At 41.9% G+C, this 72089-nt stretch overlaps 2 protein-coding genes across 5 annotated transcripts; both read right to left on the bottom strand.

Annotated features, from left to right (window-relative positions):
• Positions 1–25269: 25269 nt before the first annotated feature.
• Positions 25270–41203, bottom strand: LOC122020430 (protein ESSENTIAL FOR POTEXVIRUS ACCUMULATION 1-like). 4 transcript variants are annotated; one of them, XM_042578356.1, is made up of 10 exons: positions 41009–41203; positions 32254–32324; positions 31148–32068; positions 30952–31072; positions 30715–30855; positions 29721–30494; positions 26910–29580; positions 26181–26371; positions 26039–26098; positions 25270–25949 (listed from the first exon to the last, which is right to left on the bottom strand). In XM_042578356.1, the coding sequence occupies exons 1-10, from the start codon at positions 41079–41081 to the stop codon at positions 25561–25563; spliced, it is 5412 nt and encodes a 1803-aa protein (XP_042434290.1). In that variant the 5' UTR covers positions 41082–41203; the 3' UTR covers positions 25270–25560. The 4 variants fall into 4 exon arrangements, with proteins under 4 accessions (XP_042434290.1, XP_042434287.1, XP_042434289.1 ...); XM_042578353.1 differs by lacking the exon at positions 41009–41203 and adding an exon at positions 33323–33608; XM_042578355.1 differs by lacking the exon at positions 41009–41203 and adding an exon at positions 33323–33607 and having other exon boundaries at positions 30715–30831.
• A 3853-nt stretch (positions 41204–45056) lies between these two features.
• On the bottom strand, positions 45057–45927 carry LOC122021055. The gene is made up of 2 exons (XM_042579132.1): positions 45770–45927; positions 45057–45668 (listed from the first exon to the last, which is right to left on the bottom strand). Exons 1-2 carry the CDS (start codon positions 45923–45925, stop codon positions 45213–45215), a joined length of 612 nt encoding a protein of 203 aa, XP_042435066.1. The 5' UTR covers positions 45926–45927; the 3' UTR covers positions 45057–45212.
• Between the last annotated feature and the right edge of the window lie 26162 nt (positions 45928–72089).

Raw genomic sequence — 72089 nt, 5'->3', positions numbered from 1 at the left:
TGCTTATGCTTTATTTCCTTATGTTACATTGTTTGTCATTATATTCCTTATTTTTCCTTATGTTGTTTATGCTTTAGTTTCATGTTTTACTTGCTTATGTTTGATTCTTTATTCTATGCTTTTAGTTATAAATTAGATTAGGATTACATATTGGTAGGTTAGGAATAATACCAGAACAAATAGATAGAAACAAAACAGTAAGTTAGATTGGCTAAAAACGATAACCACTTACACTAGTCGGTTTGTCCTTATTTAGATAAACATGGTTAGGACACGCAATGCCCGAACTGGAGGAACAGTGACTCCACCAGATCTGACACAGGTAGTCGCAGACCTCCAGCATCAGATCGCAGAGCAACAGCAGCTGATCACTACCTTGATGGGTCAGCAAGGCAACCCAATCACCCCACCGGTGAATCCACTACCTGTTGTACCTACAGCCGCACCAGTGCCCCCGGCAGCCCCTACTCCGATGGTCCGACAAGAGGCCTATCTAATTCAGTGGCAAAGGCTTAAGCCGGAAGCATTCTCGGGAAACTGTGAACCATGGGATGCGCAAGCCTGGCTCAAAACCGTGGAGAACATAATGGAATTATTGGATTGGCCTGAACACGAGAAGGTCAAATGCTCGTCGTTCTGTCTTACCGGAGATGCCCGGATGTGGTGGGACAGAGTAAAGGCAAAAAGACAAATAAACCAAATGCAGTGGACAGATTTTGAGACAGAGTTCTTAGAGGAATTTTCCATATGCAAGTGACCAACAAGCACTATGACGAGTTCACTGAGTTCCGACAAGGTGATCTGTCAGTTAATGAAGCCGTCAGGAGGTTCAACCGCCTAGCCCGACTGTGCCCAGAACTAGTCCGAACTAAAAAAGAAAGGGTCCGGTTAATGTTAAAGATGCTCCGACCCGAGATAGCTCTGAACGTAGCCGGCGGAGTTAATAGACCGCAGACTGCAGAGGAGCTAGTCAGCAGTGCCCTGATTACCCAGCACTATCAGGAAGCAATGAACAAGGGCAAGAACCAAGCACTGACCGGAGGACAAAAAAATCGCACAATACCAGAACCGACTGGAAAGGAAACTCAGGGGAAAAGAGGAAACAGTGGAATAAACCAAAAGGTGGTCAGGCCAATAAGCAGACTAAGTACCCTCAGTGTGCCACATGTGGGAAGATGCATTCTGGAGTATGTCTTTTGAGCACCAGAAAGTGCTACAACTGCGGAAAGGAAGGTCATTTGATAAGAGATTGCCCTACTCAGCCTCAAGCACCACCTTCGCAGAACTTCCAGAACAGGAGTGCCCCCGCACAGCTTCACCAGATGCAAGCTGCCATAGAAGGGACTTTAATCAGCCAAGGAAGATTGGAGGCTCCTCCCACTATGACCAATGCAGAGTCTACTCTCTCGCTCAGGATGACGTGGCGAACGCCTCTACTGTTGTCACTGGTCAGCTATCTAATTTCAGTCAGTATGCTAGAATTTTTATTCAATGCTGAAAGCAAACTGATGAGGGAATCCATCGAGAAACTGAAACATGTTTCGTATCCATTAGTTGAAACCATGTCCGGACGACTCTCTACCCTCACCATAACACCAACGTTATTCGAGAACATGTTAGAGAAGCAAACCAGAGACCCGAGCCTTCAAAGAATTAAACAAGAGATCGCAGAAGGAAAGAATGACGGGTTCCGTATCGCAGACGATGGAATATTATACCTCAGGGATCGATTATGTATTCCAGAGGATCCAGAGTTGCGAAAGAAGATACTGGAAGAAGCCCATACAACGCCATATGCAATGTGCCCGGGTTCCACTAAGATGTACCGGGACCTGAAAAAGAAATTTTGGTGGTCCGGTATGAAAAGAGAAGTGGCTCAGTACGTCAGTACTTGTCTGACGTGCCAAAGGGTAAAAGCTGAACACCAGAGACCCGGCGGATTATTACAACCTGTCCAAATTCCAGAATTGAAATGGGAAGAAATCTCCTTGGATTTCATTTCAGGTCTACCCAAGACGACAAACGGGTATGATGCTATATGGGTGATCGTGAAAGTCTGCACACTTTTAGCGATCAAGATGACTTATTCAACTGAACAACTAGCTCAACTATATGTTAAGGAAATCGTCAGATTACATGGTATCCCTAAGACCATTATTTCTGATAGAGACGGACGTTTTGTCTCGCACTTTTGGGAGTGCGTTCAGAAGGCCCTCGGCACAAAGTTGTTGTTTAGCACAGCATTCCACCCACAGACTGATGGGCAGACTGAAAGAGTAAATCAAATATTGGAGGATATGTTAAGAGCTTGTGCCCTGGACTTCAAGGGGAGCTGGTGCCGATATTTATACCTGTCAGAATTCGCCTACAATAATAGCTACCAAGCTACTATTGGAATGGCACCTTACGAAGCTCTATATGGGAGGAAGTGTAGATCTCCTATATGCTGGTATGAAAGTGGTGAAAAGAAGGAAATGGGGTTCCGAACGGAACTTATTGATGACACCACCCGAGCTATATAAAAGATCCGTCAACGAATAGAAACTGCTCAGAGCCGGCAGAAGAATTATGCCGATAAACGGCGCAGACCGCTAGAATTCAACATCGGAGATTTGGTATTCCTTAAAGTATCCCCCATGAAAGGGATAATGAGGTTCGGAAAGAGGAGCAAGTTAAGCCCATGATACGTAGGACCGTACCGGATTTTAGAAAGAGTGGGCCAAGTCGCATACAGACTAGAACTACCTTCAGACATGGCGGCCATTCACAATGTGTTCCATGTATCGATGCTCAAGAAATGTACTCCCAGCACAGATCAAGTGATTGAGCCTCAGTCGGTACAGGTGCAGGAAGACCTGAGTTACGAAAGTAAACCCATCCAGATTCTGGACCGAGAAATCAAGAGGTTAAGGAACAAAGAAATACCCTTAGTAAAGGTCTTGTGGCGGAATCAACGATTTGAGGAAGGCCACCTGGGAACGCGAGGACGATATGAAACAAAAGTACCCGAAGCTATTTTAAAGTTCGAGGACGAACTTTTTATGAGGTACGGGGTACTGTAACACCTACTAAGCTTTTAAGATAAACATATGAATGTGGAATTTTGCCTTAGAAAAATAATAAGAAGTGAGTTGAAGCAAAAAAGAAATAAAATGAAATAAAAAGAAGTGGTGGTCAAGGATTGAACCTTGAACCTCTTATATTATAATTTATAGAATTAATTAGTAGAAACCAATTGGGATGGAGAGAAGATATTGATAGCAAGGAAAGGGAATGCATGATAAAGATAGGAGTAAAGATCTAAGAAGAGAAAACAAGAAAAGAGCAAGAGAAAGGCAACTTGCCTTCCTCCCTTTCTCTCCCTCTTCCTCTTTACTTTTGCCGAAAAATTTAAAGAGGAATTAAGGGGATTCATTCCCCCTTATTTCATCATGAATGGTGAGAATAAATTAGAAAATAAAATAAATGAAAGAAAAATAGAAAATGGGTTAAGGGAGAAGGAAAGCAAAAATCAATTTTGCTACCTCTTCCCCCTTAACATAAAAGGGAGCAAGAAAAGAGAAGTTTATTTTTCTCTCATTTTCTCATCCTCCCTCTCCCTCACCGAGAACACCAACACCCTCTCCTCCACCTTCGGCCCCAAAGCCAAGGTTTTCTCCTAGAAAGCCTAAGATATAAGGAGGACTAAGCAAGGGAATCAAGGGAAAGGAACTAGAAGAAGAGGCTACTTCTTCCATCACCATACCTTAGATCCACAAGCGAAAAGGATGTAAGCTTCCCCTCACCTGTGGTACAAGGCTTTTTATGTGATTTTTGGATTTTATAAGGATTAGAAAACCTAGGAAAGAATTTAAGAAAAATTCGGCCAAAGAAAGGGTTTTCAAATCTAGGAAGGTTTAAACAAGTCCTTATTTCATGATATTTTTCTATGCTATGTAGGAAGGATTTTCTTCATGTTTTTATACCTAAATGATGCTTGATCAGAGGAGTACCTAACTCTAGAATTTAGGCCAAAAAAATATTTTAAGGAGGTTAGGGAAAATATTGTGTAACCAAACTAGTACAAGATTCCCTCCATGAACTACTAAGGATCTTTTATTGGTTTTCTTGCTTAAAAGTTACTTGGAACCAAAAGAAATCCACTTATATGTTTCGGCCAAGAAAAGGGCTTAGGGTTAGGAAGACCTTTAAATTTAAGTAACCATGTTTGTATGATAGAATATAGAGTTCTCTTAAAGAATTTGCATGTTGAACATTGCTAGAAATTCATGAACTCTTATTTTAGATTTTCGGCCATGATAAGATGGATAGTTTAGAAAAGCTTTAACAAAATTCTATTATGCTCAAGACCTCTGTGATATTATGATATGAAAGTTATTTAATGCTCTCATGTTTAATTGGAGTATAGAAAATTAGTTACATGATATATGACATGTAAGATCACAAGGGTCCTAGCTTGTTTATGAACCAACTTTGTATATGATGTTCTTAGTAATTTTTGCCATGAAACTTACTTAGGTTTTTCATGCTTTAGGCCACGTAAAACCTAGTTTAGAGATTGGTAGGTTTCGGCCATGAGGAAAAATAAAAGGAAAAAGGAAAGAAACCTAGGAAGCTTAAGACACAATTCACATGTATGTTTATTATGCTTGTCTTTATATATGATATGAAACTTGTATGATTTCTTATGCTTTTAGGATATTTGAAGCAAGTTTATATACTGTTGAGTTTCGGCCAAGTAGGGTTTAAAAGACCTAGAGGCCTTAGAAATGAAACCAAAGGTGTTAAAAATGCTTCCTATGGAAATATGACAATGTGTTGATTGTGTCACATGCTTGTATAATTTTTCCATGACCTAAATGGACCATTGTATGTTTCGGACATGAAGGGATAGATGCCCTAGAAACCCTAGAACAAAAATTAAATATGCTTATGTCACTCTACATGAAATATGATAAGTAGAAAGACAAAGTTCCTATGTTATATGTTGTTTAATGACCTAATTGAGGCTAGGGTAAGTTTCGGCCATACATATTGTATAATGTCTTGTTATGAATTTATACATGATGTTAGTTCAAGTTCACATGATTGTATATTTGTTTTTAGCCCTAATGAACACTTGTTAAAAGTTTGACCATGACATATGTTAAGGGCTTGAAGGACTTAGGAACTAGCTCAATATGCTTACTATGTTACTTGGAAAAAAATGCTATAAATGTGGTTTAAGGTTTCCATGCTTTCATGACATTTGGGACCTTGTTTCACACCTGATAGGGTTCGGCCACATGAAGTTTAGGGACTTGGAGAACTTAGAAATCAAGTAAATCATACTTATAATGCTTCCTATGAAATTTATGTAATGATAATTTAGGTTCCACATGCTTGGAGGTTGTTTTTACCTAAATTGAGATCTAAGGGGGTTCGGCCATGATAAGAACCCAAGAGATTAGGAAGCTTAGAACCCAAGCTAACTATGTTACCATGTTTCTTATGATAGTATAATTACATGATACACCCTTATGCTTAAACATGTATGCTTGTGATTTCTACTTTCCATGATATGATATGTGCTTAGAAATATGCATGCTTTGATGATATGTTATGTGCTTAAAATATGCATGCTTTTATGATATGTTATGTAGATAGAAATATGCATGCTTGGATGATATGCTATGTGCTTAAAATATGCATGTTTTATGATATGCTATGTGGAAGGAAATATGCATACTTTGATGATATGCTATGTGCTTAAAATATGTATCCTTTTATGATATGCATGTTAATATGATGTATGCCTAAGTGATGCATACTTTTATATGATGTATGCCTAAGTGATGCATACTTTTATGACATGATGTATGCCTAAGTGATGCATACTTTTATATGATGTATGCCTAAGTGATGCATACTTTTATGACATGATGTATGCCTAAGTGATGCATACTTTTATATGATGTATGCCTAAGTGATGCATGCTTGTATGATGTATGATATGTATAAGTATGACATGTATTTTACTTTGAATGGCTTATACCAAAAGGGTGGGCTCCTTATGCGCCCCTAGGTCGAATTACTGGCCTAGTAAAGGGTGGGCTCCTTACGTGCCCCTAGGTCGAGCTACGGGCCTAGTTTCCTAGTAGGTTCAAGACCAGCTACCTTGGATCTACTTAGGATGCGCGCATTATGTATGTATGTGGTACTAAGCCGGGCCCCTTTATGTTGAGATTATGTTCAAGTATATATGTAAGAAGAAGAAATGGTTTTAAAAGACCATGAGACATACACATGTTTTTCGGATACATGTTTTCAAAATCATATTGCATATAAATTGTGATCATGTTGTGATGATGCTATGATTTATGATATGCCATGATTGAATATGAATATGTTATGTTTCATGCTATGCTTTAAGAGCTTGATATGTTATGTGATCTTATGATGATAATATGACATGCCATGATTAGATATGATTATGTTATGTTTCATGCTATGCTTTAAGAGCTTGATATGTTATGTGATCTTATGATGATAATATGACATGCCATGATTAGATATGATTATGTTATGTTTCATGCTATGCTTTAAGAGCTTGATATGTTATGTGATCTTATGATGATAATATGACATGCCATGATTAGATATGATTATGTTATGTTTCATGCTATGCTTTAAGAGCTTGATATGTTATGTGATCTTATGATGATAATATGACATGTCATGATTATATATGATTATGTTATGTTTCATGTTATGCTTTAAGAACTTGATATGCTATGCTACCTTAAAATGATACTAGGATATGCCATGATAGATATGATTATGTTATGTTCCATGCTATGCTTTAAGATATGATATGCCATGACTAGTCATGATGTTGTTATGTTGCATGATATGCTTAAAGAGTATGATATGTTATGTCATGACTAGTTGAGATTATGTTATGTTAAGATATTCTTTGATCATGTGATGATTTTCGGTTTTAGTGAGTAGGAAAGGAACTTACTGAGCCATGAGTGCTCATAGCTTACTTTCCTTGTACCACAGATAAAGGAAAAAGCTGGATGAGCTAAAGGAGCAGCAGGAGAGGCAAGGAGATGTGTGTGGCGGTGGCTAGACAACTAAATAAGAACCTGCTTTAAGAACTTTTAAGAATTTCACTTTGGTTTAGTAAATTGTAGTACCATATGGTTGACTTGATGTTATGCTTTTATTTATCTTGTTATCATGTTATGGAAACCATATTAGTGTAGTTCGGATTTTATTAAACCAAGAAAAATGATTTTAAGTCTTCCGCTGTAATATGTACGTAGAGTATCGTAGCCCCGTCCCTTAGGGTTAGCAGGGAGGGCGGGCGTTACACACCGGACACTTGGTGTTTGGAAGTCCAAGTAGGTCAAAGGGTTGATTGGATACTTAGCACAAGAAAATCCAGATGGGTCAAGGATGACCGGACATCTGGTGTAAGGAAGTCCATGTGAGTCATGAATGACCAGACACTTAGCACGAGATGGTAAGTTCAAAGTGGGTCAAGGTTGACCGGACATTTGGCACGAGGAGAAAAGTCCAGGTGGATCAAAGGGATTGACCGGACACTTGGTGAAGAAGTCCTAGCAGGTCAAGGTTGATCGGATGCCAGACATAATGTTCTAACAGGTCACGGTTGACCGGATGTTGTAATTGGAGACCTTGGATTTGGTTTTAGGCAAGTCAAAGGTGGTTCAATCGATCAACCGATCGATTGAACTGAAGTCCAATCGATCAATTGATCGATTGGAGGTGCACTGCGAAGAAAGATGGCTCAATCGATCAGTCGATCGATTGGGAGCTTATGTCGCGCGCACCGAAGCTTTCCCAATCGATCAGCTGATCGATTGGGAACCTCTAATCGATCGACCGATCGATCGGGGACAAGTTGGAATTCTTGCGTGATCGCGAGAAAGCCTGAATCGATTGGTCAATCGATTCAGGCTATTTCCAGAGAGCACAGTGGCGCTCTGAATCGATCAGCTGATCGATTCAAAGCCTCCCTAATTGATTGAGAGCTCATTTGATTGAGTGAGTTTACTTGGAGCTCAAGATTTAGATTGATTAGAGGATGACACGGTCTATGCCTCACATTGATCATTTTAGATATCAAGGATAGAAGGACACTTGTCATATATTGTGAAGAGTCACAATTAGTAGTCACAAGGTGATGTTGGATCTCAACATTCTTGTAACTTGGGTAGTAATGATGTGTTGCTAGATACCGCTCATTATTTATGCTTCTAAATAGGTTTAGGAGCATTGCCAACGTTACAAGAACCTATAGGGTCACACACAAAGGGCAATTAGATGGAGATTAGGTTCATTAGATGAACCTAAAGGATTAGGTTCATGTGATGAACCAAATTGGATTAAGAGTAATCCAAATTGAGCTAATTGAGTTGGACTCAATTTGGTTCATGTGTTAAGTGAGTCTAATTTGGACTTAGACTTATTTAATTAATTTAATTCAATGAATAGAGATTCATTAAATTAAAATTGACTTTAACCAATGGTTAGATTAGATCAACCAAGGGAGAGAAGTGGTCAAGTTTGACTTGACTTGAAAGGAAGATGAAGGGTCAAGTTTGACTTGACCATTTGCCACCTCATTGGTGAGTTGGCATTAATTGGCTAATGGTTATGTGCCACATCATCAAGGCTAGCACATGTGTGTGCCACCTTATGAGGGAGATCAAGAGTTTTTGACTCGTGAAATTCCATGGAGTATATAACCCCTCATGAAAAGTGGTCGGCCACTTTTAATGCTTGTGGAGTTTCAATTTTGTTTTGTAACTCCATCTTCTTCTTCCTCAAGCTCTTTCTTCTCTCCCTCTCCTCCTCTTTGGCCGAATCTTTCAAAGGGTGCTAGCACACCTTTTGTTAGGTTTCTCCATCATTTGTTCGTGTGGATACACATAGAGAAGTATCTACTTTGATACTTTCGAGATCCGGCGAACCTTGGACGAGCGGGATTACGCGAAGGGCTTCGCATCAAGGGTAACCTCTTCATCTTGTAGATCTAAAGTAGATCTAGGCTTAGAAAACTCATACTCGAAGTTTTACGAAATTTTAATCTTCGCACGGATCTGTGGCATGAGGGTTTCGGGGTTTCCGCAATGCAAAAAGCGGTTTTTGCGGCCCGAAAAACCCAACATGCTCTCATGGAAGGCTTTGAAGCTCCAACAAATTCAAAAGACAAAATTCTCAAGAAGAGCAAATGGAGCCAAGAGCAAATTCAAAGGAGCAAGGCAAATGACAAAGTGACTAAGCTATTGGTTAATTTATTGTGAAGCAATATTTTGGCTCAAGTTGAGGAATTTAAATATGCCAAAGAACTATGGAGCAAATTGACCAAGCTTCATGAAAAACCCTCCACTGTACCAAATCAAAACAAATCCAAAGAGGGCAACTCATTGGAGCAAGACCAAGAGGAAGATGTCTCCGAGGTTGAGAGGTGCTCGACTTCGGAAGAAGAAGAGAAAAGTCCATCCTCACGAGGACACGAAGATAAAGGAAAAGGAGTGTACTCCTTATTTCATGTGCATGAGGATTCGGAAGTTGAGAGATACTCAACATCCGAGGATAAAGAGGAAGAAGCCTATGTTGGAGCAATCCCAATGGTCCATACGACCATGTGTTTTGGTGTTTGGGCAAAGGGTTTAAGTTAGGTTTACCCTTGTATTTGATATGTGTATTTAAGTTGTGTAGGTTTGCAGGATACACATGTGACTTAGGTTGATGGCTTCGGATCCGGTGAAGGATAGAGCATCCGAGGGACCGTGGACAAGGCAACGAGGACAAGGGCCGAGGGAAGCGACTTTGAGGCATACGCGAAGGATGGCATTGGGGACAAGCCGCGGGCTTGAATGCATCTGAGGGACGAGAGCCAAAGGAAGTAGGCTTAAAGGCAAGAGGTCAAGGCTACAAAGAAGCGTCAAGTGAGTCATAAGGGTGAGGGTCCGAGTGCTGAGAAATTGTACTCGAGGTAAAATCCTAGGGTTAGGGGTTTACTGTAGCAGGTACTGTAGCAGTCGACTGCTGAAAATAGCAGTCGACCGGGCAGTTGACTGGGAGCGAACAGAATGCTTCTGTTCGCTCGATTTACGTGGAGCAGTCGACTGGTATTAAGCCGTTGGGATGTAACAATCGAATTTCCACAGAGGGCAGTCGACTGGTAGGCGAGGGTTTCAACCCGCGACCTATATAACCAAGGCTTGGAAGCTTGGTTATCTCTACCGAAATTAGTGGTGGAAAACCCTAATTAGTAGTCTACTTGTTCTCAAGTGTTTGTTAGTGTTGTGGTGAGGTAGCCGGAGTTTGCCGAGGGCTAATCCACTGACGGATCGGGATCATCCACCTTACGGACAGCCGTGGAGTAGAAGCCCTAATCTCCGAACCATGTTAAACAAACGTGTTAGCAGTTTGCATTTCCTTTCTTAGTTTTAGTCTTTAGCTTGTTTGTTTTGTTTGTATTCCGATGCGCAAGCTAACCTTGTAGGAAGCGAGTATTTGGAGGTGTCGTCTATCCAACCCCCCCTTCAAGCCGGCCACCGATCCCCTCATAGCCTCCACCTCTAGGATTGAGGGGAGCATGGACCATCATTGCTTGATCAAGAAGAAGCCTCTACATCCAGATCAAAAGAATCAAGTGCCTCCCCTACATGTGAAGGTATAAAGTTTCAATTATTAATAATAAAAATCATATCATATGCTTTGAGTGTAAGTAAAAAGGGAATTACAAGAGTAAGTTCCCTAAATTAGCCAAGAATAAGGGCCAAGTGACACCAAAGGGCAAGGAGAAGTCCAAAGAGACCGTCCCCACAACGAAGAAGAGCAAGGAGCATATTATGTGCTTTTTGTGCAAGCAAAAAGGACATTATCGAAGTCAATGTCCTAAGGGAAAGAAATCGGTCAAGCCTAAGGGAGGAAGCACAAGTCGAGGGGGAGCTTCCAAGATAAAATCCAAGGTATCATTTTTTGAGCCTATCCCTCTAAATCATGGTAAAAATCATGCTAATTCTAACCTATATCATTTTAATGTTATTTATCATAAACATAGGAGGCATGATAGAATTAATGAAAATCATGTGGCTTTTCATGCTAAGACTACCACACCCAGGATTAGGAAGGTAGATAAAAATTTAGGCAATAACTCTAAGGACCGTAGTTATAGGCCTAGAAATAAAAATGCTCAAGGATAAAATGAAAAACTAAAATCTAGGGATTTATGGAAAGAAAATCAAGTCTTAAGATCAAGACTTGATAAAATGGAAAAGACCCTAAAAAGGATGGAATATATCCTAAAAGGGCAAAATGAGTATAACCTAGGTCTAGGAATACAAAAGTCATCCAATGGCCATAGAGGTTTGGGATACAAACCTAAGGCTAAGAAGGATGTGACTGTTGGTGCGGGTAGCACTAACGGTCTAACCCAGGTTTTGATGAATGACAAATAGGTTAAGTTAGTTGTGTTGTTGTCTGACACTTTGATCGAGTGTGCAGGAAAAGTCCAGCTAGGTCGACGGGCTGACCGGATAGATGGCGAGAAGTCCAAGCGGGTCGACGGGCTGACCAGACGCTTGGCGAGAAGTCCAGCTAGGTCGACGGGCTGACCGGATAGCTGGCGAGAAGTCCAAGCGGGTCGACGGGCTGACCGGACGCTTGGCGAGAAGTCCAGACGGGTCGACGGGCTGACCGGACGTCTGGCAAGTAAGTGAGGTAAGTCACTGGAGGGGAGTGACTGTGAGGACGCGTTCCCGGGAAGGGGACATTAGGCGTCGATCCGGCTTAGATCCATTTCGGATATCTAAGTCGAGATCGTGACTAGATTCCGGTCTCGGAAAGATGGAATCTAAGTCATACTCTTGATGCTAATTTTTATTACTTAGCGTATCTGTAAAAATGTGCTAACAAACTGTGCTGCAGGGTTTATTTGCCTCGGACTAACACTGTTTTGCAGGTAGGGAACAGTGAGGGTCCGGGCGCCCGGAATGGCTCCGGGCGCCCGGAAGGGATCCAGGCGCCCGGAGGCAAATTTTATCCCCAGGACGACGTTGACACTTGGAGCATGCTGGTTGGGAGTGTTACGTCACACTCCAGGCGCTCGGAGCAGCATATAAAAGAAGCCCCAGACAGGAGCTTCAAAAAATAAGTCTTCTGAGAACTCTAAGTCCAATCACTCTGCTGCTCTGCGCTCCAACAACGTTCACAAAGCTCCGACGACTCACTCCGGCTCTCTTTTTAATTCATTGTTTGTCGGTTAGCTTTGTTTTCTTTCTTTTCATTAGCAATATTTGTACGTAAATTGTAATTATCCGAATTGCTAGTGAATTACCCAACGAAAGTACTCAAGGAGTACGGGCCTTCGAGTAGGAGTCGTCACAGGCTCCGAACGAAGTAAAAATCAACAGTGTTCATCTCTTTACTTCTTTACTTTTCCGCTGTGTTTTAACTCGAGATTTTCGAATCGATATTCACCCCCCCCCTCTATCGAATCTAACGGTCTTACAGTGACTTCTTACCATAGGGTTCCATATAACTATGGAACCAACTTTAGGTATAGGGGTCAAGTCAAGGATACAAGGGAAGTTATCCCTAGGAGTATTTTTGCAACGACAAATGTGACTAAAACTTCTAAGAAGTCTAAGAAGGTTACAAGGGAAGCAATCCCTAGAGTTGATTTAGAGGAGGTGACCAAGGCTTCTAAGAAGCCTAGGAAGGTCATTAGGAAGGTAACTAGGGAGGTTATCCCTAGTGAGTACCTAGAGCATCCAAGGAGCACCAATAGATTTTGGGTTCCTAGGAGCATTTTCTCTACCCCTAGATGGGTTAGAGAGTGCCAACTCTATCTGGAAGGGTGGTTAACCCAACTTTAATAAAGTTGACACTTGGAGGTATTTTCAAGGTTTTTGTTAACCTTTGAAAATATAAAGGATTAATTGTTTACTCTTTGGAAGAGTAAAATGTGTCAAATTTGAGGAATTGGACTTAATTTAAAATTGGCCCATTTGAGAAAAGAATAAGAAATGGGAAGTTGGGATTTTGGCATTTTCTTAGGAAGTTAAGGGCAAGTTAGGCTTTAATTTAAAAATGATTACTCTTTGAAAGAGTAAAGTGTGTCAAACCTTGAGGAATTATGCTTACTTTTAAATTGGCACAATTAATCAAGAGTTAAGAAATGCCAAGTTGGGTTTTCGCATTTTCTTGAAGAAAAAGGTAGGCAATCTAGGATTTAATTTTAAGTTAGCTAAGGATTAAGGATACTTAGATAGATAATCTAGGTACTTTATTTAAGCTAAATTATCATATTTTGTTCGCCCATCATATGTCAGGACATCATATTTTGCATTCATACTTTATTATGAAAAACATAAAAATATTTTGTCATGTTATACATACATCATGTAGTTATAGTAAATTTTCTTTTGAAAATTATTTATTTTGATGTATGCCGTAACTCATCATGCATTATTTTTAATTCCTTGCAATTAAGGATAATGACATTTACTGGCAAGCAACATCCTAGGTGGATGTTCATAATCCAAAATGCCTAAATAGATATACATGATCCCTAGTTTAGGGCAAAACCAAACTTTGCATCTCACAAAGAACTATAAGGTGACTTGTATGTGTTTTAATACACATTAGATATAAGTGAGATATTAGGATGATCAACAAAACTTAATATGTTGATTTAGTGCATTCTTTTGAGTTTTAGGTTCATCAAAACACATAGTTATGTATTTTCCAATCATTGGGAAAGCTAATGTACAAGTCATGTGCATTGAGCCCAAAGAACATGGTTGGAAATTAGTTTTTAAAATGTTTTTAAAATACTTTTGAAAAACCTTGGTGAAGGCTATCTTTTGATAGTAATCATCATTAAATAGTTAGTTACAAACTTAGAAAAAATATTAAAGTTTTTGCAAGTTTCTAATTTTGTGTCAATCCTTGAAAATATAAAGTATTTTCTTAGAAAACTATTTTTCTATGATAGTATATACCCTAAATAATGTATACAACGATTTTCATGTTTTTTAGAATTTTTTGGAATTTTTAGGGAGTTTCTAAATTTGGCTGAAATTTAATTTCAGGAAATCAGAGCCCCAATCGATCAGTCAATCGATTGGGAGGCCTCAATCGATCGGGTGATTGATTGACAAGGCTTTTTCCATGCACAAAATGTCGCAGAATCGATCAGCCGATCGATTGGCCTCGACTGGATCGATCGGGCGATCGATTCAAAGGGAGTTTCTGCGAACAGAAACTCGCGGAATCGATTAGGCGATCGATTGAAATGGTTTCAATTGATTGAGTCCCAACTTCAATCGATTAATAAAGCTATTTTCAACTCTAAATGTCTGATTTCAACTTTTTAAAACTATTTTTAGCCTCTTTAACCGCTCCTAACCCCTTGAAACCCGTTTGTATACACTTAGGGGGAGTTTTCATAGTGAAAACAAGGATGGAATGGTTAAGAAAGACTAAGTTGAAGTTTAGGTTGAGGTTTGCATTTAAATTTTGATATTTGAACCTTCTAAAGGTTTAGGAATTCCAAATCATTGTTGGTGCAATGACAGAAGTTTGAATGATGTCTTTAGGGGGAGACACTCACTAACGACATGGAAATTATTTTCTGAAACCATACAAGGTGGTATATCCTTCTCTTGAAAAATGCTCAAGGATGAGAATTGGATACAAATGAAGGGTATGAGACCTTCATTGTGTTTGTGAAGAGGTTAATACTCAAGGGTGAGCATTGGAGATAATGAAGGGTATGAGACCTTCATTGTGGTGTTGTGAACAACGAGTGAAGTTGTGAACAATGGTGAGTAACTCTTCGGAGGAGAGTTCTTTTTGATATATGTCAATAGGGAGAGAATGTAGGGTTTAAGTTAGGCTTTCATTTCCTAAAGAGGGAGTTTGCCCTCTAGGAAAGGGGGAGAATGAAGGAAACCCTCATTCATACTTTGGCATGAAAGAAAGTTGAAGCTATGGGATTAGCCTAATTTAAAGATATTGTCAAACATCAAAAAGGAGGAGATTGTTGGTGCAATATCCTTTTGGTCAAGGTTTACCTGGTTGACTAAACTTGAGTTGGCTCAAGTTTGAGTCTTGATGTTTAGGTTTTGATGTTTGACAATACATGGAGATTGAAAATGCAATCGTCCGTTTGGGGAGATTATTGATACAATTCCCCTCTAGTCAAGGTTGACCAATTAGTTGCAAAGAAAAGTCAAGTAAGTCAAAGGATTGACTAGATACTTGACTAGGAAAGTCCTAACTGAAGGTTAGGCAGTTGAAAATCCTCGTGAGTGAAGTCAGGTGAAAAACTTAGTGAGTGAAGCTAGGCAGATGGAAAGACCAAGTGAGTGAAGCTAGGTAGATGGAAAGACCTAGTGAGTGAAGCTAGGAAATTGGAAATCTTGGTAAGTGAAGTCAGGTGAAAGTCCTGGTCAGTGAAGTCGGGCAATGGATAAGTCCTGGTGAGTGAAGCCAGGCGGGTGAAAGTCCCAGTGAGTAAAGTCGGACAATGAGGAAAATCCTGGTGAGTAAAGCCAGGTGAAAACCCTTGTGAGTGAAGCTAGGTGAAAGTCCTGGTGAATGAAGCCATGCATATGGGAAGTCCCGGTGAGTGAAGTCGGACAGTGGAAAGACCTGGTGAGTGAAGCCAGACACGTGAAAATCCAGGTGGGTCAAGGTTGACCGGACACCTGGTATTTGGAAGTCCAAGTAAGTCAAAGTGTTGACTGGATACTTGACACAAGGAAATCCAGATGGATCAAGGATGACCGGACATCTAGTGGAAGGAAGTCCAAGTGGGTCATGAAGGACCAGACACTTGGCACGAGACAGTAAGTCCAAAGTGGGTCAAGGTTGATCAGACATTTAGCACGAGGAGAAAAGTCCAAGTGGGTCAAAGGGATTGACCGGACACTTGGTGAAGAAGTCCTAGAAGGTCAAAGTTGACCGGATGCCAGGCATAATGTTCCAACAGGTCACGGTTGACCGGATTTTGGAATTGGAGACCTTGAACTTGGTTTTAGGCAAGTCAAAGGTGGTTCAATCGATCAACTGATAGATTGAACCAAAGTCCAATCGATCAGTTGATCGATTGGAGGTGCGCTGCGAAGAAAGATGGCTTAATCGATCGGTCGATCGATTGGGAGCTTATGTCGCGTGCACAGAAGCTTTCCGAATCGATCAGCCGATCTATTGGGAACCTCCAATCGATCGATCGATCGATCAGGGACAAGATGGAATTCTTGCGCGATCGCAAGAAAGCCTGAATCAATTGGTCGATCGATTCAGGCTATTTCTAGAAAGCACAAAGGTGCTCTGAATCGATCAGTCAATCGATTCAAAGCCTCCCCAATCGATTGAGAGTCATTCAATCGATTGGGATCTGACCGTTGCGCAGGTTATAGCCGTTGTCGAGCGTCTTCCTCCGCAGATTTTCATCTCCACTCTGAGCGATTCTTCTCCACCGAGCTTAGTGACACGCTCCAGTTCTTGAAGGGTCTTGGCGAGAAGTGCAGTTGCATTCCTAAGCATCAAGAGGCATTCCTAAACAAGAAGAGAGCAAAAGTGTTGTAAACCTTGTAAGGTTTGTGTTTGTATTTCTTCTTATTTTGCGTTGTATGTGTGTGTGAGTCTTGTACGAGGTTTTTCCACCTCCGGTAGTTACCGAGAATGAGTATTTTTCTTAGTGGAGAGTGCTCGCGTGTGTGAATGCTTGGATTAGTCACCTCTTCTTGAGGTGGATACCAAGTAAATCTATGTTGTTAGCATTGGAGCTTGCTTTGAGTGTTTTCTGTTGCATATCATCACCAAGAAGCAAGCTATGAGAAGCGCAACGAGCCATTCGCCCCCCCCCCCCCTCTAGCACATTTCGACCCTAACACTCTGCTCACTTATAACTAGCCCAAACGGTGTGAGAGTCTTTGACACTTTGCACGAGGGCTTTGCTCACATATAACCCTACTGGATGCTCGGGAGTCTTTGACACCTTTAGCGCGAGGGCTTTGCTTATAACTTGGCTAGCTGCTTGCGAGTCTTTGACACTTTGCGCAAGGGCTTTGCTCGTTTATAACACGGTCAAGCGGCACGTGAGTCTTTGACACTTAGCGCGAAGGCTTTTTCTCGCTTATAACACGGTCGAGCTACGTGTGAGTCGGGGACACTTAGCAATTTTTCTTTTAAATTCTCCTGCATTAATAGAACAACTACTTTTACAATTTACATGCATTCAATTGCACACTTACTACCTGGCCCGATAGGGCTATAGATGGTTTTCCCTCCACGGTCAGTCTAGATTCCTTCCATTTTTATCTTGCAGGCAGTAAGTGTTGGTGAAATTTGTACTAACGGTCTAACTCAGGTTTTGATGAATGACAATTGAGTTAAGTTAGGTCTTTATATGATCTAATTAATGTACCAAGTGTACAGGAGTTAACGGGTCTGAAGGATCTGACACCAGACTGAAATCCAGCTAGATCTGAGGACCTGATAGTTGGTGTGAAGCCCAGATAAGTCAAAGGGCCGACTTGATATTTGACAGGGAATCTAGTTGGGTTTACGGGACCTGACAATTGGTAGAAGTACAGTTGAGTCTGCGAACCTGACAACTAGCATGAATACATGATGGGTCAAGAGGTTTGTCGACAGACTGCAAGTTGGTAAGTTAGGTAAGTCACTAGAGGAAAGTGACTCAATGAGAACGCGTTCCGATTGAGGGACAGTAAGCATCGGTCCAGTTTAGATCCATTTTAGATCCCTAAACTAAGACCTTGACTATTTCCTAATCCAGGGGGCAAGAGCTAATTATTATTACTCATTATTATTGTGCTAACACTTATCTTGCATATTATTGTTTGGTTTATTGGACTAACGCATTTTGTAGAGCAAGAAGAACACAAAAAGGCTTGGGTGAGCAGTACCCAAGGCGCCTTCAAGCATTAGAAGGGGTCTTGGCACTGTTCATAGAAGGCGTCTTCCACAGGATAAAATTTTGATCTCTTCAGCTATAAGGATTAGCTTATTTCGGGATCAAGTTTTACACGTTAGAGGTGCCTTTAACCCTATGGAAGGTACCTTTCATAGCCTTTATAAGAGCATATCGATCAAGCTTCAAAAAACAACTCATACACATGCTTCTACACGTCCGATTGAGGTACCGACTACTCCGGCTTCCTGCTGTGACTCTGCTACAACACTGGTACACCCGTCTACCTCTGAGAAGCCATACAAACACTGAGCTTGAACTGACCGACTCTAAAAAAAAGTGTTTGGTAACTTTGAATTCTATACTTAATTATTGCAAAAAGGGCAAGTGTAGTGTGCTACACTTGTTTTGACTTTCTTTTGTACGCTATTCCCTCTTCCGACCGTTCCAAAAGAAGTATTTTAATGGATTAACCATCGATAGGTCCGCGGGACCTGGGTCTTGGAGTTGGAGTCGTCGAAGGCTTCAAACCAAGTAAAATTGACCATGTCTGTCTTTGTCTTCTTACTTGTTTTTTTTAATTTCTATGTTTTTTCGCTGCGTACTTTGTTTTTAAAATAAAAAGGAACAAGTTTTTCAAAACTACATTATTCACCCCTCCTCTCACATGTGACTCGATCCAACAGTAAGACCTCGAGTTGAGCTTCTGTATCACTTTATACTGTCCTCCACATGGGGCCTCCAACTTGCTAACGTCACCGACCGACTTGACTCTTTTCCATACTAAGTCACTGACCTAGAATGATCTTGGAATCACCCTCCAATTGTAGTTCTACTTCATCCTTTGCTGATACGTCATTAGTCGAACAGTTGCTTTATCTCTGATTTCATATATCAAGTCTAATTCCATAAGACACTGCTCAGGATTGTCATCTCGTATAATTGTCCCCCATCGAACTCCACCCCTATTTCGACCACACCACCGCTTCTCCTCCATATACTAAGTGAAATGGAGTTATACCAGTGACTTCTCGCGGAGTGGTGCGGTACGCCCACAGTATACTTGGAAGTTCATCGACCTAGCTTCCTCCGAGTTGATCGAGCCGAGTTCTGAGTCCTCTGAGGATTTCTTTATTAGTGACTTCTGCCTGCCCATTGTTTTGAGGGTAGGCTACTGAAGTGAAGGCCTATAGAATACAATAGTTGGCACATCACTCTTTAAGCCTCTGTCATTAAAATTATCTTCCGTTGTCAGAGACGAGCTTGCGAGGAACGTTGAACCGGTACACAATATTCTGCCATAAGAATTTGATAATCATTTGTTTGGTTATATTAGCAAGTGGTTCGGCTTCCACCCATTTAGAAAAATAGTCCATAGCTATGAGCATAAATTTTCTCTGATCGATTGTCATAGGGAAAAGTCCAATGATATCCATGCTCCACTGGTCGAATGGGCAAGAGACAATGGAGGCCTTTAACTCTTTGGTAGGTCGGTGTGGTATGTTCTGATACTTTTGACAAGATAAGAAAGTTGTCACCGTTTGGGTGGCATCAGATTGCAAGGTAGGCTAAAAATATCCAGCCAATAAGATTTTACGAGCTAGTGAATGGTCACCTGGATGACTACCACAAGAACCTTGGTGTACTTCCTACAAGATATATTGATCGTCCTCTGGTCTGATGCATTTGAACAATGGCCTCGAGAAAGCTCTCTTATACAAGTGATATCCTATTAATGTGAACCGTCCAACTCTCATTTTAATCAACTGAGCTCCTGGTCGGCAAGCACGTTGCTCGATCAGAGGAACTCAATCAAAGGTGTCCTCCAATCACTTGAGGCTCCTATTTCAGATGTTCTAAAAATATGAGCTACCAATATTATCTTCTCAATCGGCTTATCCAACACTACAGGGCTTAAACAACTTGCTAGCTTGGCTAGCTCATCCACATATTGATTGTCCGTCTGGGGGATCTTTTGTACGATCACCTTTGGAATCCTACCTTTAATTTTTTGTAAGCCTCAGCATATAATATCAGACTAGCATTATTTATTTCGAAAGTACCTGAGAGTTGTTGAGCCACCAATTGAAAATCCGAGTGGATAAGAACCCTTGTGGATCCTACATGCTGAGATGCTTGTAGACCGATGATAAGAGTTCCGTATTCTACTTCATTATTTGTAGCCTGGCAGTCTAGCCTAATGGATAGCTGCATCTCGTCTTCTCGTGGTAATATTAAGAGTATTCCTACTTTGCTACCCTGCCGGTTGGATAACCCATCCATATATATTTTCCAAGTTGTCACTGGCTCGACGTTCTATATTTTTGTCACAAAATCGACTAAGGCTTGCACCTTAATCACTGATCTAAGCTGGTACTGTATATTGAATTTGCTCAACTCCGTAGTCCACTTGATTAGCCGTCCGGACACCTCCAGGTTTAAGAGGACCCTCCCTAGTGTATTGTTAGTCAAGACAATTGTAAGGTGCAAGAGAAAATAAGAGCGTAACCTTTGAGCGGTCGGGAGCAGTCCATACGCCAACTTCTCAAGACAAGTGTAGCGGCATTCGATATCTTTCAATAAGTGGCTCAAAAAATATACCGGCTGTTGCTTAGCACCGTTCTATCACACCAATGTTGATCCAACCGCTTGCTCTGTGGATGACAAGTACATCCAGAGTGGCTAGCTAGCGATGGACTTTGCCAATATAGGTAAAGAAGTTAAATAATTCTTGAGTTCCTCCAGCGCTTTGTCACATTCCATGTCCCATTAAAACTTAGTAGCTTGACATATAATTTTGAAGAATAGATGGCTCCGATCAGACGACTTGGAAATGAATCTGGATAAGACTATAATCCATCCAGACAGTCGCTGAGCTTTCTTCAAATTGTGCGGAGGGGGCATGGCTTGGAGTGCCTTCACTTTGCTTGGATTTGCTGGGATTCCCCACTCGATTATGATGTAACTGAGGAATCATCCACTTCTTGCTTCCAACAAATACTTGCTAGGGTTGAGCTTGACTCCATACTTCCTTAGCGTCATGCAATGCTCCTTTATATCTGCACAAGGTCACCAGCTTGGAGGGATTTTATCAATATGTCATTGATATATACCTCCATATTTCTATCAATCTGCCTTCGAAACACCTTGTTCATCAATCTTTGATAGGTGGCTCCAATGTTCTTTAGCCTGAACGACTTGACATTGTAGACGAAGGTCCCATTTGTCGTGATAAAGTTGACATTTTCTTGATCTTCCTTGGTGAGTGGAACCTGATGGTAGCCAATACCCATCCAACACGCATATCAGCTCACAGCCTGCTATGGAGTCCGTCATCTGATCAATGTGTGGCAAAGGGAAGTAGTCCTTCGTGTAGGCTTTGTTCGGATCTCGAAAGTCGATGCAGATTCATCATTTGTTACCAGGCTTGGAGACCAGCACCACATTGGCAAGCCAACTTGGTAACTATACTTCACAGATGTACCCGGCCTCTAGTCGCTTCTCCACCTCCATTCAGATAATCTGGTTCTGTTCCGAGCTAAAATCCCTCTTCTTCTGCTTCAATGGCCTAGCGTCCAGTCAAACATATAGCTCGTGTTGCGTTATCATTGATGAGATACCCGGGAGCTCATGAGTTGTCCACATGAACACATCATGATTTTGCCTTAGACAGACAACCAGTTCGGCCTTCTTTTCCATGATCAAATCGGTCGTGATAAAGGTTGTGACCTCCGGTCTGCTAGGATGCACTTGAACTTCCTCTTTCTCTTTATAGACCAGTATGGGAGGCTCCTCCAGAATTGCATTTACCTCCAACCATTAGGCCTTCTGAGCGGCTCATGACTCGGTCTTCACCATTTCCACGTAGTACCAGCGAGCTACTAGCTGGTCACCCTTAACCTCGCCAACCAAGTTATCCACAAGAAACTTGATCCTTTGGCAGAACATGGAGATAATCGCTCGAAACTCATTAAGCGCCGATTGGCCAAATATAACATTATAAGCTGACAGCGTGTCCACTACAATGAAATTTGTCATCCTCGTCCTTTTGAGTGGCTCTTCTCCAAGTGATATGGCCAGCCGAGCCTGGCTGATCGGCAACACATCATTGCTTGTGAAGCCATATAATGGAGTTGTCATGGGTTGAAACTCGCTCCGATCAATCTGAAGTTGATTAAACACCTTCTTGAATATAATGTTCAACGAGTTACCTGTATCTACTAAAGTACAGTGAATATTATAGTAAACATTTATTGCATTGATAATCAAGGCGTCATCATAAGGGACTTCTACTCCCTCCAAATCTTAGGGATCAAAACTGATATCTGGTCCCTCTGCTCTCTCTTTGCTACATCCGACAGCATGGATTTCCAATCGTCGGGCATGTGACTTCTGGGCCCGGTTGGAATCACCGTCTGCCGAGCCTCCGGCGATCATGTCAATGTCATCCCGAGCAACATTATTATGATTCTCTTCTTCATAGGCTGATGGACATGACTGCTCGGTAGATGCCTGGGTAGGCCTTTAGTAATCTCTTCACTGGGGTTGTGAACTGTGATTGGTATTGTTCAATCGTCGGCCTACGTTCCTCGTGTTGTCCGCTCGATCTACAGTGATGGTGGCAATCAGGAGATGGAGATCGACGGTGGAACTTTGGAGGACTCGGTCAACGTGGCTTTGATTTGAGATGGTAGAAATCTCTCATATTATGAGTTGTCGAGGGATGATAAGAGAAGAAAAGCAGAGTCCACTGTCGGGGATCGATAAATTTCGATCGCTCTGCCTCCACATGCTATACTGCATGGTTTCGGGGCTCCTGATGTTGCTGAGTTGTGCCTGCTCGGGGCCCCTTTGTTGGTGGGTGTTGTTGGTGGGTGTAGGCCGCTCGATGCTCTAGGACGACTGCCGACTCGAGAATCACTTCCTTCTTCTGAGCTAATTGAGCCTCCTCGACATTGATGTACTTAGTGGCCCACCCGAGCAGATGGTCGAAGTCTCTCGAAGGCTTCTGAATGAGTGAGGGAAAGAAGTTACCATCTATAAATCCTTGGGAAAAGGAACTTACCAAGATCTTCGGGGTGGACAATGGGGCGTCCATGGACACTTGGTTAAATCTCTTAATATAGGCCCGCAATGCTTCTTTGGGCCCTTGTTTGACCGTGAACATGTTCACGTTTGTCTTCTGGTAGCAACGGCTGCTAGCAAATGATGTTGGAAAGTCATTCAAAAGTCTTTAAAGTTGCAAATGGATCTGATCAGTAAGCGTTTGAACCATCTCTGCGCCGATCTAGAGAGCAAGGTGAGGAATACTCTGCACTTAACTCTATCGGTATACTGGTGGAATGGTCATGTTGTCAAACTTGATTAGATGATCTTCGGGATCAATTGACCCGTGTACTCTCTAATCGTCAGAGGTAGATAGTGAAGGGGCAATTAATTGTCAAGGATTTCTTAAGAGAACTACCTGTTGATTCGCATGGGAGAGTCGTCGAGTCGGGGTACTTTGCCTTTCCGCCCATCCTAGACAGTCGTGTTGTCGGAAGAGGATCCTTGTGTCTTTTTAGTTCGGCCTTGCTTTTCTGAGGGTGTGCGGAATAATGCCCAGTGATATAGGATCAGTGGAATTTGGTACTTCCCGGAAGGCGCCAACCGACCTGTTGTTCGGCTTGCGGCTAGCAAGATCTTTCGCTCGTGCTCTTGGGTCAGCTCGTTGGCCTGTCACTGACGTGGTTGGGTCATTCGACGCTCTACAGTTAATCGCTGTCTCTTGTTGTTGTTGTACCATCTTTGCAGCCATAGCACTTATCAGCATCTCTAAATCTTCTTGAGTTAGCATCACGGTGGTAAGTCATCCAGTGTCTTCCATCCTCACATTTCAAATGCATGTACTTTTCTTACAGACAACGTCAAATATGATCTTGTCTGAAAGCGAAGAAGATGGAAGGTTGGAAACGTGGCTCTGTGGTTAACTTGATGGAGACTCCTCGTTGTCTTGCAAAACCAAGAGCATTAGTGCCGGACCGAAAAGGGGTTTCTGGCGTTAGCCCTCCGTCACTCAAGTCAATCTTCGGCTTAGTGAAAAGGAGCAGTATGAACAGTTACTGGAGCGCATAGAATAACAAGATAGTGTATTCCTCTATCTATAAATAGAAACCTCCTTTTATAGTGTCACTGTAGCATCGGTGCAAGCATCTCAAAGCGTATACTCGTTTTCCAAAACATCCTAGGAAAAGACAAGTTAAAAAGTATCTCTGGTACTTTTACTTAACCGAGCATACAAATCTCTGATGTGACTGGTTGGAAGCTTCTAAAATACGATTTATCTGTTAGACATGTTCTGTTGTCGGTGGCACAAACTTCTAAAAGGGTACAATGAGATATGTAAGTTGATACCATTGTAGGTCGACCGGAGGCCGCTCAGTAGGGACGTCCTACCTTTGTCATACTAAACAGAACTATTTTCCTTCACTCGACCTTCCTGTTGTCGGAGAGCTGTCTTTTGTCCGACCAGACACATCGTCCAATCGGTAAGGATGGTGGTCCGGGAGATTTACTATTTGTCTCTTAATCCCAGTCACAAGTTTTCAAAGGATGGTCGTCTGGACAGTCACGTCCGACCGACATTGAAGGCCCGATCGGCCAACTTCGCATGATCTGTGGGCCTTGGCTTTTGACTGTTTTAACTTTGACCTCCACGTTAGCCGTTCTTTCCTGTTCTGACCTATCTTTGATGGGACCGTTCTTCATCATCGTATCAGTTAATTTTCTAGAAAATAAAAATAATTAATCAAGTTAGATACCGTCGGTCTCTCCCAAAGTGGTAAAAGACAACTACAGTCACCCAGTATAGTCTCTCTGTCTCCAAGATGGATACATAATAGGTAAGGAAACAAATCAACCAGCTGTAGATAAACTAGGAACTGTCTCCCTTAAACTTTACTGATTTGCTTATATTAGGTGCTTGTGTATTTAAAGAGATGGCCACAGACAAATATAAAGCCAAGGCACGATGAATTGGTAAAATCCAGGAGATTCTTGCTTTCTTCCAATCTTCTTTTCATCCCTTGAATTTTGAATGGAAACAAAATTTCTAACGAATTTTATTAAACATTTCAATGACTTTGTTAGTTTGTTTTGTTGGTACTTAGACTGTTCATTTTGTCTGTTTGTATCATTGATGCTGACAGAGTGGATATTTGACATTCCTATTTATCACATGCAAAAATTTAGAAACACTTGTACCTGACACTTGGATACATTAACAGATTTTAAATTGTCTTCTTTAATTTCATGTCAAGTAAACAGAAAAATATCTTAATTCTTGTATGATCCATTGTTTTTTCTAATCCGCTCATCAGGAAACAGAGAGCATAAGCGACTAATGGTCCTTTGCATGGGGACCAGAACAAACTTTGTAGAGAAGCCATGGCTTGCTTTAGCAGCTTCCTTGCAAAAATCCATGCAACTTCGAGCTACTTTTCAAGTACATGGAGCACAAATCAAGTGAGGGGAATTTACAAAATTTTAGCTAAATAGGTATGTACACTCAGGAAATCTAAATCCTGTCTACCTAATCCGCAGTGTTTATCCTAATCCTCGAGGCTCTGGATCTCACCCATCATTATCCGGTTGCTGGCCACGTTGAAACCCAAGAGAGCAGAACTCACTTTATGCCCCTTCTTCCCCTTTTTCTTCCCTCGTCCTTTGGGTAGCCCTTCGACTGCCTCGTCCAAGCCTTCATCAGCATCAGCAACAGTTGGAGCATTGGGATTCCGGTGACCCGCATTCTCCACAGATATAGGGTGGGACTTCTGCAGCTGGAATGCAGCTTCGAGGACATCTGAAGGCAAGAACTCTTTATAGTTGAGGAACTTGTCGATGAAATCATGATTGCGGTCCAGAGAACCAAGGTTTTCTTGCAGTAGCATCTTGGCCTCCGACATTGATTGCTTTATGCAAAATTCCAGAAAACTGGTGTCTGATACACAAGTAAAAAAAAACAAGAGAGTACTGATTACTTGACCACGCAGAGAAACTAAGAGAATCCCTTGGAAGTTGTAAAACTACCATTAGTCCCTGTGAGCCGGATCCACTCATTCACACACCAATCTTGGAATTCCTTCGCCTCTGCAAATGGAAAAAAAATGGTAACAGAAACAGAAACTCTGAGAAGCAAGTCATTGGTTGCATTGATAAATAGATTCATTACCTGAGTTCTTTGTAGCAGCAATGCCCTTTCCCTTCGGAGTTGGCAAACTGGGCACGGATGAGGAAAGAGTATACTCCATGCCTCTACTTCCAACAAGTTTCTGCCCTGTTCCTGCTCCAGAAACTCCTTTTAAGGTGGAGCCTTTTGCTGCCTTGCTGACAGAGCTCTCGGTTGGAGGGAAGTCTGACCTGCTAGATATAACTCAACCATATTATTTTGAAATTAAGAATTATGAGGAATCCACAAATAGTAGCAACCAAGAACCATTTTCAATGTCACTTATCCAATGGCTGAATAAACATTTAGTCTAGAAATAATATAAAGAAATGCTGGCATTCCAGAAAAAAAAAAGGGACAAGCATATGTTGTATCAAGGATTCAAAGTGCCCATCACAACAGCGAGAAGCTGTACTCGTTCTGACTATTGAATTTCAGCTACAGATACCAATCTTATCCCTCCTTGGAAATCTACACGTGGCTAAGTCCAGATCTAATTGCATTAAAGCTTCATTGCTTACTAACTCTAATTAACGGAACTTATGAAAATAAAGTACTTAGTGGTCAACTCTCAGTCTACCCTCACTTCAAGACTATTTGATTTGACTTGTAAAACTACAGAGTTTATTACATCATCTACAATCATATAAACTGAAGAACTGATAAGAGTGTCCTAAAAAATCATGGCAACTAGAACAGATTATGAGATGGATGAAGTGACCACGAACGTACTTTTTGAGTTCCGGTTTCAATTGCTCAGGCAACCCCCAAAATAGATCATCTTCGGCTCTAGATTTTGTCTGATTTGAAACTTGTGAAACAAACTGAACGGATGATGCAGTGTTAGATGGCGATGACCCACTAACCTGCCAAGTCTCACTTCCCCGACTTGCATGGTTTGGCTGAACTTTAGCAGTTTGTATTGGAGCCTGCTGTTGTTGCATGGTTCCAGACCTCTTCTGTTGTTCCATTTGAATGTCTCTTAGTGACATCGGTCTCTGCTGCTTCTTAGAGTCCATAGACCATGCTAGTGGAGGAAGAGAGCTTGATTGATCCTCCTTCCAAAGAACAAAATCTCCTAATGATGGAGCAGCAGGGGGAACCAATAAAGTTTCTTTTCCTTGTACTTGGTGTGTAATTTTATCCTTTTTAACAGTTGATGGAGATGCAGACAATTCAGCAGAACTAACTGGTTGTTGTATCTTGGCTCCAACAGCTTTTGACTTTGATGCCTTTTTGCGAGCTTTTCTAGTGTCTTTTGCCTCAACAAAATCATTGACGTCAATAGCAGAAGCATCAACATGTGCTGAAGCATCAACATGTGCTTGTCCTTGTGATGGTAGTGATAGAAGTGAATTCTGAGCATTGCTAGCTGAAGACTCAATATCATTATTTGACTTAGCCAAAACTTCTTCGGCCAATAAATCATGCAAATTGCTTTTCCTGCTCTTTGATTTAAGAGGATCTTCAGAGTTGATAAAGAGTGTATTTGATTCAAGAACAGTATCCCTGAATAGCTTATTTTCCAAATTAGTGATTGATGACCAAGAGGCTGGAGATGGAGCAACTACAGCAGGTGTCACAGCAACAGTTTCAGAACCCATTCCTCTTTGTGCCTTCAGCTGTTCCTCCTGTTGTATCTCCAACAGAGATTTAGGTTTGAACCCTGGAGCAGATTTCCATGCCCACTGAGTTGATGATACCCTCGGATTGAATGCCAGTGTAGCAACTGCACTGGCATTGACTTCTTCATCTTTTGGTTCACTAGGTACAGGATTTGCATGGGATGGCACTCGAGAACTTTGTGATTCAGACATTTCAGTAGTAACTGCAATAGAAACATCATTCACTAATTCAAATTTAGCTTCATTAGCATTTGCACCAACTTCAACATTCACATGTGATGTCTGGCTAGAAACTAAATTGGACAATTCTTTCCCGGCATCTAAATTTATTTTTGTCTTGAATTTCTTTTGCTTCTTAGATTTTTTTTCAGAACTTTTTTTCCTGTCTTGTATTTCTACAGTTATATTAGGGGCGGACTGATCGTTGTTTTGATCATTGAGCTCTAACAAAGAAATATCTATATCAGGTCCAAGATCTGTCATAGGAGGTAGAAAATCTACAGACAGTTGACTCTCTTCTAGGCCTAGGGGTGCCAATTCTTGAGCCTGAGAAACCAATGCTACCTCTTGCTCTTTCTCAGCACCACTCGAGCTTTGAGTAATATTTTGGGATTCAAAACCCAATTCCTCATAACCCTGCCGAGCCTTAGAGAAATTTGAACCGTCTATCATCTCTTGTTTTGTTTTGGTGTTTGGAAGATTAGCAACATTATCCATCACAAATTGAGTATCAAATTCCTTTGAAGCAATTGTTTGGTCACGGATCTGAAGTGGAATAGGCATAGATGGAGGTCCAGAATTCAATGAACTTTCATCCAGAGAATTTTGTAAGTTAGTATCATAATAATATGATGCTCGTCCACTACCTTCATAAGCAACTGGCAACTGCTGACCAATCTGAAATTGTTCGTTACCTCTGTGAAGCATAACATGATCCATAGCAATATTGCCAGATGTTTGTCCATAAGAAGAATCAATGAACTGTTGCTGAGACTGATGACTGGAAACAGCTTTTGAAAGCATTTGCTGATATTGCTGATGTTGTTGTTGCTGCTGCTGCTGCTGTATTAAGAGCTGCTGCTGCTCTTGCTGTTGTTGAAGCAGTAATAACTTTTCTAACAATGGTAATTGAGCAGAAGGAACCTGAGATGGCAAATGAAGTTGAGATAGAAGATAGTGTTGTTGCGCCAAACTCTGCAATCGCAGATCCTGGTGCATCTCAGATGGAGGAAATTTACCAGGTGGAACAAAAGAAGAATCACTGTGTTGAGATATTAAATTAGGTAATGAGGGTTGGTTAGCTGGCTGGAAACCCTGTTGCTGGCCTCCAAATCTAATCTGAGATGGCAAATGTTGATTATAATGCATACTCAATACCTCGGCCGGAAGCTCAGCACCAGCATGAAGGAGATTATTTACGGTTGCAACATCTGAAAAGTTTGAAAAAGGTGCACTATGGCCACTAGTTAGCGAAACCGACTTATCAGCACCAGCATGCAAAAGGGACAGCAAGTCAAATTGCTGGGGCTTAGGAGTTTGATCAGAAGAGTCCACAACTGACGGAAACAGCTTAGACTGTGGTAAAGATTCTGAAATCAAATCTGTTTCAGAGCTAGGAACTGATGATGGGTCACCACCTGACAAATATGAGACAGGGTTCACTGATGACCTTCGTCTCTCCAACAACCTGGTTTGTGCCGAGAGGTAATTAGTATCATTCCCACTTTCTCCTACCACAGAAGGCAAGCAACTAGCAGTCCCACCGGATTCTTGCATACCTGAATTAAAAACAAACATAGTTATATGAAGGCATGCCAGGACAATAGGAAAGGTAATGATTATACAGTGTATAAAATAGGAAAAGGATCACAAAGATTAAACAATAGTAATGTGTTAATACGTTTTCACACAAACTAACCTCTACTGAATGACAAGGTTTCTGAAGTTGAACTGCTAATATTACCAGACATCAAAGACTCCAAAAACAGATTTTGTGCTTCAGTTGCAGCAATATTTGAGTCCTTTTTTCCATTTGTAAGCACATCATATTCACCAAGACCATTAAGAATGCTACTGGAACCAGCAAATTTACCCTTAAGTGTCTCGCCCATTGCAGAAACATGGTTGACCGCCGCAAATCCAGGCGGTGGTCCAGCCTTTGCTCTTAAATGTGGCATAACATCTCCAAGGGAAGAAAAAGGTGTATCAGCAGGAGAACCTGCAAGGCAGACTTGCAGATCGATACCAAAATATCCTGCTTCAAACCATGCAATAACATCACCTCCAGAAAAGGGACCTTGAATTTGACCTTGAGGATCTTTGTAATATAGTAAAAGATTTTCTGGTGAAGTGAGTTGCATCCTCCTTGCAGCCAACACATCCTTGGAGAAGAAGGGATGGGTTTCCTTTGTCACCTCAGATAGTTGTTTTTTCATATAGGCCTCGTTTTTGGCATCTGAGTGTAAAGCAATTCCATCAGTGTTACAGTAGAACGCAGAGGTAATGGCAGGGCCATGCTTTGACTCTATATCTTTCTGCAGATGAGAGGATCGCATACACTTATCATGCACAGAACCAGGTTTATAGTCCCCAGTTGACTGAGATCTTTGTGGAACACAAGGCGATGCAGTCACTAGCCTGATACTTTCTTTAGAAATCATCTCATCAGCATCAGGAGTGATAACATCTAAGTCTGCAAAGACAGTAGCAAGTATCAATATTTAACTCCTAAAATGCATATCCATCCTATAGAGGGAAGGAACACAACAAGAATTAATGAACAAGGTAATTTTTGTCAAAATGAAATTTATAAGGCTGCATAAACAGAAAAATATTCATATAAAACTATGGAGAACAAGTAAAAACACAAAAAAGAAACTCTTTGGCTTTAATATTGAATAAACAGATTATACCTTTTGATCGAGATCTACTCGAACTACTATTTTGATATTGTTGTTTATCATATGGTGGGATCTCCAAAAGGATGCAATTCTCCACCTCAGAATTGTCAATTTGATCTTTATAACTATCTGCAGAATTTGGCATGTCATAATCTGTGTGCAAGGGTATAAGGAAAAGGAAACTGAGCAGTCATAATGAACATCAATTGTGTAGCAGTTACTCAAAACTGAACAAGAAAAGATTGACACCTAATTTAGTTTGCCTAGATGGGATGGCTTCCGAAGTAGACCTCCCAATGGAAGATTCCTTGGATACTTGAGGAACACCACTACTCACAATATCTCCTTTGTCAATTCCCTTGATAATAACCTACAAATATCAATAGCATAAGGGATGCACCTAAAAATAAACAACTCCAATGAAAGAGATCATCTAATTGCTTACTGATTCATCAGCTGTAGGAGCAGAAAATGCTATGGGCTCCAATGTTTCCTCTTCAGTTAGGGGAGGAACTTCAACAAATTCATTAAATGATGATCTAATACTCTTTATATCAGTTTTCATATATATATCAAGCATTTTTATCCTAGTATATCTTAAACCAGAAAGTTCAGAGGTATCATCAACCTTTTCGTGAAAAGAACCAACCAGATGAACACAAGAAGTCTCACTGTTCCTATTGTTCACACTAGAGTTAAATCTTCCTCGACCAGCAAACATGGATGATATCCCATTCTCTAGTCTTCCTCGACTATAGCCTTGCACATGAGGCTGTTTGAGAGGGGTATGCAGTTGGTTATGAGATGAGTCTCCCCTTCCACGACCTAAACCATAGTTAGATCGCCATGAACGAGAATAGTGATCATCTCCTTCAGTCTCCTTTCCATGATTATTCATGTCCTTTCCATGACTATTGAAATATGGTGAGCCTTTGTCAGGAGTTGTGTTACTGCCTTTGCTAGAATCCAACCACTTCTCACGCCAGTTATCTGACTCCTTACCACTTGGTCCCCATCTTGTGCTCCATTTGCTGTCACGTCGCAGGTCAATTTCCTTGTTCCCAGAATCAACCCATCTTTCAGATGGAACACGCCGTATTTCCCCAGAATGCTTGGAGGAATTTTCAGGCCAATGTTCTGTCCTGCGTATATCACCAGGTTCCTTGTCTCCCTCCCTCCAACGGTCTCGGCGAATGGCAGAATTTGTTTCCCTCTCTTCATCATGCCACCGATCTCGACGACCACCTTCTGAGTCATGCAAGATAGGCCTATAGACATCCTTTTTCTTACCAACACTAGAAAAACCATCAACAGTTACTGATGCCTTCAGAGCATCTGTCTTGTTGTCATGAATACTGTCTGATTCCTGCAAGTGAGATTCAACATTAGATGTTGACTGTGTACCATAGATGTGCACATGACGTGCCTTCTGAACACTAAATGCAATAAGAATATCGATTCAGAGCAAAAACACCTTTTGCAAAAATTATTGCTAACCATACACTGGAAAGTGGAAATACTCTGTAAAGATAACAGAGCCACAAACCTAACCTTACTATCAGCTGCCTTCGAAATCAGCCATTGAGGAGAAAGAGGTATAGGATTCCCAGAGCCTTGAATGTCTGCAAAAATCAGATGACATATTTAGCAACAGAGTTACAGTAAAATGAATGCATAGGAAAATAATCCAATTATATGAAGGATAATTAGTCAAGAATCATATAAGTCTCTCTTTTCATGAATGGACATTTTTTGTGAATTTCCTTTGTCATCTCATGAGCATATTTCAAGTACTTGCATCTTCTTGTGATTGGTTTTACTCTTTTGGTTGACAGGACGTGAAACTGGAGTGACAATGGAGTTTAAAAGCCTTGGAAAGTGATGCAAATCAAGGAACACGCTCTAGCGGTGTCTCATGACACTGGGAGTGTTCCTCCTGCTGAAATTAGACGAAAAATGGAGCGTAACCGAGGCTATTTAACCCTGACACTATCAAAAATCAAGATATTCTTCTTTCCTTATTTAGTTTTTTAAGCCGATCAGAATATTATTCTAGGGCGCAAAGCTGCAGAGGGATTAACAAGAAAACAAGAGAGAAGTAACACAAAAAAGAATAGCCTAAATTAGGCTTAAACCTATTATGAAATCAAAAGCGCAAAGAAATAGAGATGTAATCGTAACATGGCTTAAGCGAAACCAATTGATTCAATATCAAATAGCTTGTCCTAAACATCATCTAAGCATAGGTTTATATAACTCTCAAAACTCTCAAAAAAATCTAAACGGGAAAAAAAATAATAATAATTAACAAAACTTATTCCCTAAGATTTAAGATAAATAACTAACAAGACTTGGTTCTCTAAGATTTATGCTCAAATTAAATATAATTAAGAAAAAACAAACAAAACTTAATTAACGGATTACTCAAAAGATGCAAATCTAAATTATTTAGATCCCCTCCGGCATTTAGCCTTATCGGAGAACATTAATTGATCGTGGTGCTGGAAGCTCCTGCACGCCCCAGGTTGAAAAGAACTTGTCCTTGAGTTCATGGTAGTATCAGATGGTAGGCCAGGAGGAAGATTATCCGACACCAAATCGGTAAAAGTGAAGGGACTACCTATTGCTGATTGATTATTTTCCACCTCAGAGTTTGGATTAAAATTCCAACCCATGAAGTATGATAAAGTCATTGAGTTTGGTGCCTCATTCAACTTCTCCATCTCTTCATTCGGGTCCAGTTTCATCACTGGTCCAACCTCTATGTTAGTATGTGATCTTAGAGTCAGCATAAAGAACATCTTCAATTTGAAACAACACATTGAAGGCCAAGCTTTCTAAGACCCTTGAGTAGCTCTCTAGAATAGACTGTCCTACATCATTGCTATGTTGGATCTTGCAAGTATCAAGAGATAATTGAGGAAGTCCAGGGAATCTGTGCTTGATAAGGCGTACGAAGGTCTCAGCTCTCTCCTCAAAATTTAAGACCTGATACAAAAAGTATCACCATAACTCTTTGTCGGTTTAGACTCCACCACATGAATGATGCCCTCACTGATGTAGAAGTCGATATCTGCATTAGGAATAATCTTTCCATCACTAGCAATAGAATGCATCTTATGTTTGTAAGCCATCAAGATTGTTCTCATAGAGGATTCATCCACTTCCATATATGCAGCAGGTTGCGCAATTGATATGGCAGAGTATAACTTCAAGAAACTGCGTAGACCAGAAAGTGATTGTTGCTGCTTTACTTCATAAAGAAACATTTCCACTTGCAGTATGTAAGCATCCTGGTTGTAATTTATAAGGGATTCCTCGAAAACAGAAGTTGATGAGGTAATGAATTTTGGGCAGGCATATGTGAAGAGCTCGGGGTACACAGTGTATGCTACATCATCATACCTTAACATCTTTGTCATCTGTTCATTGTATTTATCCCTCAATTGTATACAGACAAATAGTCAATAGTGCATACATTTGTTCATTTTTCTTAAGTATTTGATCATACTGTGGGGACTTATATACTAGGATGTTATTGAATTCACGTATTGCTCCAACATACCTTCTAAGCATTAGGTTTGCAAACTCATCTTGATATATGATAGATATGTGGCTTCCCATCACGATCATGTGAACACCTTGCTGGATGATGTCAATGGGGCCTATACACTTTAACCCAGTATGATAATCTCCCAAAAAGTAATGAACTCTTAGCAAACCAATCATGCTGTAATACTATAGCATTGTGGATCTCATACACGTTCTTCCACGGATTAGGCAGTGTAGGTGGACATCACTGATGCTGAAACCCATCGTTGATCTGTTGAACAGCATTAGGATTTTAGAAGAAAGCAAGGCGACGACAGTGTGGAGGAGGTTCTGATGGGAGAAAGGAATAGTGGAGTGGAGGGGTTTGGAAGATACAAGAAAGGGGATGCGGCAAGGCTTCATCACCTCAGCGACGTTCTCAACTTTGAGTCGGAACACGACCCCAGAGCTGGATTGCACAGATCCATCATTGTCCCTTTCGTTAAAGGGATCGTCGACAATCAGAAAAAAGGAGCTGATCTTTAGCTCGAAGGAGATAATGAGAGGAAGGTCCTGATCATCCTTGCGATTGGGGTGTCACTCGCCACAGCTCCGCCGCCCCAAAAGCCACCTTGTAGAACTGCACTGCTGCCTCCACCTCTGCCTCCTCCTTCTATTCCTTAGCATCGGATGCCTCAATTTGGGCAGATTTCTCCTCTAAATCCGGCGCCTTTTCTTCGCTAGTGTGCTTCGCCTCTGGAGATTTGTCAAGTTCCACTTTTTCTCCTCCTTTCTCTGTTTCTTTAGGACGATTCTCTTTTATTTCATCGTCATCGTAAATTGGTTCATCAAATATTTCGATGTTGTCTTCATGTCCACCGCCTCTTGAAATCGAATGATCGGGAAAGTCGAACTGATTGCACTTGATGTTGTCGAGGTCCGTATCCTCATGTTGTCTTCACCGTCACGAATGGAAGGGGGGCGTAGAGGTGCTATAGAGTCGACATTCTCTCGAAGTCATAGGTGGTGGGGCGGTTAACCCCGTATTTCTCGAAACTAAACTTGCACTTGGACATCTCTTCTCGATTGGAAATTAGGGATTTTTCAAAAGGGGAATAAATGAACTTACGATCTTGTGCCACTAGACGCCGAAATAACTTTGTGACTTGTCTCTGTAGATATTGAATCTCATCTTGGGTGCTACGACCATGATATAAGGCTTCCTCAGCCGGAACCTACCTTTCATGACCATAACCATGTCCATGATGACCCTCCATTGGATCTTAATGAGCTTTGATACCAACTAACGCCAAACAGAATATGTATATTATTCTGGGACGTGAAGTTGTAGAGGGATTAACAAGGAAACAAGAGAGAAGTAACACAAAAGCAAGTAATGGCCTAAATTAGGCTTAAACCAATTATGAAATCAAAAGCACAAAGAAAAAGCAACATAGTCGTAACGTGACTTAAGTGAAACCAATTGCTTCAATATCAAAATAACTTATCCTAAACATCATCTAAGCATAGGTTTATATAGCTCTCAAAAAATCTAAAAGGAAAAAACAAATAACTAGAGATCTAGGATAAATTAACTAACAAGACTTATTCTCTAAGATTTAGGATAAATTAATAACAAGACTTGGTTCCCTAAAATTTAGAACCAAATTAAATATAATTAAGAAAAAACAAACAAAACTTAATTCACAAATTATTTAAAAGATGCAAATTTGAATAATTTGGATCCCCTCATGCATCATAACCTTATCAGAGAACATAAACTAATCGTGGTGCTGAGGCTCCTGCATCAATTTTTATATCCCTTTTTTTCTCTCTAATTATTGTTGTAATTAGAAAGATACTTCTTCCTATATTAGACCCTAAGATTAGGGGATATACTTGTTGTAATTATAGTTATATACTTATATTCCTTCCTATATTAAAAAATGATTAACCACGTCAGCTAACGTCAAATCTTGTGACCGGCCTGGCCCCACGGAAGTTTCCCACGACCTTAAGGATAAATCAGGAAGCGCTTGTGGCGGACGGCCTGAAAGCCCAGCATGCTTTGGTTACGTGCTCTATCTAGAGGAAAAATCCATGCAAATGTGTTGTAGTTGGGAATCGAGTCATAAGTGCCTAGGTGACAACTGGGCGCTCTTCCACTGCATGGGCTATTCCTTCCTATATTAGATCCTACAATCAAGGGATATTATTGTTGTAATTATTGTTATACTTCTTATATTAGACATTGTAATTAAGGAATTTGATAATCCCTCAAGGTCTATATATTGTAATTTGTTTAATGAATATAGGCTGAACATATTTTTCAGAAACTCTCCTTTATTTATTTTGTCATGGAATCAGAGCCAAAACTAGATCAATTCTTCTTGTGTCTGATTTCTTGTCGAGCTCTAAGATTTTAGTGGTTTGTTCTTTTTTTTTTTTTGTATTCTTCTAAGTCTATTTTCTTATAACAGATCTCTTAGTACTTGTTTCTAAGTTGAAATCATGTATTTGGAATGATCTAAATATTTTCTTGTTCGATTTAATGGCAAGAACTATTCTGCTTGGGCATTCCAATTTAAGATCTTTATCAAGGGAAAGGAGTTGTGAAGTCAGATTGATAGGTCAAATCATGCACCTAACAGTGAGGAGGAATATGTGAAATGGGAAGTGAAGGATGCTCAGATTATGTCTTGAATCCTTGGAAGTGTGGAACCCTCCATACTTCTCGATCTCAAGCCTTACAAGACCACTAAAGAAATGTGAGACTACTTGAAGAAAATTTACAACCAAAGTAATACAGCATGAAAGCTTTTAATTGGAACTCGAGTTGTGTCAGCTCAGTCAAAGGAGTATGTCAATCCAAGAGTTTTATTCTTCTTTTGGAAATCTTTGGGCCGAGTACACCGATATTATTTATGCAAGTGTGCCTCCTGAAGGACATATTGCTATCCAAAATGTTCATGAGACTAGCAAGCGTGATCAATTTTTAATGAAGTTGAGGGGGGAATTTGAGGCAATCATATCCAACCTGATGAACAGATAACCCGTTCCTTTATTGGATATTTGTGTAGGAGAGCTTCTCAGAGAAGAACAACGACTCATTACATAGGCTGTCTTGGAGCAAAAAGCTCAATATTCTACTCCAATTCAGTTTGCCTATGTCGCTCAAGGAAGGTTTAAAGGAACTAGAGATATGACTAATGATCAATTCTATAGTTGCAAAGGATTCGGGCACATTGTCACTAATTGTACTAAAAAATTTTGCAATTATGGTAAGAAATCAGGACATATCATCAAAGATTACTCCACTCGGCCTTTAAAGAAATCTAAAACTGCCTACAATATCTCAGTTGGTTCCTCAAATGCCCCTAGTCCTGATTAGTCTTCTATTACTCTTGAATTGGTCCAACAAATGATAGTTTCTGCCCTTCCTGCTTTAGGCCTTTTAGGTAATCAAAATTTTAATCCTAAGTCTTGGTATTTTGATTCTAGCGCTTCAAATCACATGGCCAACACTCCCTTATCTTTAAATAATGTAAAAAAATATGAAGGAGATCTTCATATTCATACTATCAATGGTAATTCCTTACCTATTACAGTTGTTGGTGATATTTCACCCTCTTTGAATACTTTTTTTTTGTCCCCTAAGCTGTCCACTAATCTGATATCCGTCGGTCAATTCTGGTTGTCTTGTGCAGATTGGGTTGGTTGCTCGGATACTAGAAAGTCTACAGCAGGTTGATGCATTTTTCTTAGAGATGACTTGATTTCTTGTAAGTGTAAAAAGCATGATTGTGTCTCTAAATCTTCCACATAGGCTGAGTATAGAGCCATGTCTGCGGCTTGTTCTGAAATTGTGTGGTTATGTGGTCTTCTCTCCGAACTTGGATTTCCTCCGCCTACTGCTCCACTTCATGATGATAATACTAGTGATATTCAAATAGCTACAAATCCAGTATATCATGAACACAAAGCACATAGGCCATTATTCAAGGAGTGATCACTCTTCCTCATCTTACTACTGATCTTCAAATAGTTGATGTCTTTACAAAAGCTTTGAAAAGGCAACGACACAGGTTTCTCAGTAGCAAATTGATGTTGATAGACTTACCCCTGCATCAATTTGAGGGGGGATGCCAATATATCAAGAGATTCTTCTTTCCTTATTTGGTTTGTATATCCCTTGATTATCTCTCTAATTATTGTTGTAATTAGAGAGATACTTCTTCCTATATTAGACCCAAAGATTAAGGAACATCATTACTGCAATTATTGTTATATTCCTTCCTATATTAGACCCTAGAATCAAGAGATATTATTACTGTAATTATTATTATACCTCTTCCTATATTAGACCTTAGAATTAACGGATTTGGTAATCCCCTCAAGGTCTATATATTGTAATTCGTTTAGTGTATATAGACAATATTTTTCAAAAATTCTCCTTTGCTGGTAGTGCCCCAGGCATAGTTGTGACGCATCCGCAACCGGACTGGCACGCCTTGGTCGTGCCCCAAGCATGACCGTGTCTCATCGCAACACCCGACACGACCATGCTTCTCTTCACAACGTCGGGCACATCTGGTCATGCCCCATGGCACGGCCATGGTGCGACAACAAAGGCCCAACAGTTACGAAAATTTCTAACCACTTTTGAATGATTTCAAGAGCTATAAAAAGCCCAAGAAGGCTCTTAATTAGAGGAGGGGGGATTTCCCCATGACAGAGAACCATAGGAGCATTGTTCCAAAGAGCCATTGAAGCTTCCGTCCACCCTTGAAGCTTAGAGATCCTTCCGAAGGTACCGGCAACCATCTCGGCAAAGCTTCCTCTTCTCTTCTCTCTCTACTTTGAGTTGTAGGATGTTTAATTTAATGTCTTTCGATTGTAACTCCATCTTTATAGAGTAGTTCTCTAGATTCTAATACAAGGGAGTAACCCAATGAATTGTTCACATACTTATAAGTCTATTTACCTTTCTCTATTGCATGGTATATTTGTTTCATAATCCGACTTTATTGCACATACACGAGTGTGACACTTACTGTGCACCTTTGTATCTCACCAGACGCGGGGAAGAACCGAAAGGTGAACACAAATCTCTTACCCATAAAGAACTAAGACATGATGGTCACGAAAATAGTCCAAAAACTCATGAGGGCCTACGACAGAGCTTAATGGGTTTGCCCCAACTCAACCTTACAAAGTAAGGGATGTCATCTAGAGGGACGTGGGGCAATGAGAGGCTCCTGAGAAAGCGGTCACTTGAGTAAAGTCACCTTGAAAATAGGCGTCGAGTTTGAGTAGACATACCAATATAATTCCAAAAATTTATAACGGTATCTTAAGATAAACCACATACAAGCGAACAAACATTAAGATAGGAAAGTAAGTTAAACTTATGGTGTCAACAATAATCATGGTGAATCCGAAATCATATATTCGTTCCTCTAAATTAGGATTTCCTTTTCGACTTCTTGTGTGTTCTAACCTCGCTTTCTTTCTCTCTCAAACTCTTACGAACTGCAATTTCTAGATAACCTACTTCGCGAATTTGATTGATACTCGATTTTACAATCCTTGTGAGATTGTCTTTTTATTACAAGATGACAACCGTGCATTTATAGTTTTCGCCCTTTAAAAATATACTACAATAACATAAAAAAAACAAAAATAAGTACACTGAAGTTCAGCAAATTTTTTTAGTAACCCAAAGACATTTCCTTATTCTTTAAATGGCCAATGCAAGGAATGTATATAACGAAGTAGTTTTCATCTTTCAACTGAGTGTTTCAGTTTTCCTTATTGATGTCATTCATGATGAAACATGATCGATTTATATTCTATAAATGAGCTCGTCTACTAGACGAAAGATTTATATATCCTTCCAAAAGAAAAAAAAAACTGAAACAATGTTGCAAACATTAATGACACCTCAATTTCTTAATCCTACATTAAAAGTTCAAAGCATGCCCGTCATTGCATATACCTTAACTCTTGAGAAATCCAAGATAACCAAGTAGAACGTGCCATGATAATGTAATGATAATTATGTTGTGAACAGCTGGTGTTGGGAATTCAACTATCTAAAATGCATTTAGTGCGTGCAGGGAAACTTTTACCAGAGTTTCTCATTTTGATTGCGCTTGACCTTCATAAAAGAAAATGAAAAAAAATATATATATATCCTATTTGATTGGTTCGTCATCCACTTTTCTCAATGAGAAAAGGGTTGAATCCCGGCACTCCTGGGCGTAAATCGCTGCACCCCGTCACAACTCACCCTCTCATCCAAACTTACCTCTCAGTCTGGGGCAGGCTGACGGGGCGCTCGGGCGAGCGTAATCATCCACCTTTCTCACTGAATTGGGCACCGCCACTAAACAGTGATCGAATAAGGCGAACCAAAATAGGTAGTAAGAGCAAGCAAACAACATTTCAAACTTCTCTTTTTCTACAGCGGAAAGACCGATTTTCAGGGAACGCGATCAATATAAGCAGATTAGTAAAAGCTACATCCCCTACTCCATCACAGCAAGACCAGCGAGCTCTCTAACGCTATCGGGTGAATCGAACTCAAATAAAAAACCGAGGGATACAAACAGAAAACCCTAAATTAAAAACGCATCGTCTCGGCGTGAAAAAAAGGAAACGTCGATCGAGAAGTTGCACCAAACACACGAAAGGCATAGAACATGCATCAAAGAATAAAGGCACTTCAGGGAAGCAAGGGTTTCCGCGCCCTATCCGAGAGGAAAGGAAGGACCTTTGTGACTCAGGCGCGGCAGTGGATCCACAGTGAGGCCATGGCAATCGTCGGCATTCCTGTAGACGGCCATCGTCGGGGCAGGGGAGGAGGCAAGGTTCACTCGTGCTACGGTGGCTGCTCGCACTGCTGAACAAGAGGGGAAGAATTAGGGCAATCGAATTGGGAAGATTAAAAGGGGTGGTTCGGGCAGGAGACGCAGTGGAACTCGTCGCGAACTAATTCGTGTTCCCGCGGCCAGATCATCTTCTACCAGCCGTCGATCTTTCCGTCCCAGCAGTCCACCTCTCTCGAGATCCTTTAACGCGCGCTGGGACACGTGGACTTTTCCAACCCTGGAAACTCCGAAGACCTACTCTCAGATAAATCACCAGTTGCAGAAGCTCTCAAGCCAAATATTCTCCGGACCCACTGGGTGCGCATGGGTACATTAAGAATGCCATCTTTCGGTCTGAATACCCGCGGCGCAAATTACGGTGCAGGGGTACGTGTTTGCACCCGTAGATCATTAGAAAAAAAAATTATTATCGCTTTTTATATAAGAGCATCCTTTTAATATATATATATATATATATATATATATATATATATATATATAATTTTATAATTTTATTTTTTTTATTTTAAATGGTCATGGTAGGGTTAAACTATTCAACTTGATTACAATTATTATATATAAAGTATTATTTTTATATTAAAATATTAGTTTACTTAAATTTTAATAAAATAATTCAAAGTAAGATCGTTTTTATCAACTTCGTCAACATTATCAAGCTTAATTAAAATAATTTTAATTTGGGTCAAAATAGTTTTAACAATTGTGAACATAATTTTAACTTGAACAATTTTAACTAAATTAGTAAAATAATAACAGACAACAATATTTCATGTATTGTAATTTTAATTATGTTAAAATAAATTTATTTTATATTGTAGATTGTAATTACTATAACATTGATATAAGATTATATTTTAAAATGAGAATATGGTGAGATGTTGATTAGAATGATAATCAAGCGAGTATATTATCTTAAATTTTCTTTAAAATCATCTTGAAAAATATTCTAAAGTGATTTTTTAAAATTACTTCAATGTGATCAAAGTTGTTCTACATCATAATGATTTTGGTTACAATTAGTATAATTGAATTGTAGCCCTTTTAATCAAGTTTGAGTGTAAGAATAATTTTGATTAAAATTAGGACAATCTTTTAAAAATCTTATAATTAATAGTTCAATTTCAAAACTAGAGCAATTTTAACACGCATAAAGCAGATATAATCAGAAATCCAACCATCTTTAACTACCATTAAAGTATATTTTATTTAATAATAAAAATAATTTTAGTCTAAATTATTAAAATGATTTTAATTTTATAAAAAACAAATGAAAAATTATAAATAAATATACTTTTAATATTTGTTTAATACAAGATGCGCTAGTGCCCTTTATGATAATAAAATGAAGAACATGGCGCCTGATATCGTCACTTGGTACTAAACAATCTTTTAAGTGGGAGGTTATTTGTCACAACCGCTACTTAAACCCTTATCAATTAAAGTAAGTCCATCACTACTACCAACTCAGTTATGGCCTGTTGGCTTGTTGAACACCTTATTACGTGGAGCACAACGATCACTTTATTTTTTCGATAGCATTAGATATCTAGTTGACGCCGATTATTCCTAGAGTGATTAGCCTTATGAAAATTTTGTGATGACTAATAGGATAAATTAGGAAGTGCTAGTAGCGGACGATCTATCAGCCCAACATTTTAAGAAAAAATTATCCGTTAATTTGTCGAAACTAAAACTAGAATCTTAAATGTATAAAATATTAAGAAAACATCTTATTGTTGCACCATTATTCTGGAACTATTGGTGACCCTATTAGATTAGGGGTGTCAATTATGATGGGTAAGATCGGATCAAGTTTGGGTTGGGTTGGATTTTTTTTTTAAACAAAAAAAATCAACCTGAATTCAATCCGAAACTCCAAAACCCCCAAATCCGAACAACCTCAACCCGACCCGAATAATCTGATTCAAAATGACTTATTTTTATCTATTTTCTTTATAACTCTTCACTTTTATCTCAATATTCCATATCTTACTATCCTACTATTTTATTAAGAATATATTCCTTTTACTAACTAATTTTGATGAAACCCAAAATAAAATTACGTTAATATCCTTTTTTCACAAAAAATTATTTGAAGATCTATTAATAATTTTTATAAACATATTAATAAGAGATCTAGAGTTCAAAACTCAACTGGGTATATTATTGGAATTTTTCTTATTAATCAATCAGTGTTCTAGAGTTCGAGACTCCGCTATGGTATATTATTAGAAAATTTTCTCATAAATCAATTAAAGATCTAGAATTCTGAACTTAGCTGCGTATTATCGATAATTTTTTTCATTAATCGATTAGAAATTTAGAGTTAGGTCAAATATGAGATTAAATTAATTTTTTATAAGGAGGAGTCTATTATAGTAGCTTATTGTTAGGCTATTTTTTTTTGCTAAAATTAAGTGTAGTATTTGTTCTTATCAGTTTAATACCTAATATAAAGAATTAAATTAATTTTTTATGAAATAGATTCCACTACTCGCATGTGTCCATATATTATATTACACACGCAACCAAGAGCGAAGCTATATATAGCTTTGGTGGGATAATTGCCTCACCTCAATTTTTTGTAAATACTCCCAGAGATGTATAAAATTAAAAAAAAAAGTTTTGTCCCATTAAAAAAATAAAAGTAAGGACATTGCTAAAAAATTAAAATTATCTTCTACATGTCAATTCTTCTTCTCTTGGATCTCTTCTTGTGTTGTCCCACTCGGTATAAAGGGTCTAGCTCACACAACGTGTGTACACGATCGTTAGTTATTATAATAACATTGACATCTTAATTTTTAAAATAAAATAAAATTTTATCCCCAAAAATCTATTAAATCATAAATTTAGATAAATCTGAATGGAAACCCGATCTAAAAACTATTAATCTGAAAATCTTCTAACCCGATCTTTATTTGAACTTAAAAATCTCTCATCCGAATTTATTTGTTCTAGATTGACTCGAATTGGATGGTCGGATCTGATTTTTTTTTTTTACACTCCTATATTAGATGAATCTAAAGTCGATAATCTTGAAAAATATATTAGCAAAAAACTAATTTTATTGTATAAGGAAAAAGAACGTGCGACGGTGCGAGTAGATAAAACTCGCAGTCGTAACAATAAATGAGGAAAGGGCATTCCTTACCATTTGGCTTTTATTCCGCCACAGACTAGTCTTGCCCATGGGGAGTAGACTAGAATAGTAGACTATATTTAAGGAGCCAATGGACCCCATTCATTTCGGCTCACACGGTTCGTTGAACCGGCACCCTTGACTCGTGAGCGCGGCTTTAATGGGTTGCGTGACATATATGCACTCCCATCAAATCTTAATTAATTTTCTTTATCTAAATAATTAATGATCATTTAAAAATTATTTTAATAATAATATAAAAAAATAATTAACACACGGGGTGGTTCGTAGGCGAGATCCCTCCTACCTTGATCCGATTTTAGATAGGGATAATAATTAAAGAAATTTAATGGTCCCTATTTATTTATTTATTTAACAGATGGAAACCATTTAATCTCTTTAATTAATATGAATCAGAGGACTTATGTGAAATGAATGAATTTTTTATCATAATTATTTTTTTCCCCTTTTTAACGTATTTTCCCAATTAAGAAAAATAAAATAATATATTATTATTATTATTATTATAAATAATGTTACTTCCATTTTTTTTAATCTAGTAGACAAAAAATAAAAATGGGATGCAATGACTTAAAAAAAACTAAAGAGACTGATAGGTTAATAGGAATATTTACTCGATACAAATTTTAAGTGTTTTAGGGTTGTTAAAATTTTTAATTAAAATAGATTGATGATCTCAAAAATTTAAAATAGGAGTATAATAATATTAATACAATTAAATACTTTTGAGTAAATGTGACTTTTTTGGTATTTATACTTTTTCCATGTAGTTAGAAAGAAAATACAGAAGTATTTTTCTTGTTTTCAGGAGTAAAATAAAATCAATCGTTTTACAAAATGACACGTGTACATAAAACCAACAATTAGGATTAATCATCCTCGCTAATCTTTTTTTACATAAATCACCCCCAAAAATGCTAAAATCACAGGCCCATCTCGAAATCGAGAGCAACCCGCGGCCTTTTGGCCGGCGGCAGCATCGCCGCCGCCGCCGCCGCCAGCACCACTTGCGACTGGCAGCGCGGGCATCGCGGGTTCTCCTTCGCGATCAGCACGTACGAGAGGCAGCCTGAGCACCCGGCCACCACCAGGCTGCTTCCGCCGCCGTCCTCCTCTCGGACAGCTGCCGGTCGCTTCGCCGACGCGGTCGTTATCGACGACGAAGACGACGACGAGGACGCCGAAGCCGAACGGACAGAGGGAGAAACTGCAGATCTCTCCACCGCTAAGTGCGGCCGCCGCTTGCGTTGAGATTCCCGCCCCGCCTGCTCCAGCGCCCGCTTCACCTGTTCGATCGTGCACACGCTTTGGCTCGCTCCAGCGAGCTGCTCTGCCGCCGGCTTCAGCCGAACCACATCGTCCGGAAGCTGGTTAAGGTCCTGCGACCGATCAAACATTCAAATTCAAAATACGCAAGAAAGAAAAACAGTACTTCCTCAATAAACAATCCAACTCTACATGCATGTGATGAAACCATTACCAGTGGCCGGAGAAGAGGGAGGTAGCAACCCAAAGCCGGCGCTGCCTTTAGGCCTACAACACCGGCATCCTTAATCCGGACGACCGGCGAGGCACCGCCGAGGAGGTCGAGGGTAATCAAATCCCTCTTCGCTTCCTTAATTGAGCTCATCTCCATTAATTCACATGTACAGAGGCTGAAACGCGACTATATATAGAGTAAAACAAAGGAAGGATTCTTAATTAATTAATTAATTAATTAGCAGGTGAGAGGACATGAGTTAATAATAAATAAATGAATAATTAATTAAAAATGGGGGAGGAAATTAAAAGGAAAATTGTATAAGAAGGAAACAAATGAATTGAATGTTAATTTGGTGGATTAATAATTGGGATTTTGACCCATTGTCTGTAATTTTAATTGAACAATTTTTGTCTTCAAGCCGTTGGATTCAACCTTCCATAACTATTATATTTTTGTCACTTATACTAATAGCTAGTAGTCATTCATAATTTATCTTCTCCATATTAACTTAGGGATAAATTGACGAGGTAATGGAGATGAGCGAATCACCTTTTACCGCATATGAGGATATTCTTGTCTCCTCGGGATGGTACGATGGTTAAGACATAGGATATTACCATATGAGATATTGAGGTCGAAACTCGGTCTGTTTGAGCATGTCTTTTCTCATACCTTGGTGACCTACACTAATGACTAATAGTCACCAATGATTTACCTACTCCGTATTAGTTTAGGAATGAGCTAGCAAGAGCGCTGAGACGAATGAATCATCTTTTGCCACATATAGGGTTGCTCTTTGTCCCTGGGACTATGGTGTCATGGTAGGACATCCAGGTTGTCACCCATGCACCCGTAGTTCAATCCCCTATATATGCAACTAAAGGATGTTCGACTTCTGACTTGTCCACCGCGTGCATTTCCTTATTTACCTTGGTGGCTAGTAGGAAAATTTCGTAAAGTTGGATCGGTCATCCCAAGACTAGTCAATAAAGATAACTAGATTTATCATATAAAACGTTCTTATCCCCTTGGGACTATAAGGTGGTTAAGATATGAGGTATTATCACATGAGATTTTGAGGTCGAAACTCAACACATCTGTATTAATAATAATTAGTAATTATTCCTGATTTATCGCAGTATTAACTTAGAGATATATTAATGAAATGTTAGAGACGCACAAATCGCCTTTTATCATGTATGGAGATGCTCTTTCTCATCCTAACTCTATGCACAAAATAACATATATATCCTTATTTTAATAAAAACTATCTCTTGGTAATTAATTGCACCCCATTCATTAAAGTTTGCGCGTGAATTGATATGTATATAGATCTAGAGTAATTAATGTTAAATACTGATTAAAATTAAATTAATTTAAGCTAAATTAAAGTTTTGGAGTGTTCCAATGGGCATGAGTAGATGTTGCATGGATGGACTTTTTGGTTTTTGACGTTGAAGTCATAAATGCTAGGGTTGGCATCTCCCGATGGCCCATCAATTAATACTTTGGTGGATCGATTTGGTTCTCTTTTATTCGAAAATAATATATTAAATGCACTTTTATCTACGATCTCATTTTACACCTTAATATTTAAATAATTTAATTAGGGTTATGATTCGATATAGTGGTATAGCTAGGGACTATGAAAATGAATTAGGATTCAACTAGTTTTATTTCCTGGTTAAATATTGAAATGGTAAGTAACAGATAATATCATTTCACCACAAGCAGTTCATATCATCGATTCTAAGATAAAATATAGATAGATAAATTATAGGGACATTTTATCCTATACTACATATGGGTTAGACATCTAACAAACTATTTTATATCCTTTAAAAATTGACCTCAAAATTTATTGAAGTAAATTCATGTAGATATCAACTATGTCAATCCGTAGAAATATAAAACAAATTTAAAAAATAACACCTATTGGAGCAAAAAGTAAAGTCATTACTATAACGACAGCTCCAAGACAATCTCATACTCTTTGAAAAGGGATAAATATCAAAGGATATTTATCCTAACACAATGACATTTTATATGAGAGTGGTCAGACAACTAATAAATTCTTTTACCCCACTATATGCGACTACTCGCACGTAGGATATCAGTGCATGTTTTTTAAAATTTTATTATTATTATTTTTTATTTATAAAAATAAATATTTTTTCGAATATAAATCTTAAATACATTACTATATTCCAACATTGTTATATCCGTAAACGTCTTATTTTTTTTATTTTAAATTTTTTTAACGAAACGCTATAACTCAATTAAAAACTCTCAATTTTAGAGATAAAATCTTAAATTTTTTTAACTTAAATATTATAATTCAATTGAGAAATCTAAACACTAATTATATTAAAAAATTGTAAGATATAAATATATATATCGGTCAAAGTAGCCAAAGGGAGAAAGTTTTCGGTACAAAGTTCTTATGACGACTTTCAAAGCCCGCATTAATTGAGCCGGTGCGTGTATGGTTCAGCAAACCACATCATCGAGTGATTAAAATATTATCGAGACACGTGTGAAATAAAATCATCATACCTAACTTGTGCATACGAGTCAAGATGTGAACTCCTTGTTCAAAATCGCATTAATTGATTCAAACAACTCACTAACTACTATGTATTAATTTCATCCCAATTAATCATTTTTTTTTTTAAAGTGTGGTCAGAATTCAATAATATAAGAAACTCCTTTTCAACGGTTAATCATGTGTTTTGTGATGTTTTGCGTGTGTTTTTTGTTCTTCTTAATTGCTTGTGGAATCAAAACTCAAGTTGCAGAATTATCAATGTATAATTTGTTTATTAATTAATCGAGTAGAAGAAAAAATATATATAAAGAATCATACACACACACAAACTTAATTCATCACGAGATCGATATCGCGGATAATTAACCGTGGGAGGCTCATCGATTTCTACCCTACGAGCTAGTGGCCGCCGCCGCCGCCGCCGAACACGTTGACGAGCGACGGCAGCCGAAATTCGCGCCCGAAAACGGAGAAGCTCGGCTGCGGGATGGGCGGCAGTGAGAAATCCGGCATCTTCACGTCCGGCATGTCGGGGATGTCGATGTTCATCGACTGCAATGACGACGCTCCGGCCGCCAGCTGCGACAGTTCGTCCGGCGCCGACAGGTCCGCCGGCGTGGTCCCGCTCTCCGCCGACGACAAGTACTCCGCTTTGATCTCCTCCGGGACCGACTCCTCCAGGGCCGTGATGTTGGCGCCGGGCGGCAGATCCGGGATGTCTCCGACGTCGGGGGCCGGAGGCTCCGACAGCCGGCGGGCGGCGTGGGAGATGCTAGATAGCAAAAGGAAAGATGAGAAGAGGAGGCCCGTCCAAGGAATCATTGTGCTCCGGCGAACCACTGGTTGGATTCGGAGGAGGAGGAGAGATTAAAGGATTGATGGCCGTATTAGAGACCATAAACAAGTTTAGAAAAGCTTTTAATAACCTTTCACATGAGTTTGAATTGGCAAAATACATAATTAGTTATGCTAAAGGAACAACAAAATCGACATAAATAGCATGATCAGTTATACTAAAGAAAGACACCTCAATAAATCAATGATAACTGTATTTTTTTTTTCACTTTCCTTTTTGTTCTTCTAAATTGTTCAAAAACAAACAAACAAAAAAGAAATCCAAGAACAAAACAATGTGTTAAGAGTTTAGTGTTTTGGCTACTATATTTTAATTATATCCACAATCTAAATGTTTATGTTTCAATATTAATTGATGGGCGCGCTGGACGAGTGTATTCAATTTTTTTTTATCATCATGTTTCAACATTAATTGGACTATAGCTAGCTTATCTTTTACGTCGTAATTGTTGTAGATTTATCCGGTGAATTTTCAATACCTGAATTATTTGTTTAAAAATTTACTTTTACTTTTCAAATATCATAATCCTTTTCCTGCACTCTGCACTTTAGTCTCCATCAGGTTTCCCAATGGTTCTTAGAAAAAATAATTATCAAGTTAAGTTGATTTATATGACCATGAGTAGGGCACCACATTAATTGATAGTAAAAATTGTAATCCTCACTTCAACGATCCCTCTAGGTAGCCCCCACTATCTAGAAGTGATATAAATAATGAAAGACATATCCTAACAACAACAACATATATAAAAAGGGATTGAGACAACATGCGGGACATTTTACGGACGTTGAAAATTGATCTCAAATTTATTGACAATTAATCCTATATGAAATCGGAGGAGATACCGCACTAAGTAGCTGACTCTAATGTTGACCATGAGAGAACTTGGAAATGGAATAAAATGATTTTGAATGATCCCTTCCCAACACACTAGAAAGAGTAAATGGAAATGTTAAAGCGAGAATTAAGGAGGATATCCCTATCTTAGACACTCTGACATTCAAGTATGAATAGTAGCCAAAAAATGGAGAAGATGATGAATTGTAGCATAGATGTATGCCTGCGTGTAATGTAAAAATCCCAGTTTAAGTTATATAGCTAACGGAGAGGATCCTTTTTTATACCGACCCTCCGAACCTCCGTAATAATGAGGTGTCAGAGAATTTCTGGTGTCAGAATATGCCGAATAATGGAAGATGTATAGTCACCCTTCAAGGTCTGACCGACACTTTAGGATGACCGACCATATTATAGAGGTCTTGACCTTGAAGGGTGTGGGGCTAAGTCACGGAAGATCCGATCGACACTCTGTGCCAACCACCATATGCTGGAGGTCTTGCCCTTGAAGAGTAAGGAACTAAGCTATGAGCCTCTTAGAAGCAAGGAACTGAGCTCTGAATGTCCGATCGGTGATGGATTAGATCAATCGTATGCTAAGAGTTATCCGACTAGTACTTTGGGTCGACGGGGCATATATTAAGAATTATCCGACTGACACTTTGAGTCGACCGACTGTATGCTCTGAATGCCCAACCGACACTGGATCAGACCGACCGTATGGTGAGAGTTGTCTGACCGACACTTTGAGCCGATCGATCATATGCTAAGAGTTCTCCGACGAGCACTTTAAACCAACCGAATGTATGCTCTAAATGCCTGACCGACACTGGATCAGACCGACCACATGTTGAGAGTTGTTTGACCGACACTTTAGGGGTGACCGATCATATGCTAAGAGTTGTTCGATTGACACTTTGGTCTGACCGGTCATATACTAAGAGTTGTCCAACCGAAACTTTAAGCCGACTGATCATATGCTAAGAGTCTTAGCAATGAGAAATGGGGAGCTGAGCTCTGGTAAGAGTGACTCGTTCTGTTGCATATAGTCTGACTTTAACTGTCACATCATCTTGACTATCGATCGCACATTACCTTTGGGGCCACTTATAACACATCACTAGCTTTTCTTTCAAGTCTAGTGGAAGAAGAGCCGAGTCCGACTAACTGGACAGTCTATAGTAAAGTGGAATCATTCCTGACTATAGAGTTGAATTGTTGGGCCTACCACATGATACCCAGTGAGTGACTATGGTGATGTGTCATGCCGAGTGGAAGGCAATATGCAAGTAATGATTAAGTGGGAGTCATGCCCATGTAAATTGACGCTGGGAGCCTTACCCAAGTGATTTAAGTTGGGAACGACCAATCGGCTGGTCGTTGGGTACGTGAGTCATACCCGTTTATAACTCACAGTTAGGGCACGAGTCTAGGACATATGCAAGGGCAGACTCGCTTATAATTTCGCATGGTAGCTCGAGAATTTGGAATGTGGAGAACGAGAGTTGTTGGTCTCCTGGCGGTCGACTAGAGGGGGGAGGGGTGAATAATCCTAAAATAAATAAATACCCTTTCTCGATCTTTGGACTAAGTTAGACAAATACTTGTATAATAACAGAAAATAAATTCATAAAATAAAGACAGAGGCAAGAAGGATTTACTTGGTTTGCAATATGAGGATTGCTAATCCAAGGCAAGTGAAGCTCACTATGAAGATCTCCTTTGGGCGGAGTAGCCTCTTACAACATTGATAGCTCACAGCCTCACACAATAGTAGAACAGAAAGAGAACTCGTTTACAAGTGCTGCTGTTGACTACTGAAATCATAGTTGTATTTATAGACTTGATCCGGGCACTTGGAAGAATTCCGGGCGCTTGGGTGTAGATAAAATTTTATCCATGACGTAACAGATCATGATAGCATGGCGTAGATAGAGTTTTCTGGTCTGGGCGACTAGACCAAGTCTGGGCACCCTGACTGGGCTGAAGTTAGCCCTCGACCATGGTGCGAGCCCGGGACACCCGAGCGCTTGGACAATCCGAGCGTCCGATGCTCGGACTGCAGTCAACTTTGAGTTGACTTTTAGTCTGGGTTCTCCGCTCCGGCTCCACTCGTTTGGGTGATTTGGCCATCCAGATTTGGGCTCACCCGAACCCATTTTATGACCTTCTCGAGCAATCTTTCACTCCGGCTTCTCGTCCCTCGTAAATACCGTGTGCATCCTTCTCGTCCGCCAGCGTACTCTTCCACAGCGCCTCGCCCCTCGGACGCACTGAGCCCGTTGACTCTCTCATGTGTCGTTCTTCTCACTAACTACATCTTTCGCTCGACTTCTTGTACTCCTAAGTTCCTACACACTTAGACACAAGACATCAAACCACAACATGACCTATCTTGACTTGATTGATAACATCAAAACCTCCAAAGAATACTTATAATCTTCCCCTTTTGACGTTGATCACATTAAAAATAGGAGTTTTGCTAAATTAAATTGAAATTAAAGTCCAAGGAATATACGAACAGTGACTACCACTTAAGAAAAAATTTAGAATTGGACTAAGGACTGACAGGGATGGGGTGAGTGCTAAGGGAAATTGCTAAGGATTGAAGGCGATGGCTAAGGACTAAGGGTTGACATGACTAAGGGCGATGACTGAGTAGGCGCGGCAGCGACGACTAAGTAGGCAGCAACAGAGGGTGAGGGTTGAAAGTTGAGAGGCTTGAGCGTTGTGACAACAGAGGATTTTTGGTTTGAAATTAGGGTCGACTGAAATCTAAAGGTTAGGATTTAAGAATTGGATTTAGATTTTAGGAATATTACTTATTTTGATTTTAAAAATAAACTTTCAAAATTTACAATTTTACCTACTGCTTACCACTAATTATTTAATGACACTAAACCTATTAATATTTATATCAATAAATAAAAATAATATTATATGTATATATATAGCTTGGCTTGAAAAAGTTTAGCGAGCCATCGAACAAGTATTAAAAGAGCTCGAACTTAGCTCGAATATTAAACGAGCCAACTTGAGCTCGGCTCGAGCTTTATCAAAATCAAGCTCGAGCTGAGCTTTGACAAAGCAACTCATGAATAGTACACGAACGACTTGACTCGTTTATACCTCTATATATGGCTGTTATATTTCTATCTATTTCAGTGTGTAAAATGTCTAAATTTCATAAGTTTGTCTATTTGAGTAGTGCACTCATGGGTGTTTGCATCTCTAAAATGCAATTATCTGAAATGCACATCATTGCTGAAAAATCGTTACCAGTTGACTGGTACAAGTACCAGTCAACTGGTACACTGTGTTTTCCACCCTGCTTTCAAACTTTTCACCTCGATCTCTCTAACTTGGATAGTTGGATATATTTTTTTGTGGCATATTACTCCGTCACCTCACATTTAGAAAGTATTTTGAATTAATGGGGGAGCTTGAGTTAGTTTTGGTTTGTGCTCCCTCTACCTTTTTGGTATATGTCAAAGGAGGAGAAATTGATAGATTAAGTTAGAATCTTCACTTTAAAAATTTGAGCTCTATGATCATGATTTTCATATACACTCATTATGCCTATGCTTTTATGGTTATTACATATTTAAAGATCTAATTTAAACAATTTGGCAAACATCATAAAGAGGAAGATTGTTGGTGTAATCTTGCTCGAAGTATTGTTTACTTTTGATGTTTGGTTAAATAAGTTTAAGTTAAGCAATGTTGGTGATGTAACATAAATATTGAGGAAAAGTACAAAGGAAAGCCTAGGTATGAAGATGATCCGGTGGTAAGAGCCCGAGACCCCCTAACGAGGGGTCTGCCACGTGGAGGTCAGAGGGGCAGGTGGTCCGTCGAAGAAGGGTGAGCCGACCGGACGTATGACAAAAGGGCAGGCCGATCGGTCTGCCCGTACACGTCTGATAGTGAAAGACGCCCTGACAGGGGTCGGGGTTCCGACGCTCAATGAAGTAGTAAATGACCGAGCGGAAGGCCTAAGAGAAGGCAGGACATAATGGGCGCGCCGGGAATTAAGGCCGTCCAAACGACGCTCTTCGCGCCGGCCGGCCGGACGGACGTCCCAGCCGGGCGGTGGGTGAAGGATAGGAACATCTTCTGACAGCCGTCAAGTCCTATGGCTAGGCCATACTCTAAGTCTGACAATAAGGTGTTCTGTTGTCCCATCGAAGACGTGATTGAACTGTAGCAGTATGGTGTCAGGTAAGCTCTCTGACAGGTACATACCGAGGTATGGGTTGCGGACACGTATGCGCCTCGGTGGACGTGCATTAATTCTTTCACCGCTCTATATAAAGAGCCTCTTCCTTCGCCGGAGGTACGCGTTCTTGGATATTCGGAGCCACATTTTGCTGTCCGCTTACCTGACTTGAGAGTCGGAGGGTCGCCGCCGGGAACCCCTTCCCGGCCCGACTTCTGTGCAGGTTCGCCGGAGATTCGTGCGACCAGACGGAGGCCTACACCGTCGACTAGGAGTGCGCCACGTGCCCAGCGTCCTTTGGTTCGGCGATTCGGACAGGATCAATTTGGCGCCGTCTGTGGGAACGCTCCTGCATCCGATCGGCAGCCATGGACGAGGCTGGACGACAACACGTGGTGACGCTCTCGACCGAGGAACTCGACGCTCTGATCGAGATAAGGGCCGCCAAGCTCGTGGAGCAAAAACAGAAAGTCACAGCGGAACAGCCGGAGCAGCAAGCGACATCAGCGTCTGGTGGTCGAGCGGAAGCACCACCGACCACCGTTGCATTTCATCGAGCCCTATTCCGCACCCCTGAAGCCATACCAGCTCATAGGGATAGGGGATCTTCTTCGGAGGAAATGCCTAGGCGAGATGACAGAAAGGGGAAAGCCCCCCGAGCGGACGCATCTCCCGAGCGGATCAATCGCCAATTTTCAGAGGCTATTCTACGAGACCCTCTGCCAAAGCACTACGCGCCTCCGACGATCGGCGAGTACAATGGGACAACCGACCCAGATGATCATCTGGGTAAGTTCGATAACACAGCTACTCTCCATCAATACACAGATAGAGTAAAGTGCCGAGTTTTTCTTACCACTCTCTCGGGATCGGCTCAACGGTGGTTTCGGAGATTGCCGGACGGATCCATCACGAACTTCAAAGATTTCCGAACGGCCTTCCTCCACCATTTTGCGAGCAGTCGACGCTACCAGAAAACGAGCGTGAGCCTATTCGCCATCAAGCAAGAAGCCCGTGAATCGCTTCGAGCTTACATCCAGAGCTTACATCCAGCGGTTCAACCAGCGGTTCATCCGAAAGTCGCCCCGAGACTATGATCACATGCTACACCGGGCGAACAAATACATCAACGTGGAAGAGGCACAAGCGGCTAGGAAAAAAGAAACTCCAACCGAGCGGGCTCCTCCAGCCGAGCGGAAACAACACGCCGTTCATCAGCCGCCCAGAGGACCAAGGGCTGAAGTAATTCGATCCCCCCATGCCAGGTCCCACGTGCAAGAGGTAGCCGCCGCCCGGTCCAAGCCAAAAAAGAAATGGACCCCGATGTTTTGCTCCTTCCACCGGACGGATACGCACAACACAAGGGATTGTCGAAGTCTTCCCTTCGTGGCTCATCCTGCGCCTCGGAATGCCGGACGACGGTCTCCCTCAGTCGACAGGCAACGGAGAACTCATGACGCCGATCGGACGAGAGCTGATAGGCCACAGCAACAGACTCCCGATCGGCATCGTTCCCCAAGGAAGGAGAATCGCCGAGCGTCAAGAGAACGGTCTCGACCATCCGCTCGGGAAGAGGAAAATAGAAGCAATACTTCTCGAGGCGAGATCAACGTTATTGCTGGCGGGCCGACCGGGGGAGACTCCAACCGAGCTAGAAAGGCGAGCGTCCAGTAGCTCCAGATTCATGCGGTCGGCTGTAGCCAAGAACGAGCGGAAGGACCCGAAATTAGTTCCGGGCCCGGGGACTTGGAAGGAGTTGAAGTACCCCATGACGATGCTCTGCTCATCAAAGCGGTAATAGCCAATTACACTATTCACCGCGTATTTGTTGACACAAGGAGCTCAGTCAACATCATATTTAAGAAGACGTTCGATCAGTTGCAAATTGATCGAGCCGAGCTGTTACCCATGACAACTCCGCTCTATGGGTTCACCGGTAACGAAGTTCAGCCGGTCGGACAGATCCGGCTGGCTACCTCGCTGTGAGAAGAGCCGCTCAGGAGGACAAGAACAACAAACTTCGTGGTAGTCGACTCTCCCTCTTCCTACAATGTCATTTTGGGACGACCGGCGCTCAGCGAATTCCGAGCGGTCGTCTCAACCTTCCATCAGAAGATCAAGTTCCCCGTGGAGAACAAAGTGGGAGAGGTACGGGGAGATCAGCTAGCAGCTCGGCGATGCTACATCGAGATGGTCCGAGCAGAAGCCAATTCCGCTCGGAAGGCGCCCCGGATTGAGGTAAACGCCATCACCGAAAAGTCACCCTCTTTAATTTATGAAGAAAAAGAGGAAGTGCAGATTCACCCAACCCGATCGGATGCCACGACTTTTATTGCGTCCGATCTGGAGGAGAAACAGAAAGATGAGCTGATCCAATGCCTCCGAAGAAATCATGATGTCTTCATCTGGTCGACACATGAGCTGCTCGGAATTTCGCCGAGCATAGCACAGCATGAGTTGCATGTCCGACCGGACGCTCGGCCAGTGAAGCAAAGAAAAAGGGACTTCAGCGCCGAGCAGAATGCCTTCATCCGGGCGGAGGTGGAAAAGCTTTTGAAAGCCGGACATATACGCGAGGTGCAGTTCACGAGCTGGCTGGCTAACGTAGTATTAGTCTCCAAGCCAGGCAACAAGTGGAGAGTGTGCATTGATTTTCGGGATCTCAACAAAGCTTGCCCGAAAGATTTTTATCCTCTGCCCCGGATAGATCAGCTGGTGGACTCTACGGCCGGCTGCGAGTTAATCTGTATGCTCGACGCCTACCAGGGCTATCATCAAGTGCCGCTCGCCCGTGAAGATCAAGAAAAGGTTAGCTTCGTGACGGCCGACGGCACTTATTGCTATAATGTAATGCCGTTCGGATTGAAGAATGCGGGGGCCACATATCAGCGCTTGATGAATAAAGTATTCAGAGAGCAGATCGGGCGGAATCTAGAAGTTTATGTGGACGATATTCTCATCAAGTCCGGCCGAGCGGCCGATCTCTTCAAAGATATGGAGGAAACCTTCCGAGCGCTGCGCAAATATGGAGTCAAGCTAAATCCCCAGAAGTGTCTGTTCGGAGCAAAAGGAGGGCGCTTTCTGGGGTACATAGTGACCGAGCGGGGAATCAAAACAAATTCCAGCAAGGTGAAAGCTCTACAAGATATGCCGCATCCAAGAAATACAAGGGAAGTGCAGCGTTTGACCGGTCGGATCACCGCTCTGTCCAGGTTCATCTCCAAAACCGCCGACCGGAGCTTACGCAAAGCTATAAAATTTTACTGGGACGAAGAATGCGACCGGGCGTTCGAAGATTTGAAGGCATTTCTGAACTCTCTCCCGATATTAGCCAAGCCGACTGCGGGTGAGCCACTTCATATGTACTTGTCTTCAACCGAGCATGCAATCGGCTTAGCTTTAGTGAGGTCGAGCGGAGAAGAGCCTGTATATTTCCTTAGTCACATTTTAAAAGATGCTGAATCTCGCTACACTGGGCTCGAGAAGCTGGCTTTCGCTTTGGTCCTGGCCGCTCGGCGCCTTCGCCCATACTTCCTGGCGCATACGATCATTGTCAAAACCAATAGCTCGCTCAGACGTGTCCTACTAAATCCAGAGGCATCCGGACGGCTCATCAAATGGACGACGGAATTAAGTGAGTTCGACATCCAATACCAGCCCCGCTCGGCGATCAAAGCGCAATCCTTGGCCGATTTCGTGACTGAGGTGCAAAGGCCGGAGCCGGAAGCTATGTGGAGAATATATGTGGATGGGTCGTCCACTCGGCTCGGAAGCGGGATTGGAATATTGTTGCTCTCCCCTCAAGAAGAAAAGATGCACTTATCCGTCCGGCTGGATTATAAAGCTACCAACAATGAAGCAGAATATGAGGCCCTCATAGCTAGCTTGCAGGCTGCCCGGCATGTAGGAGCCGGTCGGGTAACGCTTCATTCGGATTCGCAGTTGGCCGCTCAGCAGCTCTCGGGTACCTTCGAAATTAATAATGTTCGCCTCAAGCTCTACGCTGAAGCCTTCGAAAAGCTCAAAGTCGATTTTAGAGAAGTTATTGTTCAGAAGATACCCAGAGCAGAAAATCAAGCGGCCGATGAGTTAGCCAAGCTCGCGAGCTCAATAACGGCGATCGCCATTCAGCAGCCAATTGAAAAAATATTGTTGGTGGCGCATGTCGACCGGATGGCAGGCCTCATGATTCCGAGCGACTGGAGAACACCCATCATAGAGTTCCTCCGCTCGGGCGCCACACCATCCAATGAGTATGAAGCCCAGCTGCTAAGGAGGAGAGCCGGTCGGTTCGCACTCATCGGCGATCAGCTTTACAAAAAGGCTTTCTCACGCCCGTTGTTGAAATGCGTAAGCTCGGAGGACTCGGCTTACATCCTCCAAGAAGTACATCAAGGATCGTGCGGAGGGCATCCGGGCGGACGATCGTTGGCCAAGAAGATCCTCCTGGCCGGGTACTTTTGGCCGACTTTACAAGCAGACGCCGCTCGGACCGTGTCGACGTGCCTTTCATGCCAGAAGTACCATAACTTCTACCACCGACCGACCGAGGAAATGAAGGCATCTACAGTCTCGTGTACGTTCGACCAGTGGGGAATGGATATCGTTGGTCCATTTCCTATGGCGACCGGACAGCGAAAATTTCTACTAGTGGCGGTAGATTATTTTTCCAAGTGGGTGGAGGCCGAGCCGCTAGCCAGGATAACCGAACAAATGGTCAAAAAGTTCATATGGCAACACATCATTTGTCGGTTCGGCATCCCTCGCCGACTGATTTTCGACAACGGATGACAATTCACAGGGAAGGTGCTGGAGGATTGGTGCAAGAGCTACGACATCGAGCAACACTTCACATCCGTGGCTTATCCCCAAAGCAACGGTCAAGCCGAAGTAGCCAATCGGGAAATTCTTCGTATTCTGCGCGCTCGGCTCGACCATTTGGGAGGAAGTTGGCCGGATGAAGTGTCGGGCGTCTTGTGGGCCATCCGGACGACTCCGAAAGAAGGGACGGGCGTCACACCATTCCATTTGGTGTATGGTGGCGAGGCAGTTATTCCGGTTGAAGTCGGCGTCGAGTCCGTCCGGATTCAGAGTTATGATGATGGCAACGCCGAACGGAGGAACATGGAGCTGGTTTTGGTCGACGAGGAGCGAGCCAAGGCGTCCGTTCGGCTGATGGCGTACCGGCAGCGGATGAAGCAAAATTACAACCGCCGTGTAATCCCTAGATCATTCCAGGTCGGCGATCTAGTCTGGAAGAAAGTCAAGCCGGTCGGCAAGTTAGAAGCTCCCTGGGCGGGCCCCTTCAAGGTTATTGAGAAGCTCCGATCGGGAGCATATTATTTGGAGGATGAAGACGGGCGGCAGCTGGATCGACCGTGGAGTGCGAATCATCTCCAGCCTTATCGAGCGGGGTGAAAGGTGCATGAATGTAAATCATTTTTGTATATGTTGGTCGCCCATGTCCTTGTAATGCAGGAGGCAAAATTAATGCAAAGGATGGCCGATGGATTAGCCGATCGGCAGCGTCAAAATTAACCTGGAAGAACGTCGAGCTCCGACGTTAAATATCGAGAGATGAGCCGGCGTCTATAAACATCCGAGCGGAAGGCCGTCGAGCTCCGACATTAAATATCGAGAGACGAGCCGGCGTCTATAAACGTCCGAGCGGAAGACCGTCGAGCTCTGACGTTAAATATCGAGAGACGAGGCGACGTCTATAAACGTCCGAGCGGAAGACCGTCGAGCTCCGACGTTAAATATCAAGAGACGAGCCGGCGTCTATAAACGTCCGAGCGGAAGATCGTCGAGCTCCGACGTTAAATATCGAGAGACGAGCCGACGTCTATAAACGTTCGAGCGGAAGACCGTCGAGCTCCGACGTTAAATATCGAGAGTCGAGCCGGCGTCTATAAACATCCGAGCGGAAGGCCGTCGAGCTCCGACGTTAAATATCGAGAGACGAGCCGGCGTCTATAAACGTCCGAGCGGAAGACCGTCGAGCTCCGACGTTAAATATCGAGAGACGAACCAGCGTCTATAAACGTCCGAGCGGAAGACCGTCGAGCTTTGACGTTAAAAATCGAGAGACGAGCTGGCGTCTATAAACGTCCGAGCGGAAGATCGTCGAGCTCCGATGTTAAATATCGAGAGACGAGCCGGCGTCTATAAACGTCCGAGCGGAAGACTGTCGAGCTCCGACGTTAAATATCGAGAGACGAGCCGGCGTCTATAAACGTCCGAGCGGATAGCCATTCACATGATGCGATCGACGATAGCCTGGTCATTAAGACCAACATATGGCTAAGCGGCTCGCTTATCCAATGTGTACGGAAAACCCCTTTGGGGGTAAGGCACAGAGCAAAAGTTTGTCAGTAGAAGTTAAAAGATATTAGCGTGTAAACGCCGAGCGGCTTCGTTAGAACGCCGAGCGGCTGCTCAGTCGCATGATAAAAGACATTAAAAACAATCGACTTGTCTGGTAGAGCGTGGTGCCGAGCGTGGTGCCGAGCGGAAGAGTTTTAAAGAACACTTCAGTCGTGACAAGAGAAAAATTTCTTGCCAAAACAGAAGTTGAAGGAACAGGAAAGATTATCTATTATACGCTGGGTGAACTAAAAAAGTTGGGCCGAACGGCTGGAATACAAAAAAGTTCATACACAGAAAAAACGCTTATCACGCGTCAAAGTCAAAAAGAGTGTCGGGGATGGCGCCCATCACGGTCGCAAGGTCCTCGGGGGGGGATGGCCAGCTTGGCGGACAGGTGGCCCTTGGTCTTCAGGTAATCCACCGCTGCCTTGATCGCTTCTTCGAAAGTGAGGGATATCTTGTCGGTAAACTTCTCTCCGAAATCTTCCGAGCGGAGATACGCCTTCCTCACTTCGTCAGAACGGGCCGACTCCCCCTCTTGATATTCTTTGAGCGCGGCGTGGGCAGCGTCGCTGGCGGCTTGGAGATCCTTTAAGTTTCCATCAAATCTTTGGAGATCGGCCGAGTGGATCTCCTTCTCGGTAGCCAGCAGAGCATCCAGATCCTTGATGCGTTGCTCCAGCCCTCGGATCTCCACCTTCATCCGGTCCATATCCTCGATGGCCTGGAGATTCCGGGTGCTCGCCGTCTTGATCTCCTTATCTCGTTGCTTGATCATCGCCTCAAGCCGAACGACCTTGCTCGCCAGATCGGAAGCCCTTTTCCGTTCGGCTTCCAGTGATTTTTTGGCCTTCTCCAGAGCGGCCGTCGATTGTTGGTTGTCCCCGACGGCTTTAAGTTTTCTCAGTTCGTCCTCCAGCTCGGTCAACCGATTGCTAATGTCAATCTGCTCCACCCAGTTCTACGAGCAAAGGTGAATAGGTTAAAAACTTAATTCAACTACACGAATAAAGAAGAAGAGCATACCCCGGTGGCCTATTGGAGGTTACTGTCGCCGAGCTGCCCAGGAGTCATCGCTTTTATGCGACGCCGAGCGTCCTCCCTGTTGGTGCAACCTTAGGTCAAGGTTGACCTGGTTGACCTGACTCGAGTTGTATTTTGATGTTTGACTTAGGAAGATTGTTGATGCAACCTTAGGTCAAGGTTGACCTAGTTGAGTTGTATTTTGATGTTTGACACTCGTGGAAGAGTTGTATTCTTGATATGGGACAAGAATAGATGTTTGGGAGATTATTGGTGCAACCGTAGGTCAAGGTTGACCTGGTTGACCTGATTCGGGAAAAAGTCCAAGTATGGAGACTTGGCAACGGAAAAGTCCAAGTAGGGAGCTTGGCACTGGAAAAGTCCAAGTATGGAGACTTGGCACTGGAAAAGTCCAAGCAGGGAGCTTGGCACGCGAAAAGTCCAAGTATGGAGACTTGGCACGGGAAAAGTCCAAGTATGGAGACTTGGCAACGGAAAAGTACAAGCAGGGAGCTTGGCACTGGAAAAGTCCAAGTATGGAGACTTGGCACGGAGAAGTCCAAGCAGGGAGCTTGGCACGAGGGAAAGTCCTAACTGGGATGTTAGGCAGTTGGAAAGTCCTGGTGAGTGAAGCCAGGCAGTAGGAAAGTCCTAACTGGGATGGTAGGCAGTGTGGAAAGTCCTGGTAAGTGAAGCCAGGCAGTAGAAAAGTCCTAACTGGGATGTTAGGCAATGGGAAAGTCCTAACTGGGATGTTAGGCAGTTGGAAAGTCCTGGTGAGTGAAGCCAGGCAGTGAGAAAGTCCTAACTGGGATGTTAGGCAGTGTGGAAAGTCCTGGTGAGTGAAGCCGGGTAAGGGAAAAATCCAGATGGATCAAGGGTGATCGGACATCTGGTGTGGAGAAGTCTAAGTGGGTCAAAAGGATTGACCGGACAATTAGCAGCCTAGGTATGAAGCTCATTGAATTCTCGTGATGCTAACTGATGTCTCTTTCTTTGTTGTAGCCGACGTCATGATGTGAGCACGCATGGCCGACAAGGCGAAGCTTAAGGACGCCACGATCGATGCGGTGACCATTGAAGAACTGACGAGCCGAGACCTACAGCCGGTAAGCTCACATGATGATCAGCTCAGCGTGAGCGAGGAGACACCCATTGTTGTGGGCGAAGACGAGGCTAGTCACACGCCGAGCGGAGGAGCCGCCCCGGGCTCACAACCTCTAACCGAGCAACGCCCCATCATTCCCGTTGAGGAACCATCGAGCTCGGTCTCCTCCGATGTGCCACTGAACGGCCAGTTTCTTCGCTGTCTTCTTCGCAGGTATAAAGGGGTCGAGGGCTGCTGCTGCACGACTTCTTCTTCTTCTTCCTTCCTGTTGCGAAGTGCTGTTGTGCTTGAGCTTTGTTGAGCTCCTCCTTGTCGAAGCTTCGCGTGAGCTTCATTCCACGACTGGATCAGCTGCTGCTGAGTTGCTTGTTACATCTGTCCGTGAAGTTGCTACTTCATCCGGGACCTCAGTCGACGAGAAGGCAAGCTACTGTGTTTACATTCCTGTTGTATTTTGTTCTTGCTATTCTCTTGTACTCTTAGCTTGCTGTTGCAAGTGATTGTGGCGAGGTTTCTCCACCCACAAGGAATTTGATTTAGCCGGTTTTCCGGGGACTCATCCACCGACGGATTGATAGGCTTCGTCCACCTTACGGACACGCCGAGGAGTAGGAGTTTCATCTCCGAACCTCGTTACATCCTTGCGTAGAGGTTTGATTTTTTCTCCTGTTTTCTTTCTGCATTTAGTTTCCGCTGCGCTAACCCTAGTTTGTAGAAAGAAACGCGAGCAATTGGGGTCGGCTATTCACACCCCCCTCTCTAGCCGTACGAAGAGATCCTAACACTCCCAAGCTTGTGCAAGGGGGGCCGGCAAGGTGATCTGCTGCTCGGGGACCACTGGCCGATCAGTAGCAGCCATGTATTTCTCTGAGGGGAGGCGCAGAACGATCTTAATTAAATTCGAGCCGCTCGGCTCGCTCTGAGAGGCATCGGCCTTACCGGTGGACGAGGAGGGAAGGTCGCCCAAACGCCTGATATGGCGCAGAGTTCTAGAAGGGCTGGGTGGCGGCACCTCAGAGCTGGCCCTCGGAGAGCCATGTGGGGTCGGAGTACTATAGAGGGAAACCGTCCCAGACAACATCGGAGCATCCGCGCCCCGCTCGGGCTGTGGCTCATCAAGTGGAGTGGAGGCAGACGCAGATTCCGGGCGGCGACGCTTCCGAGTGACTAGCGGAACATCGTCGGCCGAATGACCCTCCACCTCGGCTTGGGTAGGAGGTTCGGTGTCGCCCGCTGCCTCCTCGAGGGAGGTAGTAGCTGCTACGGCTTCAGGGGCATTCTGAGTCCCCTCACTTGCTTTGCCGGTCGGATCAGCTAGACCAAGGCCCCGCTCGGCGACCTCTTTGTTCGTCACCACCTCAATCTGAGCGGCTTTCAACTTGAGCTTCTCAGTCGCCTTGGCGCGCCACATGACTTCAGCTGCAGAAGCCAAAAAATAAATCAGTTATAACAAAACAAATGGGAAGTTAAGGGGACTTACTCATACTGCAGGGCAGATCGGCTGTGGTAGAGGACAAGCCAAATAGGAGCATTACTCCCGGAAGGAGCAGCTTGTCAATATGATAACGCTGACCAACCAGTCGTTCGGCTGCATGAAGGTAGGCCGCGTCGCCTCTAAATTTGCCAAGCTCCGGCTGCGCTGGCATCGCCGTCTGCCACTTGGTACGAAAAGTTGGCCGCTCGGGAAAACGTATATAGAAAAAGTGCTCCTTCCAATGTTTGTTGGAGCTCGTCATGCCATCGAAGAGGACGAAACTTATCATAGATTGAAAAACAAAAGTTCCCCACTCGGCCTGCTTGGGATAGTAAAAGTAGTGGAAGATTTTTGAGTCTAAGGGGATGCCGTTCAGTTTGAACAAAACTATTACTCGGCTCAGCAGCCTAATAGAGTTGGGAACTACCTGGCCGAGCGGAATGCGGAAGTAATTGCAGACTTGCAGGAAAAATTCATGGGGTGGGAAGCGTAGTCCGGCCAAAAATTGGTCTCGGAAAAAAAGAACTGTGCCGATCGGCGGTTCATGAGGCCGATCGGCTGGTGTGGCTAATACTATTTGGTGGTCAGAAGGAATGTCGTAAATCCGAGCGAGACGCAACGCGTCCTCCTCGTCAAAACGGCTTTCCATGACCGAGTACCATAGACCCGGAGCACCGCCGGTAGACTGCGAGGTGCTAGTCATGGTCGAAAGATAAGAATGCGGGACAAAAGGGGAAGGTTCAAGCAAGGAATGGGTGGAAACCGACTGAAGGAAACAATTAACAGAAAGAAGAAAACGTTGGGAGCAAGAAAAAGGGTCTTACGAGCAAGGAAGATGGTCTGAAGAAGCTGTAGGGTCGCCGGAAAGCCGAAACGCAGGGTCACCGGCGAAAGGAGGAGCAGCGGGATGTCTGGAAACGAGGAGGTCGAAATGCGGCGAAGAGCAGGGGTCGGGAGTTTTATATGGGCGGCCGCCATCAATTTCCACCGTCCGATTCAGGTCACCGATATCAAGGTCGTCATCCAGCCGTTCATTTCAAACGGCGGCTGTCCCATCGGAAGTGACGCCACCGCCATGCGCTGACAAACGCACGATCGCCATGTGTCAGCAGGATACTGGTCGCATTTGATGAACTCCCCTTACCGTGCGCAGCGCACGTGATGGGTAATAGGGGAGAGCCTCGGACATGGATGCCAAGAAAACACAAGGCATGGACAAGATACTGCCGAACGGATGAGCATCCTTACGCCTGGCCGATCGGCCCAATGCAGCAATCATTGCTCAGTCAGATCGGCAGTCCAGTCAGTCGGACTTCGCCTCCTTCGACTAGACTCGAGGGGGAGGCAAGTGATCCGGTGGTAAGAGCCCGGGACCCCCTAACGAGGGGTCTGCCACGTGGAGGTCAGAGGGTCAGGTGGTCCGTCGAAGAAGGGTGAGCCGACCGGACGTATGACAAAAGGGCAGGCCGATCGGCCTGCCCGTACACGTCTGATAGTGAAAGACGCCCTGACAGGGGTCGGGGTTCCGACGCTCAATGAAGTAGTAAATGACCGAGCGGAAGGCCTAAGAGAAGGCAGGACATAATGGGCGCGCCGGCCGGCTGGCGCCGGGAATTAAGGCTGTCCAGACGACGCTCTTCGCGCCGGCCGGCCGAACGGACGTCCCAGCCGGGCAGTGGGTGAAGGATAGGAACATCTTCTGACAGCCGTCAAGTCCTATGGCTAGGCCATACTCTAAGTCTGACAACAAGGTGTTCTGTTGTCCCATCGAAGACGTGATTGAACTGTAGCAGTATGGTGTCAGGTAAGCTCTCTGACAGGTACATACCGAGGTATGGGTTGCGGACACGTATGCGCCTCGGTGGACGTGCATTAATTCTTTCACCGCTCTATATAAAAAGCTTCTTCCTTCGCCGGAGGTACGCGTTCTTGGATATTCGGAGCCACCTTTTGCTGTCCGCTTACCTGACTTGAGCGTCGGAGGGTCGCCGCCGGGAACCCCTTCCCGGCCCGACTTCTGTGCAGGTTCGCCGGAGATTCGTGCGACCAGACGGAGGCCTACACCATCGACTAGGAGTGCGCCACGTGCCCAGCGTCCTTTGGTTCGGCGATTCGGACAGGATCAGAAGACTTGGCAAGGAAAGTTCAAGAAGATAGTCTTGGTGGATGAAATCCTAGAGCATGTCTAGAAGGTGCGACTTCTTGGCAAAAGAAGACTTAGCATGACGAAGTCGAAAGAAACACTTGAAGGTAAGCGCAAGGATGAGGAGCAGTGGATTCGGAAGCATCTTAATCTATGTGTCACACGTACTATGAGTTTATTCAAAAGACTTAAAACGAGTTTGAGAATTTGATTCTCAGATCGAGAGAGATTTAGTCTTGTGGGACTAGACGAAGGACAAGTATGAAAAGAGTTTAACACGATGAAAGCGATGATGAGTTATGCCTCTTGTAAGTAAGGTTAGATTCATTATAATATAATAATAAACTAAAAGGATTCGATTTAATTATAAATCTAAATGATTTAATGATAAACTAAAAATGGTTTAATTTAGTTACGAATGAACATGATTTTATTTTGAGTGGAACTTAATTTTAATGATAATAAATTGGATTAATTTTATTCCGTCCAAATCATATAAAAATATATAAATAGTCCTCTGTCAGAAAAGGAGAGAAGAAATTTACTCATTAGAAAAAACTTAATTATGATTAGGACTTCTCCTCTCTTTTCTGCTTCCCTTTCTCCCTTCACCGCAGCCGACGCCCAAGAGGAATTCGCCGCCATCCATAGAACCGTTTCTCCAACGGAACGTGGAGCCATTCATGTTGCTGTCCAATTAAAACTTGAGCAGGTTGCTTGATGTTGCTGTCCAATAGCAAAGCAATTCTCACGTTGCTTGGTGTTGCTCCCGAATTGGAAGTTGTTTACTCTGAAACACGTGAATTTTTTCTTCGGTTTCAACCAAGCAATCCAATTCTTCGGTTTCAACCAAGCAATCCAATTGCTTTTCACGTTGTTGACCAAGGAAGAAACGTGAAGCTGTTCACTATTTCAACTAAGCAATTCAGAGCATTACAAAGGAATTGAAATGTGAAACTGTTCACGGTTTCAACCAAGTTTCTCTAACAGATTGGTTGCTGCCCAGAAATTCCAGCAAGGTTGAAATTCGTTCAGCCCCCAGCTGAATCGGTTCAGCCACCGCGAACCTGTTGTCCTCTTTTGGGCAGCGAGGTCCCAACCTCCAGACAACAGCCATATGGGCTGCTGTTGATCTCGATTTATATCGTCAGGTTGCTTCAATTCAGCCGTCGGTTAGACACGAATCAAGCCATGATCCTTCTCTTAGATCGCTACGTCTCCCCACTTTGGTTAGTATCGAAGCGGAGACTCGACATGGACTTTGGAAGTCGTCTTAACGAAAGCTCGGCGTCAAAAGGCGAGGCTCAAGAGCTTCGTTTTGATTGATGTCCTTTCCATTGCGTGTTATCTGTCAAGTATACAAAACGTAAATTTATTTTTCGTAAAATTTTATATTACGATCATGTTTGCATGAGATGTATCTTTACATGCGTGTGGTGCGTGTATTGTAATAATTGAAAATTATTATTTTGTCTTCCGCTGTGTATATTTATGAAATATATTTTAACATGCAACCACATCAGGCATAATCCAATAGGCACGGTATATGACCCGAATGCCTTGGAGTTTGGAGACAAGGTGTATGAACTGAATGTTTTAGAGACTGAAGGTACGATGTATGACCCGAATACCTTAACGACTGGAGGCACGGTGTATAATCTGAATATCTTGGAGTTTGGAATCACAGTGTATGACCTGAATGCTCTAGAGCTTGGAGGTATGGTGTATGACCCGAATGCCTTGGAGACAGGAGACACGATGTATGATCTAAATCCCTCGAATACTGGAGATACAGTGTATGACCTGAATACCCTGAAGAATGGAGGTACGATGTATGATCCAAATACCTTGTAGCTTGGAAATATGGTGTATGACCTGAATGACTTGGAGCTTGAAGGTTCTACTTTGCTAAAAATAGGGATATATCTTGAATTCTAAAATATAAAATATAAATTTTTAGATTTATTTGTCGAGCTGGCTTGAGAGAATAATCTCAAACTATTAAATTAAGACGAATGAGCCGCTTGGTACAACTGAGCTGCCGGTTGGATTGAAATTTCGGTCCCTTGGGATTTTCGATTGGATGTTCATTTTTGACTTTTACCGAGCGGACTTGCCCCGCTAGTTGGACGTTGTCCCTTTTGATTTTAGTCGGTTGGATTTTACTCAGAGATGCCAATCGGATTTGCTTTTGGTTAACTTGGAGATGCTCTTGAAGGAGATCCTTCAGAGAAGAGCGGGGATGATCCTTTATTCACTTCTCCTGACTCCGCCATTTAACGAAGCTGTTAGATTTTGAGGAATGTCCTAAGACAATCACCTTATAGTTTTATTATTTATTTGATAAATATAAATTCACTATTTGAGTATATATTATATGTTTGAATAGTCTTAAACTTATTTACTGAATGTCCGCAATACAATTCATAATATAAGGGGATTTATGATTGAGTCACAACTTGTGATTATCTCTACATGTATAATTATGCAGGTATTTGAATTTTCCTATTCGTCGAATTGGTGCATTAGGACAAACAATTTTGTAAGACAAGCACGGTTATACTCCCTAGTTCGGCCAAGCAACTATTTCTCACTAACTGGAGACATTAGGATGTCGAAAGTTAAATGTGGATGCGAGTTATGGTAACTAGTTCATTGGAGTGATTTGTTGTAAGACTTCATGTGGTTCTCTACATATATGGATATGTCTATGAATTTTTTTATTACAGATTGAGTATAAGTTTCCTTCAACTTGAGGTATACAAGTCATCTTGGTTATGGAAACTTATACTTTGACATCTTAAACAAACATCTCTTGAAGGTGTAGACCTGAGATGATTGGATATAAGTTGAAGTGTCCAAAAGTGTTTGGATAGTCCACAGAAGATTCACCGCTCCTTACGAGAAGACATATATCATATGACCACTCGTTAAGATTATTACTCAAAATCTTTGGTCAAAGCATCACATATTAAGAGTATGAGACTCTTGTACACATGTACGAGCAATTTTAATTCACAGAGTGAAGAAGTATTACTTGGGCTAGATGTGACGTAGTCAGCCTAGTGGGGGCAGACACAAACTATGTCCTGAACCAAGTGGGTATAAGATCAAAGAAAGGAACGAGGCACGACTCATTGTAGCTGCTAAAGGGTTTAGAATTAGTTCTGAGATCAACTGTGATTTTTTGATTAATTGGGGATCATGATGTACTACTAAGTGTCACTCATAATCGCTCCATAATTAAGTAATTAATTATGGACGACCAAGATAAACAAGGAACCTATTGGGTCACACGTACTACGAGTCTCTAAAAGACGTAAAATAAGTTAGAGAATAAGATTCTCAGAACAAGAGATAAATATTTAGTTAGACCATACATCAGACAAATATGGAAATATTTGTCGAACGAAAGCACGAATGAGCTACATCTCTTATAAAAAAGTTGGACCCAATTTGATTTAGCCATGAACTAACTTGATTTAGTTGTGAACCAAACCAAAGGGTTAATGAGCTAATTTTTAATTAAGACATATTGGATTAGATTTGGACTTTCTAATCTAACTAATTAAAGAGGACTATATATTGATATGGTCAAGAGAGAACTAATACACAATTTATTATTGACTTGATTAGGTTTTGAAAACCTAAACCCAATACCTCTCTCTCCCTCTCCCTTTCTCTTGTCGCCGACCACAACAAGAGGGTCTCGTCTTATTGTCGTGAGCCACTCAAAGGAAGAAGATCTTCCTTTTGTTTCTTTTTCCTCTTCTTGATCATTCTCCTTCCCTCGTGGCTAGTACCTTTTGAAGGTGAAGCTTGTTCTCTTAGGCTCTGTTTACTTGGGAGAGTGGAAAGTAAAATTAAGGAAAAATTTTCACGGTGGAAAAGTTTCCGTCGTTTACTTCATTAAAATTTTCCGAAGGAAAAGTAACGCAATCCATCAACGGATAATTTTGGAGCCAAAATTGATCACCTCAAAATCGGACAGAAAGCAGCGGATGGAAAAAAAAATGACGCATGTACCCCTTTTGCATTCACAAAATTACATTATATACAAAAAAAAATGACGCATGTAGCCTTTTTAACTCACAAAATTACACTATGTACCAAAAAAATGACGCATGCACCCTTTTTTATTTACAAAATTACATCACAAGTATTCACTTTCCTCTATCAAGGTAAACAAGTGTGCAAAGGAAAAGATTTCTTCATCCTTTCTTTTTTCTTCCTCCAAAGATAACTTTCTATCGTTGATTCCTTTCTTTTCCTCATCCACACTCTAGAGTAAACATAGCCTTAGAGTTGTCTTGAAGAACTTGTGGATAAGAATAGAGGTGAGATTCGATAACGTCACAAAAGATGATGCCCTTCTCGTTATAAGTCATCCGTAAGGTATACCTAGAATAATTGTTATTTGATTTCATTTTATTTTATGATCTTGTCTACGTGATTGTATTTTGCATGCATGTGGTATACGTGATGTAATAAATTAGTTTATTTATCGTTAAATCTTCCGCTGTGCATATTTACAAAACATGTTTTTAGCGCACACACCATATAGGGCATATCCCAACAGGAGCCACTTGGCAAACTGGTGGCATTCACTGGTAGCATGATGATGTAATTGATGATAAGTGCAATATCAAGGCACTCACCGAGGAGGTTCGGCAAAAGAGGTCCGAACCGTCACAATACATTGTACCACTCCCACTTCCTGGACTGGCGGAAGACTCGGTCAGGGATCTTAAGGGCATACTTGTGGTAATGGTGGTTTTCAATCTGCTTGGTTTGTCAGAACTGGGGCAGTCACCTTCTTCCTCGGGGCAACCTGAACTTCTTCTATATTAATGTATTTAACCGTCTTCCCCAAAAGGTCATCGAAGTTCTTTGCGGGCTTTCTGATGAGGACTCAGAAGAGAATGAGATGGCTTAGAATATGTTGAGTAATGTTATGTAACAAAAGATGTACGACCATCTTAGAGGAAGGCTCCATTGCATACATATGTTATGGTAGCAGAATATTTCATGACAAGTAGCTCTTATTCTCTGATAGGTTGTCGTGATTCTCTAACAATATTGTCTCCTAGAGGCAATTCGACCAGTTGTATAACCAACCAACTAAATGATGGGAGACTTGCACATGAGAAATGAGGAGCTTAACCTCATAGGTCCGACCGACACTTTGGGTCGATCGACCATATTATAGAGGTTTTGCTCTTGAAGGGTGTGAGGCTAAGTCATAGGAGGTCCGACTGGTACTCCGGGTCGACCGACCATATGTTGGATATCTTGTCCTTGAAGAGTAAGGAACTGGGCTCTGAGCCTTTGAGGAGCAAGAAACTGAGCTTTGAATGCTCAATCAATGTTGGATTAGACCGATTGTATGTTGAGAGTTGCTCGACCGACACTTTGGGTCGATCGATCATATTCTAAAATTGTCCGACTGACACTTTGAGCCGATCGGCTATATGCTTTGAATGTCCGACCGATGTTGGATCAGATCGATCATATACTGAGAGTTGTCCAATCGACACTTTGGATCGACTGATCATATGTTAAGAATTGTCCGACCGACACTTTGAGTCAACCTATCATATGTTAAAAGTAGTCTAATTGATATTTTGAGTCAATCGATCATATGCTAAGAGCACTGATAATGAAGAATAGAAAGCTGAGCTCCGTTAAGAATAACTTGTTCAGCCACATATAATTTAACTACGATTACCATCCCATATTA

The sequence above is a fragment of the Zingiber officinale genome, chromosome 9A (genome assembly GCF_018446385.1).
Source record: "Zingiber officinale cultivar Zhangliang chromosome 9A, Zo_v1.1, whole genome shotgun sequence".
In the NCBI taxonomy this organism is placed as follows: Eukaryota; Viridiplantae; Streptophyta; class Magnoliopsida; order Zingiberales; family Zingiberaceae; genus Zingiber; species Zingiber officinale.
This window is presented reverse-complemented; position numbering and strand designations above follow the sequence as displayed.

Coding starts and splice junctions, on each gene's coding strand:
- LOC122020430 (XM_042578353.1), bottom strand. CDS start 33,524: ATGTGTTGTTTCAAATTGAAGATGTTCTTTATGCTGACTCTAAGATCA. Junction 31,073..31,147: donor CTCCTACAGCTGATGAATCA/GTAAGCAATTAG, acceptor TGATATTTGTAG/GTTATTATCAAGGGAATTGA. Junction 26,099..26,180: donor TGCTGCTACAAAGAACTCAG/GTAATGAATCTA, acceptor TTCCATTTGCAG/AGGCGAAGGAATTCCAAGAT.
- LOC122021055 (XM_042579132.1), bottom strand. CDS start 45,925: ATGGAGATGAGCTCAATTAAGGAAGCGAAGAGGGATTTGATTACCCTC. Junction 45,669..45,769: donor TCCCTCTTCTCCGGCCACTG/GTAATGGTTTCA, acceptor GATCGGTCGCAG/GACCTTAACCAGCTTCCGGA.